Raw genomic sequence first — 72,089 nt, forward strand, 5'->3', positions numbered from 1 at the left:
AGTGGTTTTTCAACACTAACACAAGTGCGAAAAGTGTTTTTTCCACACTAATACAAGTGCAAAAGTGGTTTCCTGCACCAACAAAAGTGCAAAAAGTGGTTTTTCAACACTAACACAAGTGCGAAAAGTGGTTTTTCAACACTATCATAAGTGCAAAAAGTGTTTTTTCCACACTAATACAAGTGCAAAAGTGGTTTTTCCACACTAATACAAGTGCAAAAGTGGTTTCCTGCACCAACACAAGTGCGAAAAGTGGTTTTTCAACACTAACACAAGTGCGAAAAGTGGTTTTTCCACACTAATACAAGTGCAAAAGTGGTTTCCTGCACCAACACAAGTGCGAAAAGTGGTTTTTCAACACTAACACAAGTGCGAAAAGTGGTTATTTCAACACTAACACAAGTGCGAAAAGTGTTTTTTCCACACTAATACAAGTGCAAAAGTGGTTTCCTGCACCAACACAAGTGCGAAAAGTGGTTTTTCAACACTAACACAAGTGTGAAAAGTGGTTTTGCATTGCTAGCACAAGTGTGGAAAGTGGTTAGCAACACCAACACAAGTGCGGCAAGTGGTGCTGCAACACGAACACAAGTGCAAAAAGTGGTTTTCTACCCAAACACAAGTACGGAAAGTGATTTTGCAACACCAACACAAGTGTGGAAAGTGGTTTTGCAACACTAACACAAGTGGGGAAAGTAGTTTTCTCCACTAACACAAGTGCGAAAAGTGGTTTTCAATGCAACCACAAGTGTTGAATGTAGTTTTACAACAAGTGGTTTTGCACTACTAGCACAAGTGTGTAAAGTGGTTCTGCAGCACTAACACAAGTGCGAAAAGTGGTTTTGCATTGGCAGCACAAGTGTGGAAAGTGGTTATGCAACACTAACTCAAGTGCGAAAAGTGGTTTTCAACACTAACACAAGTGCGAAACGTCGTTTTGAATTACAAGCACAAGTGTGTAAAGTGGTTTTGCAACACCAACACAAGTGAGGAAAGTGGTTTTGCATCACTATCACAAGTGTGGAAAGTGGTTTTGCAACACTAACACAAGTGGGGAAAGTAGTTTTCTGCACTAACACAAGTGCGAAAAGTGGTTTTCAATGCAACCAGAAGTGCAGAAAGTGGTTTTCAACGCAACCACAAGTGCGGAAAGTGGTTCAGCAGCACTAACACAAGTGTGAAAAGTGGTTCTCAACGCAACTCCAAGTGCGGAAAGTGGCTTTGCAATACTCGCACAAGTGTGAAAAGTGCTTCTGCATTGCGAGCACCAGTGCGGCAAGTGGTTATGCATCACCAACGCAAGTGCGGAAAGTGGTTCTGCATCACTACAACAAGTGGGGAAAGTGGCTTTGCATTACAAGCACAAGTGTGTTATGTGGTTTTGCAACACCAACACAAGTGTGGAAAGTGCTTTTGCATCACCAGCACAAGTGTGGAAAGTGGTTTTGCAACACTAACTCAAGTGTGGAAAGTGGTTCTGCAACACCAACACAAGTGGGGAAAGTAGTTTTCTCCACTAACACAAGTGCGAAAAGTGGTTTTCAACGCAACCACAAGTGTTGAAAGTGGTTTTTCAACAAGTGGATTTGCACTACTAGCACAAGTGTGTAAAGTGGTATTGCAACACCAACACAAGTGTGATAAGTGGTTTTGCACTACTTGCACAGGTGTGGAAAGTGGTTTTGCAACACGAACAGAAATGCAAAAAGTGTATTTCAACACCAACAGGAGCGCGAAAAGTGGTTTTCCAACAATTACACAAGTGCGAAAAGTGGTTTTGCATTGGCAGCACAAGTGTGGAAATGTGGTTATGCAACACCAACACAAGTGTGGAAAGAGGTTTTGCAACACCAACACAAGTGTGATAAGTCGTTTTGCATCACTCGCACAAGTGTGGAAAGTGGTTTTGCAACACGAACACAAGTGAGGAAAGTAGTTTTCTCCACTAACACAAGTGCGAAAAGTGGTTTTCAACACCACCAGGAGCGCGAAAAGTGGTTCTGCAACACCAATACAAGTGTGAAAAGTGGTTTGCATCACTCGCACAAGTGTGGAAAGTGGTTTTGCAACACGAACATAAATGCGAAAAGTGTATTTCAACACCAACAAGAGCGCGAAAAGTGGTTTTGCAACAATTACACAAGTGCGAAAAGTTGTTTTGCATTGCCAACACAAGTGTGGAAAGTGGTTATGCAACACCAACACAAGTGTGGAAAGTGGTTTTGCAAAACTAACACAAGTGGGGAAAGTGGCTTTGCAATACTCGCACAAGTGCGAAAAGTGGTTTTGCATTGCTTGCACAAGTGCGAAAAGTGGTTTTGCATTGCTTGCACAAGCAGGGAAAGTGGTTTTTCAACACTAACACAAGTGCGAAAAGTGGTTTTTCAACACTAACACAAGTGCGAAAAGTGTTTTTTCCACACTAATACAAGTGCAAAAGTGGTTTCCTGCACCAACACAAGTGCGAAATGTGGTTTTCAATACTAACACAAGTGCGAAAAGTGGTTTTTCAACACTAACACAAGTGCGAAAAGTGGTTTTTCCACACTAATACAAGTGCAAAAGTGGTTTCCTACACCAACACCAGTGCGAAAAGTGGTTTTTCAACACTAACACAAGTGCGAAAAGTGGTTTTTCAACATTAACACAAGTGCGAAAAGTGGTTTTTCAACACTAACACAAGTGCGAAAAGTGGTTTTTCAACACTATCACAAGTGCAAAAAGTGTTTTTTCCACACTAATACAAGTGCAAAAGTGGTTTCCTGCACCAACAAAAGTGCAAAAAGTGGTTTTTCAACACTAACACAAGTGCGAAAAGTGGTTTTTCAACACTATCATAAGTGCAAAAAGTGTTTTTTCCACACTAATACAAGTGCAAAAGTGGTTTTTCCACACTAATACAAGTGCAAAAGTGGTTTCCTGCACCAACACAAGTGCGAAAAGTGGTTTTTCAACACTAACACAAGTGCGAAAAGTGGTTTTTCCACACTAATACAAGTGCAAAAGTGGTTTCCTGCACCAACAAGTGCGAAAAGTGGTTTTTCAACACTAACACAAGTGCGAAAAGTGGTTATTTCAACACTAACACAAGTGCGAAAAGTGTTTTTTCCACACTAATACAAGTGCAAAAGTGGTTTCCTGCACCAACACAAGTGCGAAAAGTGGTTTTTCAACACTAACACAAGTGTGAAAAGTGGTTTTGCATTGCTAGCACAAGTGTGGACAGTGGTTTTGCATTGCCAGCACAAGTGTGGAAAGTGGTTATGCAACACCAACACAAGTGCAAAAAGTGGTTTTCTACCCTAACACAAGTACGGAAAGTGATTTTGCAACACCAACACAAGTGTGGAAAGTGGTTTTGCAACACTAACACAAGTGGGGAAAGTAGTTTTCTCCACTAACACAAGTGCGAAAAGTGGTTTTCAATGCAAACACAAGTGTTGAATGTAGTTTTACAACAAGTGGTTTTGCACTACTAGCACAAGTGTGTAAAGTGGTTCTGCAGCACTAACACAAGTGCGAAAAGTGGTTTTGCATTGGCAGCACAAGTGTGGAAAGTGGTTATGCAACACTAACTCAAATGCGGAAAGTGGTTCTGCAACACCAACACAAGTGCGAAAAGTGGTTTTCAACACTAACACAAGTGCGAAACGTCGTTTTGAATTACAAGCACAAGTGTGTAAAGTGGTTTTGCAACACCAACACAAGTGAGGAAAGTGGTTTTGCAACACTAACAAGTGGGGAAAGTAGTTTTCTGCACTAACACAAGTGCGAAAAGTGGTTTTCAATGCAACCAGAAGTGCAGAAAGTGGTTTTCAACGCAACCACAAGTGCGGAAAGTGGTTCAGCAGCACTAACACAAGTGTGAAAAGTGGTTTTCAACACTAACACAAGTGCGAAAAGTGGTTTTTCAACATTATCACAAGTGCAAAAAGTGTTTTTTCCACACTAATACAAGTGCAAAAGTGGTTTCCTGCACCAACACAAGTGCGAAAAGTGGTTTTTCAACACTAACACAAGTGTGAAAAGTGGTTTTTCAACACTAACACAAGTGCAAAAAGTGTTTTTTCCACACTAATACAAGTGCAAAAGTGGTTTCCTGCACCAACACAAGTGCGAAAAGTGGTTTTTCAACACTAACACAAGTGCGAAAAGTGATTTTTCAACACTAACACATGTGCGAAAAGTGGTTTTTCCACACTAATACAAGTGCAAAAGTGGTTTTTCCACACTAATACAAGTGCAGAAGTGGTTTTTCAACACTATCACAAGTGCAAAAAGTGTTTTTTCCACACTAATACAAGTGCAAAAGTGGTTTCCTGCACCAACACAAATGCGAAAAGTGGTTTTTCAACACTAACACAAGTGCGAAAAGTGGTTTTTCAACACTAACACAAGTGCGAAAAGTGGTTTTTCAACACTATCACAAGTGCAAAAAGTGTTTTTTCCACACTAATACAAGTGCAAAAGTGGTTTCCTGCACCAACACAAATGCGAAAAGTGGTTTTTCAACACTAACACAAGTGCGAATAGTGGTTTTTTCAACACTAACACAAGTGCGAAAAGTGGTTTTTCAACACTAACACAAGTGCGAAAAGTGATTTTTCAACACTATCACAAGTGCAAAAGTGGTTTTTCCACACTAATACAAGTGCAAAAGTGGTTTCCTGCACCAACACAAGTGCGAAAAGTGGTTTTTCAACACTAACACAAGTGCGAAAAGTGGTTTTTCAACACTATCACAAGTGCAAAAAGTGTTTTTTCCACACTAATACAAGTGCAAAAGTGGTTTCCTGCACCAACACAAGTGCGAAAAGTGGTTTTTCAACACTAACACAAGTGCGAAAAGTGTTTTTTCCACTAATACAAGTGCAAAAGTGGTTTCCTGCACCAACACAAATGCGAAAAGTGGTTTTTCAACACTAACACAAGTGCGAAAAGTGGTTTTTCAACACTAATACAAGTGCAAAAGTGGTTTTTCCACACTAATACAAGTGCAAAAGTGGTTTCCTGCACCAACACAAGTGCGAAAAGTGGTTTTTCAACACTAACACAAGTGCGAAAAGTGGTTTTTCAACACTATCACAAGTGCAAAAAGTGTTTTTTCCACACTAATACAAGTGCGAAAAGTGGTTTTTCAACACTAACACAAGTGCGAAAAGTGGTTTTTCCACACTAATACAAGTGCAAAAGTGGTTTCCTGCACCAACACAAGTGCAAAAAGTGGTTTTCTACCCTAACACAAGTACGGAAAGTGATTTTGCAACACCAACACAAGTGTGGAAAGTGGTTTTGCAACACTAACACAAGTGGGGAAAGTAGTTTTCTCCACTAACACAAGTGCGAAAAGTGGTTTTCAATGCAAACACAAGTGTTGAATGTAGTTTTACAACAAGTGGTTTTGCACTACTAGCACAAGTGTGTAAAGTGGTTCTGCAGCACTAACAAGTGCGAAAAGTGGTTTTGCATTGGCAGCACAAGTGTGGAAAGTGGTTATGCAACACTAACTCAAATGCGGAAAGTGGTTCTGCAACACCAACACAAGTGTGAAAAGTGGTTTTTCAACACTAACACAAGTGCAAAAGTGGTTTTTCCACACTAATACAAGTGCAAAAGTGGTTTCCTGCACCAACACAAGTGCGAAAAGTGGTTTTTCAACACTAACACAAGTGCGAAAAGTGGTTTTTCAACACTATCACAAGTGCAAAAAGTGTTTTTTCCACACTAATACAAGTGCGAAAAGTGGTTTTTCAACACTAACACAAGTGCGAAAAGTGGTTTTTCCACACTAATACAAGTGCAAAAGTGGTTTCCTGCACCAACACAAGTGCAAAAAGTGGTTTTTCAACACTAACACAAGTGCGAAAAGTGGTTTTTCAACACTATCACAAGTGCAAAAAGTGTTTTTTCCACACTAATACAAGTGCAAAAGTGGTTTCCTGCACCAACACAAGTGCGAAAAGTGGTTTTTCAACACTAACACAAGTGTGAAAAGTGGTTTTGCATTGCTAGCACAAGTGTGGAAAGTGGTTAGCAACACCAACACAAGTGCGGCAAGTGGTGCTGCAACACTAACACAAGTGCAAAAAGTGGTTTTCTACCCAAACACAAGTACGGAAAGTGATTTTGCAACACTAACACAAGTGGGGAAAGTAGTTTTCTCCACTAACACAAGTGCGAAAAGTGGTTTTCAATGCAACCACAAGTGTTGAATGTAGTTTTACAACAAGTGGTTTTGCACTACTAGCACAAGTGTGTAAAGTGGTTCTGCAGCACTAACACAAGTGTGGAAAGTGGTTATGCAACACTAACTCAAATGCGGAAAGTGGTTCTGCAACACCAACACAAGTGCGAAAAGTGGTTTTGCAACACTAAAACAAGTGGGGAAAGTAGTTTTCTGCACTAACACAAGTGCGAAAAGTGGTTTTCAACGCTAACACAAGTGCGAAAAGTGGTTCTCAACGCAACTACAAGTGCGGAAAGTGGTACAGCAGCACTAACACAAGTGTGAAAAGTGGTTTTCAACGCTAACACAAGTGCGAAAAGTGGTTCTCAACGCAACTACAAGTGCGGAAAGTGGCTTTGCAATACTCGCACAAGTGTGAAAAGTGCTTCTGCATTGCGAGCACCAGTGCGGCAAGTGGTTATGCATCACCAACGCAAGTGCGGAAAGTGGTTCTGCATCACTACAACAAGTGGGGAAAGTGGCTTTGCATTACAAGCACAAGTGTGTTATGTGGTTTTGCAACACCAACACAAGTGTGGAAAGTGGTTCTGCAACACCAACACAAGTGGGGAAAGTAGTTTTCTCCACTAACACAAGTGCGAAAAGTGGTTTTCAATGCAACCACAAGTGTTGAAAGTGGTTTTTCAACAAGTGGATTTGCACTACTAGCACAAGTGTGTAAAGTGGTTTTGCAACACCAACACAAGTGTGATAAGTGGTTTTGCACTACTTGCACAGGTGTGGAAAGTGGTTTTGCAACACGAACAGAAATGCAAAAAGTGTATTTCAACACCAACAGGAGCGCGAAAAGTGGTTTTCCAACAATTACACAAGTGCGAAAAGTGGTTTTGCATTGGCAGCACAAGTGTGGAAATGTGGTTATGCAACACCAACACAAGTGTGGAAAGAGGTTTTGCAACACCAACACAAGTGTGATAAGTCGTTTTGCATCACTCGCACAAGTGTGGAAAGTGGTCTTGCAACACGAACACAAGTGAGGAAAGTAGTTTTCTCCACTAACACAAGTGCGAAAAGTGGTTTTCAACACCACCAGGAGCGCGAAAAGTGGTTCTGCAACACCAATACAAGTGTGAAAAGTGGTTTGCATCACTCGCACAAGTGTGGAAAGTGGTTTTGCAACACGAACATAAATGCGAAAAGTGTATTTCAACACCAACAAGAGCGCGAAAAGTGGTTTTGCAACAATTACACAAGTGCGAAAAGTTGTTTTGCATTGCCAACACAAGTGTGGAAAGTGGTTATGCAAAACTAACAAGTGGGGAAAGTGGCTTTGCAATACTCGCACAAGTGCTAAAAGTGGTTTTTCAACACTAACACAAGTGCGAAAAGTGTTTTTTCCACACTAATACAAGTGCAAAAGTGGTTTCCTGCACCAACACAAGTGCGAAATGTGGTTTTCAATACTAACACAAGTGCGAAAAGTGGTTTTTCAACACTAATACAAGTGCAAAAGTGGTTTCCTACACCAACACCAGTGCGAAAAGTGGTTTTTCAACACTAACACAAGTGCGAAAAGTGGTTTTTCAACACTAACACAAGTGCGAAAAGTGGTTTTTCAACACTAACACAAGTGCGAAAAGTGGTTTTTCAACACTAACACAAGTGCGAAAAGTGGTTTTTCAACACTATCACAAGTGCAAAAAGTGTTTTTTCCACACTAATACAAGTGCAAAAGTGGTTTTTCCACACTAATACAAGTGCAAAAGTGGTTTCCTGCACCAACACAAGTGCGAAAAGTGGTTTTTCAACACTAACACAAGTGCGAAAAGTGGTTTTTCCACACTAATACAAGTGCAAAAGTGGTTTCCTGCACCAACACAAGTGCGAAAAGTGGTTTTTCAACACTAACACAAGTGCGAAAAGTGGTTATTTCAACACTAACACAAGTGCGAAAAGTGTTTTTTCCACACTAATACAAGTGCAAAAGTGGTTTCCTGCACCAACACAAGTGCGAAAAGTGGTTTTTCAACACTAACACAAGTGTGAAAAGTGGTTTTGCATTGCTAGCACAAGTGTGGAAAGTGGTTAGCAACACCAACACAAGTGCGGCAAGTGGTGCTGCAACACTAACACAAGTGCAAAAAGTGGTTTTCTACCCAAACACAAGTACGGAAAGTGATTTTGCAACACCAACACAAGTGTGGAAAGTGGTTTTGCAACACTAACACAAGTGGGGAAAGTAGTTTTCTCCACTAACACAAGTGCGAAAAGTGGTTTTCAATGCAACCACAAGTGTTGAATGTAGTTTTACAACAAGTGGTTTTGCACTACTAGCACAAGTGTGTAAAGTGGTTCTGCAGCACTAACACAAGTGCGAAAAGTGGTTTTGCATTGGCAGCACAAGTGTGGAAAGTGGTTATGCAACACTAACTCAAATGCGGAAAGTGGTTCTGCAACACCAACACAAGTGCGAAAAGTGGTTTTCAACACTAACAAGTGCGAAACGTCGTTTTGAATTACAAGCACAAGTGTGTAAAGTGGTTTTGCAACACCAACACAAGTGAGGAAAGTGGTTTTGCATCACTATCACAAGTGTGGAAAGTGGTTTTGCAACACTAACACAAGTGGGGAAAGTAGTTTTCTGCACTAACACAAGTGCGAAAAGTGGTTTTCAATGCAACCAGAAGTGCAGAAAGTGGTTTTCAACGCAACCACAAGTGCGGAAAGTGGTTCAGCAGCACTAACACAAGTGTGAAAAGTGGTTTTCAACGCTAACACAAGTGCGAAAAGTGGTTCTCAACGCAATTACAAGTGCGGAAAGTGGCTTTGCAATACTCGCACAAGTGTGAAAAGTGCTTCTGCATTGCGAGCACCAGTGCGGCAAGTGGTTATGCATCACCAACGCAAGTGCGGAAAGTGGTTCTGCATCACTACAACAAGTGGGGAAAGTGGCTTTGCATTACAAGCACAAGTGTGTTATGTGGTTTTGCAACACCAACACAAGTGTGGAAAGTGCTTTTGCATCACCAGCACAAGTGTGGAAAGTGGTTTTGCAACACTAACTCAAGTGTGGAAAGTGGTTCTGCAACACCAACACAAGTGGGGAAAGTAGTTTTCTCCACTAACACAAGTGCGAAAAGTGGTTTTCAATGCAACCACAAGTGTTGAAAGTGGTTTTTCAACAAGTGGATTTGCACTACTAGCACAAGTGTGTAAAGTGGTTTTGCAACACCAACACAAGTGTGATAAGTGGTTTTGCACTACTTGCACAGGTGTGGAAAGTGGTTTTGCAACACGAACAGAAATGCAAAAAGTGTATTTCAACACCAACAGGAGCGCGAAAAGTGGTTTTCCAACAATTACACAAGTGCGAAAAGTGGTTTTGCATTGGCAGCACAAGTGTGGAAATGTGGTTATGCAACACCAACACAAGTGTGGAAAGAGGTTTTGCAACACCAACACAAGTGTGATAAGTCGTTTTGCATCACTCGCACAAGTGTGGAAAGTGGTTTTGCAACACGAACACAAGTGAGGAAAGTAGTTTTCTCCACTAACACAAGTGCGAAAAGTGGTTTTCAACACCACCAGGAGCGCGAAAAGTGGTTCTGCAACACCAATACAAGTGTGAAAAGTGGTTTGCATCACTCGCACAACTGTGGAAAGTGGTTTTGCAACACGAACATAAATGCGAAAAGTGTATTTCAACACCAACAAGAGCGCGAAAAGTGGTTTTGCAACAATTACACAAGTGCGAAAAGTTGTTTTGCATTGCCAACACAAGTGTGGAAAGTGGTTATGCAACACCAACACAAGTGTGGAAAGTGGTTTTGCAAAACTAACAAGTGGGGAAAGTGGCTTTGCAATACTCGCACAAGTGCGAAAAGTGGTTTTGCATTGCTTGCACAAGCAGGGAAAGTGGTTTTTCAACACTAACACAAGTGCGAAAAGTGGTTTTTCAACACTAACACAAGTGCGAAAAGTGTTTTTTCCACACTAATACAAGTGCAAAAGTGGTTTCCTGCACCAACACAAGTGCGAAATGTGGTTTTCAATACTAACACAAGTGCGAAAAGTGGTTTTTCAACACTAACACAAGTGCGAAAAGTGGTTTTTCCACACTAATACAAGTGCAAAAGTGGTTTCCTACACCAACACCAGTGCGAAAAGTGGTTTTTCAACACTAACACAAGTGCGAAAAGTGGTTTTTCAACACTAACACAAGTGCGAAAAGTGGTTTTTCAACACTAACACAAGTGCGAAAAGTGGTTTTTCAACACTATCACAAGTGCAAAAAGTGTTTTTTCCACACTAATACAAGTGCAAAAGTGGTTTCCTGCACCAACAAAAGTGCAAAAAGTGGTTTTTCAACACTAACACAAGTGCGAAAAGTGGTTTTTCAACACTATCATAAGTGCAAAAAGTGGTTTTTCCACACTAATACAAGTGCAAAAGTGGTTTCCTGCACCAACACAAGTGCGAAAAGTGGTTTTTCAACACTAACACAAGTGCGAAAAGTGGTTTTTCAACACTAACAAGTGCGAAAAGTGGTTTTTCAACACTATCACAAGTGCAAAAAGTGTTTTTTCCACACTAATACAAGTGCAAAAGTGGTTTCCTGCACCAACAAAAGTGCAAAAAGTGGTTTTTCAACACTAACACAAGTGCGAAAAGTGGTTTTTCAACACTATCATAAGTGCAAAAAGTGTTTTTTCCACACTAATACAAGTGCAAAAGTGGTTTTTCCACACTAATACAAGTGCAAAAGTGGTTTCCTGCACCAACACAAGTGCGAAAAGTGGTTTTTCAACACTAACACAAGTGCGAAAAGTGGTTTTTCCACACTAATACAAGTGCAAAAGTGGTTTCCTGCACCAACACAAGTGCGAAAAGTGGTTTTTCAACACTAACACAAGTGCGAAAAGTGGTTATTTCAACACTAACACAAGTGCGAAAAGTGTTTTTTCCACACTAATACAAGTGCAAAAGTGGTTTCCTGCACCAACACAAGTGCGAAAAGTGGTTTTTCAACACTAACACAAGTGTGAAAAGTGGTTTTGCATTGCTAGCACAAGTGTGGAAAGTGGTTAGCAACACCAACACAAGTGCGGCAAGTGGTGCTGCAACACTAACACAAGTGCAAAAAGTGGTTTTCTACCCAAACACAAGTACGGAAAGTGATTTTGCAACACCAACACAAGTGTGGAAAGTGGTTTTGCAACACTAACACAAGTGGGGAAAGTAGTTTTCTCCACTAACACAAGTGCGAAAAGTGGTTTTCAATGCAACCACAAGTGTTGAATGTAGTTTTACAACAAGTGGTTTTGCACTACTAGCACAAGTGTGTAAAGTGGTTCTGCAGCACTAACACAAGTGCGAAAAGTGGTTTTGCATTGGCAGCACAAGTGTGGAAAGTAGTTATGCAACACTAACTCAAATGCGGAAAGTGGTTCTGCAACACCAACACAAGTGCGAAAAGTGGTTTTCAACACTAACACAAGTGCGAAACGTCGTTTTGAATTACAAGCACAAGTGTGTAAAGTGGTTTTGCAACACCAACACAAGTGAGGAAAGTGGTTTTGCATCACTATCACAAGTGTGGAAAGTGGTTTTGCAACACTAACACAAGTGGGGAAAGTAGTTTTCTGCACTAACACAAGTGCGAAAAGTGGTTTTCAATGCAACCAGAAGTGCAGAAAGTGGTTTTCAACGCAACCACAAGTGCGGAAAGTGGTTCAGCAGCACTAACACAAGTGTGAAAAGTGGTTCTCAACGCAACTACAAGTGCGGAAAGTGGCTTTGCAATACTCGCACAAGTGTGAAAAGTGCTTCTGCATTGCGAGCACCAGTGCGGCAAGTGGTTATGCATCACCAACGCAAGTGCGGAAAGTGGTTCTGCATCACTACAACAAGTGGGGAAAGTGGCTTTGCATTACAAGCACAAGTGTGTTATGTGGTTTTGCAACACCAACACAAGTGTGGAAAGTGCTTTTGCATCACCAGCACAAGTGTGGAAAGTGGTTTTGCAACACTAACTCAAGTGTGGAAAGTGGTTCTGCAACACCAACACAAGTGGGGAAAGTAGTTTTCTCCACTAACACAAGTGCGAAAAGTGGTTTTCAACGCAACCACAAGTGTTGAAAGTGGTTTTTCAACAAGTGGATTTGCACTACTAGCACAAGTGTGTAAAGTGGTATTGCAACACCAACACAAGTGTGATAAGTGGTTTTGCACTACTTGCACAGGTGTGGAAAGTGGTTTTGCAACACGAACAGAAATGCAAAAAGTGTATTTCAACACCAACAGGAGCGCGAAAAGTGGTTTTCCAACAATTACACAAGTGCGAAAAGTGGTTTTGCATTGGCAGCACAAGTGTGGAAATGTGGTTATGCAACACCAACACAAGTGTGGAAAGAGGTTTTGCAACACCAACACAAGTGTGATAAGTCGTTTTGCATCACTCGCACAAGTGTGGAAAGTGGTTTTGCAACACGAACACAAGTGAGGAAAGTAGTTTTCTCCACTAACACAAGTGCGAAAAGTGGTTTTCAACACCACCAGGAGCGCGAAAAGTGGTTCTGCAACACCAATACAAGTGTGAAAAGTGGTTTGCATCACTCGCACAAGTGTGGAAAGTGGTTTTGCAACACGAACATAAATGCGAAAAGTGTATTTCAACACCAACAAGAGCGCGAAAAGTGGTTTTGCAACAATTACACAAGTGCGAAAAGTTGTTTTGCATTGCCAACACAAGTGTGGAAAGTGGTTATGCAACACCAACACAAGTGTGGAAAGTGGTTTTGCAAAACTAACACAAGTGGGGAAAGTGGCTTTGCAATACTCGCACAAGTGCGAAAAGTGGTTTTGCATTGCTTGCACAAGTGCGAAAAGTGGTTTTGCATTGCTTGCACAAGCAGGGAAAGTGGTTTTTCAACACTAACACAAGTGCGAAAAGTGGTTTTTCAACACTAACACAAGTGCGAAAAGTGTTTTTTCCACACTAATACAAGTGCAAAAGTGGTTTCCTGCACCAACACAAGTGCGAAATGTGGTTTTCAATACTAACACAAGTGCGAAAAGTGGTTTTTCAACACTAACACAAGTGCGAAAAGTGGTTTTTCAACACTAACACAAGTGCGAAAAGTGGTTTTTCCACACTAATACAAGTGCAAAAGTGGTTTCCTACACCAACACCAGTGCGAAAAGTGGTTTTTCAACACTAACACAAGTGCGAAAAGTGGTTTTTCAACATTAACACAAGTGCGAAAAGTGGTTTTTCAACACTAACACAAGTGCGAAAAGTGGTTTTTCAACACTAACACAAGTGCGAAAAGTGGTTTTTCAACACTATCACAAGTGCAAAAAGTGTTTTTTCCACACTAATACAAGTGCAAAAGTGGTTTCCTGCACCAACAAAAGTGCAAAAAGTGGTTTTTCAACACTAACACAAGTGCGAAAAGTGGTTTTTCAACACTATCATAAGTGCAAAAAGTGTTTTTTCCACACTAATACAAGTGCAAAAGTGGTTTTTCCACACTAATACAAGTGCAAAAGTGGTTTTCTACCCTAACACAAGTACGGAAAGTGATTTTGCAACACCAACACAAGTGTGGAAAGTGGTTTTGCAACACTAACACAAGTGGGGAAAGTAGTTTTCTCCACTAACACAAGTGCGAAAAGTGGTTTTCAATGCAAACACAAGTGTTGAATGTAGTTTTACAACAAGTGGTTTTGCACTACTAGCACAAGTGTGTAAAGTGGTTCTGCAGCACTAACACAAGTGCGAAAAGTGGTTTTGCATTGGCAGCACAAGTGTGGAAAGTGGTTATGCAACACTAACTCAAATGCGGAAAGTGGTTCTGCAACACCAACACAAGTGCGAAAAGTGGTTTTCAACACTAACACAAGTGCGAAACGTCGTTTTGAATTACAAGCACAAGTGTGTAAAGTGGTTTTGCAACACCAACACAAGTGAGGAAAGTGGTTTTGCAACACTAACAAGTGGGGAAAGTAGTTTTCTGCACTAACACAAGTGTGAAAAGTGGTTTTCAATGCAACCAGAAGTGCAGAAAGTGGTTTTCAACGCAACCACAAGTGCGGAAAGTGGTTCAGCAGCACTAACACAAGTGTGAAAAGTGGTTTTCAACACTAACACAAGTGCGAAAAGTGGTTTTTCAACATTATCACAAGTGCAAAAAGTGTTTTTTCCACACTAATACAAGTGCAAAAGTGGTTTCCTGCACCAACACAAGTGCGAAAAGTGGTTTTTCAACACTAACACAAGTGTGAAAAGTGGTTTTTCAACACTAACACAAGTGCAAAAAGTGTTTTTTCCACACTAATACAAGTGCAAAAGTGGTTTCCTGCACCAACACAAGTGCGAAAAGTGGTTTTTCAACACTAACACAAGTGCGAAAAGTGATTTTTCAACACTAACACATGTGCGAAAAGTGGTTTTTCCACACTAACACAAGTGCAAAAGTGGTTTTTCCACACTAATACAAGTGCAGAAGTGGTTTTTCAACACTATCACAAGTGCAAAAAGTGTTTTTTCCACACTAATACAAGTGCAAAAGTGGTTTCCTGCACCAACACAAATGCGAAAAGTGGTTTTTCAACACTAACACAAGTGCGAAAAGTGGTTTTTCAACACTAACACAAGTGCGAAAAGTGGTTTTTCAACACTATCACAAGTGCAAAAAGTGTTTTTTCCACACTAATACAAGTGCAAAAGTGGTTTCCTGCACCAACACAAATGCGAAAAGTGGTTTTTCAACACTAACACAAGTGCGAATAGTGGTTTTTTCAACACTAACACAAGTGCGAAAAGTGGTTTTTCAACACTAACACAAGTGCGAAAAGTGATTTTTCAACACTATCACAAGTGCAAAAGTGGTTTTTCCACACTAATACAAGTGCAAAAGTGGTTTCCTGCACCAACACAAGTGCGAAAAGTGGTTTTTCAACACTAACACAAGTGCGAAAAGTGGTTTTTCAACACTATCACAAGTGCAAAAAGTGTTTTTTCCACACTAATACAAGTGCAAAAGTGGTTTCCTGCACCAACACAAGTGCGAAAAGTGGTTTTTCAACACTAACACAAGTGCGAAAAGTGTTTTTTCCACTAATACAAGTGCAAAAGTGGTTTCCTGCACCAACACAAATGCGAAAAGTGGTTTTTCAACACTAACACAAGTGCGAAAAGTGGTTTTTCAACACTAATACAAGTGCAAAAGTGGTTTTTCCACACTAATACAAGTGCAAAAGTGGTTTCCTGCACCAACACAAGTGCGAAAAGTGGTTTTTCAACACTAACACAAGTGCGAAAAGTGGTTTTTCAACACTATCACAAGTGCAAAAAGTGTTTTTTCCACACTAATACAAGTGCGAAAAGTGGTTTTTCAACACTAACACAAGTGCGAAAAGTGGTTTTTCCACACTAATACAAGTGCAAAAGTGGTTTCCTGCACCAACACAAGTGCAAAAAGTGGTTTTCTACCCTAACACAAGTACGGAAAGTGATTTTGCAACACCAACACAAGTGTGGAAAGTGGTTTTGCAACACTAACACAAGTGGGGAAAGTAGTTTTCTCCACTAACACAAGTGCGAAAAGTGGTTTTCAATGCAAACACAAGTGTTGAATGTAGTTTTACAACAAGTGGTTTTGCATTGGCAGCACAAGTGTGGAAAGTGGTTATGCAACACTAACTCAAATGCGGAAAGTGGTTCTGCAACACCAACACAAGTGTGAAAAGTGGTTTTTCAACACTAACACAAGTGCGAAAAGTAGTTTTTCAACATTATCACAAGTGCAAAAAGTGTTTTTTCCACACTAATACAAGTGCAAAAGTGGTTTCCTGCACCAACACAAGTGTGAAAAGTGGTTTTTCAACACTAACACAAGTGTGAAAAGTGGTTTTTCAACACTAACACAAGTGCAAAAAGTGTTTTTTCCACACTAATACAAGTGCAAAAGTGGTTTCCTGCACCAACACAAATGCGAAAAGTGGTTTTTCAACACTAACACAAGTGCGAAAAGTGGTTTCCTGCACCAACACAAGTGCGAAAAGTGGTTTTTCAACACTAACACAAGTGCGAAAAGTGGTTTTTCAACACTATCACAAGTGCAAAAAGTGTTTTTTCCACACTAATACAAGTGCAAAAGTGGTTTCCTGCACCAACACAAATGCGAAAAGTGGTTTTTCAACACTAACACAAGTGCGAAAAGTGGTTTTTCAACACTAATACAAGTGCAAAAGTGGTTTTTCCACACTAATACAAGTGCAAAAGTGGTTTCCTGCACCAACACAAGTGCGAAAAGTGGTTTTTCAACACTAACACAAGTGCGAAAAGTGGTTTTTCAACACTATCACAAGTGCAAAAAGTGTTTTTTCCACACTAATACAAGTGCGAAAAGTGGTTTTTCAACACTAACACAAGTGCGAAAAGTGGTTTTTCCACACTAATACAAGTGCAAAAGTGGTTTCCTGCACCAACACAAGTGCGAAAAGTGGTTTTTCAACACTAACACAAGTGCGAAAAGTGGTTTTTCAACACTATCACAAGTGCAAAAAGTGTTTTTTCCACACTAATACAAGTGCAAAAGTGGTTTCCTGCACCAACACAAGTGCGAAAAGTGGTTTTTCAACACTAACACAAGTGTGAAAAGTGGTTTTGCATTGCTAGCACAAGTGTGGAAAGTGGTTAGCAACACCAACACAAGTGCGGCAAGTGGTGCTGCAACACTAACACAAGTGCAAAAAGTGGTTTTCTACCCAAACACAAGTACGGAAAGTGATTTTGCAACACTAACACAAGTGGGGAAAGTAGTTTTCTCCACTAACACAAGTGCGAAAAGTGGTTTTCAATGCAACCACAAGTGTTGAATGTAGTTTTACAACAAGTGGTTTTGCACTACTAGCACAAGTGTGTAAAGTGGTTCTGCAGCACTAACACAAGTGCGAAAAGTGGTTTTGCATTGGCAGCACAAGTGTGGAAAGTGGTTATGCAACACTAACTCAAATGCGGAAAGTGGTTCTGCAACACCAACACAAGTGCGAAAAGTGGTTTTGCAACACTAAAACAAGTGGGGAAAGTAGTTTTCTGCACTAACACAAGTGCGAAAAGTGGTTTTCAACGCTAACACAAGTGCGAAAAGTGGTTCTCAACGCAACTACAAGTGCGGAAAGTGGTACAGCAGCACTAACACAAGTGTGAAAAGTGGTTTTCAAAGCTAACACAAGTGCGAAAAGTGGTTCTCAACGCAACTACAAGTGCGGAAAGTGGCTTTGCAATACTCGCACAAGTGTGAAAAGTGCTTCTGCATTGCGAGCACCAGTGCGGCAAGTGGTTATGCATCACCAACGCAAGTGCGGAAAGTGGTTCTGCATCACTACAACAAGTGGGGAAAGTGGCTTTGCATTACAAGCACAAGTGTGTTATGTGGTTTTGCAACACCAACACAAGTGTGGAAAGTGGTTCTGCAACACCAACACAAGTGGGGAAAGTAGTTTTCTCCACTAACACAAGTGCGAAAAGTGGTTTTCAATGCAACCACAAGTGTTGAAAGTGGTTTTTCAACAAGTGGATTTGCACTACTAGCACAAGTGTGTAAAGTGGTTTTGCAACACCAACACAAGTGTGATAAGTGGTTTTGCACTACTTGCACAGGTGTGGAAAGTGGTTTTGCAACACGAACAGAAATGCAAAAAGTGTATTTCAACACCAACAGGAGCGCGAAAAGTGGTTTTCCAACAATTACACAAGTGCGAAAAGTGGTTTTGCATTGGCAGCACAAGTGTGGAAATGTGGTTATGCAACACCAACACAAGTGTGGAAAGAGGTTTTGCAACACCAACACAAGTGTGATAAGTCGTTTTGCATCACTCGCACAAGTGTGGAAAGTGGTTTTGCAACACGAACACAAGTGAGGAAAGTAGTTTTCTCCACTAACACAAGTGCGAAAAGTGGTTTTCAACACCACCAGGAGCGCGAAAAGTGGTTCTGCAACACCAATACAAGTGTGAAAAGTGGTTTGCATCACTCGCACAAGTGTGGAAAGTGGTTTTGCAACACGAACATAAATGCGAAAAGTGTATTTCAACACCAACAAGAGCGCGAAAAGTGGTTTTGCAACAATTACACAAGTGCGAAAAGTTGTTTTGCATTGCCAACACAAGTGTGGAAAGTGGTTTTGCAAAACTAACAAGTGGGGAAAGTGGCTTTGCAATACTCGCACAAGTGCTAAAAGTGGTTTTTCAACACTAACACAAGTGCGAAAAGTGTTTTTTCCACACTAATACAAGTGCAAAAGTGGTTTCCTGCACCAACACAAGTGCGAAATGTGGTTTTCAATACTAACACAAGTGCGAAAAGTGGTTTTTCAACACTAATACAAGTGCAAAAGTGGTTTCCTACACCAACACCAGTGCGAAAAGTGGTTTTTCAACACTAACACAAGTGCGAAAAGTGGTTTTTCAACACTAACACAAGTGCGAAAAGTGGTTTTTCAACACTAACACAAGTGCGAAAAGTGGTTTTTCAACACTAACACAAGTGCGAAAAGTGGTTTTTCAACACTATCACAAGTGCAAAAAGTGTTTTTTCCACACTAATACAAGTGCAAAAGTGGTTTTTCCACACTAATACAAGTGCAAAAGTGGTTTCCTGCACCAACACAAGTGCGAAAAGTGGTTTTTCAACACTAACACAAGTGCGAAAAGTGGTTTTTCCACACTAATACAAGTGCAAAAGTGGTTTCCTGCACCAACACAAGTGCGAAAAGTGGTTTTTCAACACTAACACAAGTGCGAAAAGTGGTTATTTCAACACTAACACAAGTGCGAAAAGTGTTTTTTCCACACTAATACAAGTGCAAAAGTGGTTTCCTGCACCAACACAAGTGCGAAAAGTGGTTTTTCAACACTAACACAAGTGTGAAAAGTGGTTTTGCATTGCTAGCACAAGTGTGGAAAGTGGTTAGCAACACCAACACAAGTGCGGCAAGTGGTGCTGCAACACTAACACAAGTGCAAAAAGTGGTTTTCTACCCAAACACAAGTACGGAAAGTGATTTTGCAACACCAACACAAGTGTGGAAAGTGGTTTTGCAACACTAACACAAGTGGGGAAAGTAGTTTTCTCCACTAACACAAGTGCGAAAAGTGGTTTTCAATGCAACCACAAGTGTTGAATGTAGTTTTACAACAAGTGGTTTTGCACTACTAGCACAAGTGTGTAAAGTGGTTCTGCAGCACTAACACAAGTGCGAAAAGTGGTTTTGCATTGGCAGCACAAGTGTGGAAAGTGGTTATGCAACACTAACTCAAATGCGGAAAGTGGTTCTGCAACACCAACACAAGTGCGAAAAGTGGTTTTCAACACTAACAAGTGCGAAACGTCGTTTTGAATTACAAGCACAAGTGTGTAAAGTGGTTTTGCAACACCAACACAAGTGAGGAAAGTGGTTTTGCATCACTATCACAAGTGTGGAAAGTGGTTTTGCAACACTAACACAAGTGGGGAAAGTAGTTTTCTGCACTAACACAAGTGCGAAAAGTGGTTTTCAATGCAACCAGAAGTGCAGAAAGTGGTTTTCAATGCAACCACAAGTGCGGAAAGTGGTTCAGCAGCACTAACACAAGTGTGAAAAGTGGTTTTCAACGCTAACACAAGTGCGAAAAGTGGTTCTCAACGCAACTACAAGTGCGGAAAGTGGCTTTGCAATACTCGCACAAGTGTGAAAAGTGCTTCTGCATTGCGAGCACCAGTGCGGCAAGTGGTTATGCATCACCAACGCAAGTGCGGAAAGTGGTTCTGCATCACTACAACAAGTGGGGAAAGTGGCTTTGCATTACAAGCACAAGTGTGTTATGTGGTTTTGCAACACCAACACAAGTGTGGAAAGTGCTTTTGCATCACCAGCACAAGTGTGGAAAGTGGTTTTGCAACACTAACTCAAGTGTGGAAAGTGGTTCTGCAACACCAACACAAGTGGGGAAAGTAGTTTTCAATGCAACCACAAGTGTTGAAAGTGGTTTTTCAACAAGTGGATTTGCACTACTAGCACAAGTGTGTAAAGTGGTTTTGCAACACCAACACAAGTGTGATAAGTGGTTTTGCACTACTTGCACAGGTGTGGAAAGTGGTTTTGCAACACGAACAGAAATGCAAAAAGTGTATTTCAACACCAACAGGAGCGCGAAAAGTGGTTTTCCAACAATTACACAAGTGCGAAAAGTGGTTTTGCATTGGCAGCACAAGTGTGGAAATGTGGTTATGCAACACCAACACAAGTGTGGAAAGAGGTTTTGCAACACCAACACAAGTGTGATAAGTCGTTTTGCATCACTCGCACAAGTGTGGAAAGTGGTTTTGCAACACGAACACAAGTGAGGAAAGTAGTTTTCTCCACTAACACAAGTGCGAAAAGTGGTTTTCAACACCACCAGGAGCGCGAAAAGTGGTTCTGCAACACCAATACAAGTGTGAAAAGTGGTTTGCATCACTCGCACAACTGTGGAAAGTGGTTTTGCAACACGAACATAAATGCGAAAAGTGTATTTCAACACCAACAAGAGCGCGAAAAGTGGTTTTGCAACAATTACACAAGTGCGAAAAGTTGTTTTGCATTGCCAACACAAGTGTGGAAAGTGGTTATGCAACACCAACACAAGTGTGGAAAGTGGTTTTGCAAAACTAACAAGTGGGGAAAGTGGCTTTGCAATACTCGCACAAGTGCGAAAAGTGGTTTTGCATTGCTTGCACAAGCAGGGAAAGTGGTTTTTCAACACTAACACAAGTGCGAAAAGTGGTTTTTCAACACTAACACAAGTGCGAAAAGTGTTTTTTCCACACTAATACAAGTGCAAAAGTGGTTTCCTGCACCAACACAAGTGCGAAATGTGGTTTTCAATACTAACAAGTGCGAAAAGTGGTTTTTCAACACTAACACAAGTGCGAAAAGTGGTTTTTCCACACTAATACAAGTGCAAAAGTGGTTTCCTACACCAACACCAGTGCGAAAAGTGGTTTTTCAACACTAACACAAGTGCGAAAAGTGGTTTTTCAACACTAACACAAGTGCGAAAAGTGGTTTTTCAACACTAACACAAGTGCGAAAAGTGGTTTTTCAACACTAACACAAGTGCGAAAAGTGGTTTTTCAACACTAACACAAGTGCGAAAAGTGTTTTTTCCACACTAATACAAGTGCAAAAGTGGTTTCCTGCACCAACACAAGTGCGAAATGTGGTTTTCAATACTAACACAAGTGCGAAAAGTGGTTTTTCAACACTAACACAAGTGCGAAAAGTGGTTTTTCCACACTAATACAAGTGCAAAAGTGGTTTCCTACACCAACACCAGTGCGAAAAGTGGTTTTTCAACACTAACACAAGTGCGAAAAGTGGTTTTTCAACACTAACACAAGTGCGAAAAGTGGTTTTTCAACACTAACACAAGTGCGAAAAGTGGTTTTTCAACACTAACACAAGTGCGAAAAGTGGTTTTTCAACACTATCACAAGTGCAAAAAGTGTTTTTTCCACACTAATACAAGTGCAAAAGTGGTTTCCTGCACCAACAAAAGTGCAAAAAGTGGTTTTTCAACACTAACACAAGTGCGAAAAGTGGTTTTTCAACACTATCATAAGTGCAAAAAGTGGTTTTTCCACACTAATACAAGTGCAAAAGTGGTTTCCTGCACCAACACAAGTGCGAAAAGTGGTTTTTCAACACTAACACAAGTGCGAAAAGTGGTTTTTCAACACTAACAAGTGCGAAAAGTGGTTTTTCAACACTATCACAAGTGCAAAAAGTGTTTTTTCCACACTAATACAAGTGCAAAAGTGGTTTCCTGCACCAACAAAAGTGCAAAAAGTGGTTTTTCAACACTAACACAAGTGCGAAAAGTGGTTTTTCAACACTATCATAAGTGCAAAAAGTGTTTTTTCCACACTAATACAAGTGCAAAAGTGGTTTTTCCACACTAATACAAGTGCAAAAGTGGTTTCCTGCACCAACACAAGTGCGAAAAGTGGTTTTTCAACACTAACACAAGTGCGAAAAGTGGTTATTTCAACACTAACACAAGTGCGAAAAGTGTTTTTTCCACACTAATACAAGTGCAAAAGTGGTTTCCTGCACCAACACAAGTGCGAAAAGTGGTTTTTCAACACTAACACAAGTGTGAAAAGTGGTTTTGCATTGCTAGCACAAGTGTGGAAAGTGGTTAGCAACACCAACACAAGTGCGGCAAGTGGTGCTGCAACACTAACACAAGTGCAAAAAGTGGTTTTCTACCCAAACACAAGTACGGAAAGTGATTTTGCAACACCAACACAAGTGTGGAAAGTGGTTTTGCAACACTAACACAAGTGGGGAAAGTAGTTTTCTCCACTAACACAAGTGCGAAAAGTGGTTTTCAATGCAACCACAAGTGTTGAATGTAGTTTTACAACAAGTGGTTTTGCACTACTAGCACAAGTGTGTAAAGTGGTTCTGCAGCACTAACACAAGTGCGAAAAGTGGTTTTGCATTGGCAGCACAAGTGTGGAAAGTAGTTATGCAACACTAACTCAAATGCGGAAAGTGGTTCTGCAACACCAACACAAGTGCGAAAAGTGGTTTTCAACACTAACACAAGTGCGAAACGTCGTTTTGAATTACAAGCACAAGTGTGTAAAGTGGTTTTGCAACACCAACACAAGTGAGGAAAGTGGTTTTGCATCACTATCACAAGTGTGGAAAGTGGTTTTGCAACACTAACACAAGTGGGGAAAGTAGTTTTCTGCACTAACACAAGTGCGAAAAGTGGTTTTCAATGCAACCAGAAGTGCAGAAAGTGGTTTTCAACGCAACCACAAGTGCGGAAAGTGGTTCAGCAGCACTAACACAAGTGTGAAAAGTGGTTCTCAACGCAACTACAAGTGCGGAAAGTGGCTTTGCAATACTCGCACAAGTGTGAAAAGTGCTTCTGCATTGCGAGCACCAGTGCGGCAAGTGGTTATGCATCACCAACGCAAGTGCGGAAAGTGGTTCTGCATCACTACAACAAGTGGGGAAAGTGGCTTTGCATTACAAGCACAAGTGTGTTATGTGGTTTTGCAACACCAACACAAGTGTGGAAAGTGCTTTTGCATCACCAGCACAAGTGTGGAAAGTGGTTTTGCAACACTAACTCAAGTGTGGAAAGTGGTTCTGCAACACCAACACAAGTGGGGAAAGTAGTTTTCTCCACTAACACAAGTGCGAAAAGTGGTTTTCAACGCAACCACAAGTGTTGAAAGTGGTTTTTCAACAAGTGGATTTGCACTACTAGCACAAGTGTGTAAAGTGGTATTGCAACACCAACACAAGTGTGATAAGTGGTTTTGCACTACTTGCACAGGTGTGGAAAGTGGTTTTGCAACACGAACAGAAATGCAAAAAGTGTATTTCAACACCAACAGGAGCGCGAAAAGTGGTTTTCCAACAATTACACAAGTGCGAAAAGTGGTTTTGCATTGGCAGCACAAGTGTGGAAATGTGGTTATGCAACACCAACACAAGTGTGGAAAGAGGTTTTGCAACACCAACACAAGTGTGATAAGTCGTTTTGCATCACTCGCACAAGTGTGGAAAGTGGTTTTGCAACACGAACACAAGTGAGGAAAGTAGTTTTCTCCACTAACACAAGTGCGAAAAGTGGTTTTCAACACCACCAGGAGCGCGAAAAGTGGTTCTGCAACACCAATACAAGTGTGAAAAGTGGTTTGCATCACTCGCACAAGTGTGGAAAGTGGTTTTGCAACACGAACATAAATGCGAAAAGTGTATTTCAACACCAACAAGAGCGCGAAAAGTGGTTTTGCAACAATTACACAAGTGCGAAAAGTTGTTTTGCATTGCCAACACAAGTGTGGAAAGTGGTTATGCAACACCAACACAAGTGTGGAAAGTGGTTTTGCAAAACTAACAAGTGGGGAAAGTGGCTTTGCAATACTCGCACAAGTGCGAAAAGTGGTTTTGCATTGCTTGCACAAGTGCGAAAAGTGGTTTTGCATTGCTTGCACAAGCAGGGAAAGTGGTTTTTCAATACTAACACAAGTGCGAAAAGTGGTTTTTCAACACTAACACAAGTGCGAAAAGTGTTTTTTCCACACTAATACAAGTGCAAAAGTGGTTTCCTACACCAACACCAGTGCGAAAAGTGGTTTTTCAACACTAACACAAGTGCGAAAAGTGGTTTTTCAACATTAACACAAGTGCGAAAAGTGGTTTTTCAACACTAACACAAGTGCGAAAAGTGGTTTTTCAACACTAACACAAGTGCGAAAAGTGGTTTTTCAACACTATCACAAGTGCAAAAAGTGTTTTTTCCACACTAATACAAGTGCAAAAGTGGTTTCCTGCACCAACAAAAGTGCAAAAAGTGGTTTTTCAACACTAACACAAGTGCGAAAAGTGGTTTTTCAACACTATCATAAGTGCAAAAAGTGTTTTTTCCACACTAATACAAGTGCAAAAGTGGTTTTTCCACACTAATACAAGTGCAAAAGTGGTTTCCTGCACCAACACAAGTGCGAAAAGTGGTTTTTCAACACTAACACAAGTGCGAAAAGTGGTTTTTCCACACTAATACAAGTGCAAAAGTGGTTTCCTGCACCAACACAAGTGCGAAAAGTGGTTTTTCAACACTAACACAAGTGCGAAAAGTGGTTATTTCAACACGAACACAAGTGCGAAAAGTGTTTTTTCCACACTAATACAAGTGCAAAAGTGGTTTCCTGCACCAACACAAGTGCGAAAAGTGGTTTTTCAACACTAACACAAGTGTGAAAAGTGGTTTTGCATTGCTAGCACAAGTGTGGACAGTGGTTTTGCATTGCCAGCACAAGTGCAAAAGTGGTTTCCTGCACCAACACAAGTACGGAAAGTGATTTTGCAACACCAACACAAGTGTGGAAAGTGGTTTTGCAACACTAACACAAGTGGGGAAAGTAGTTTTCTCCACTAACACAAGTGCGAAAAGTGGTTTTCAATGCAAACACAAGTGTTGAATGTAGTTTTACAACAAGTGGTTTTGCACTACTAGCACAAGTGTGTAAAGTGGTTCTGCAGCACTAACACAAGTGCGAAAAGTGGTTTTGCATTGGCAGCACAAGTGTGGAAAGTGGTTATGCAACACTAACTCAAATGCGGAAAGTGGTTCTGCAACACCAACACAAGTGCGAAAAGTGGTTTTCAACACGAACACAAGTGCGAAACGTCGTTTTGAATTACAAGCACAAGTGTGTAAAGTGGTTTTGCAACACCAACACAAGTGAGGAAAGTGGTTTTGCAACACTAACAAGTGGGGAAAGTAGTTTTCTGCACTAACACAAGTGCGAAAAGTGGTTTTCAATGCAACCAGAAGTGCAGAAAGTGGTTTTCAACGCAACCACAAGTGCGGAAAGTGGTTCAGCAGCACTAACACAAGTGTGAAAAGTGGTTTTCAACACTAACACAAGTGCGAAAAGTGGTTTTTCAACATTATCACAAGTGCAAAAAGTGTTTTTTCCACACTAATACAAGTGCAAAAGTGGTTTCCTGCACCAACACAAGTGCGAAAAGTGGTTTTTCAACACTAACACAAGTGCGAAAAGTAGTTTTTCAACATTATCACAAGTGCAAAAAGTGTTTTTTCCACACTAATACAAGTGCAAAAGTGGTTTCCTGCACCAACACAAGTGCGAAAAGTGGTTTTTCAACACTAACACAAGTGTGAAAAGTGGTTTTTCAACACTAACACAAGTGCAAAAAGTGTTTTTTCCACACTAATACAAGTGCAAAAGTGGTTTCCTGCACCAACACAAGTGCGAAAAGTGGTTTTTCAACACTAACACAAGTGCGAAAAGTGATTTTTCAACACTAACACATGTGCGAAAAGTGGTTTTTCCACACTAATACAAGTGCAAAAGTGGTTTTTCCACACTAATACAAGTGCAGAAGTGGTTTTTCAACACTATCACAAGTGCAAAAAGTGTTTTTTCCACACTAATACAAGTGCAAAAGTGGTTTCCTGCACCAACACAAATGCGAAAAGTGGTTTTTCAACACTAACACAAGTGCGAAAAGTGGTTTTTCAACACTAACACAAGTGCGAAAAGTGGTTTTTCAACACTATCACAAGTGCAAAAAGTGTTTTTTCCACACTAATACAAGTGCAAAAGTGGTTTCCTGCACCAACACAAATGCGAAAAGTGGTTTTTCAACACTAACACAAGTGCGAATAGTGGTTTTTCAACACTAACACAAGTGCGAAAAGTGGTTTTTCAACACTAACACAAGTGCGAAAAGTGATTTTTCAACACTATCACAAGTGCAAAAGTGGTTTTTCCACACTAATACAAGTGCAAAAGTGGTTTCCTGCACCAACACAAGTGCGAAAAGTGGTTTTTCAACACTAACACAAGTGCGAAAAGTGGTTTTTCAACACTATCACAAGTGCAAAAAGTGTTTTTTCCACACTAATACAAGTGCAAAAGTGGTTTCCTGCACCAACACAAGTGCGAAAAGTGGTTTTTCAACACTAACACAAGTGCGAAAAGTGTTTTTTCCACACTAATACAAGTGCAAAAGTGGTTTCCTGCACCAACACAAATGCGAAAAGTGGTTTTTCAACACTAACACAAGTGCGAAAAGTGGTTTTTCAACACTAATACAAGTGCAAAAGTGGTTTTTCCACACTAATACAAGTGCAAAAGTGGTTTCCTGCACCAACACAAGTGCGAAAAGTGGTTTTTCAACACTAACACAAGTGCGAAAAGTGGTTTTTCAACACTATCACAAGTGCAAAAAGTGTTTTTTCCACACTAATACAAGTGCGAAAAGTGGTTTTTCAACACTAACACAAGTGCGAAAAGTGGTTTTTCCACACTAATACAAGTGCAAAAGTGGTTTCCTGCACCAACACAAGTGCGAAAAGTGGTTTTTCAACACTAACACAAGTGCGAAAAGTGGTTTTTCAACACTAACACAAGTGCGAAAAGTGGTTTTTCAACACTATCACAAGTGCAAAAAGTGTTTTTTCCACACTAATACAAGTGCAAAAGTGGTTTCCTGCACCAACACAAGTGCGAAAAGTGGTTTTTCAACACTAACACAAGTGCGAAAAGTGGTTTTTCAACACTAAAACAAGTGCGAAAAGTGTTTTTTCCACACTAATACAAGTGCAAAAGTGGTTTCCTGCACCAACACAAGTGCGAAAAATGATTTTTCAACAATAACACAAGTGCGAAAAGTGGTTTTTCAACACTAACACAAGTGCGAAAAGTGTTTTTTCCACACTAATACAAGTGCAAAAGTAGTTTCCTGCACAAACACGAGTGCGAAAAGTGGTTTTTCAACACTAACACAAGTGCGAAAAGTGGTTTTTCAACACTATCACAAGTGCAAAAAGTGTTTTTCCACACTAATACAAGTGCAAAAATGGTTTCCTGCACCAATACAAGTGCGAATAGTGGTTTTTCAACACTAACACAAGTGCGAAAAGTGGTTTTTCAACACTAACACAAGTGCGAAAAGTGGTTTTTCCACACTAATACAAGTGCAAAAGTGGTTTCCTGCACCAACACAAGTGCGAAAAGTGGTTTTTCAACACTAACACAAGTGTGAAAAGTGGTTTTGCATTGCTAGCACAAGTGTGGACAGTGGTTTTGCATTGCCAGCACAAGTGTGGAAAGTGGTTATGCAACACCAACACAAGTGCGGCAAGTGGTGCTGCAACACTAACACAAGTGCAAAAAGTGGTTTTCTCCACTAACACAAGTGCGAAAAGTGGTTTTCAATGCAACCACAAGTGTTGAATGTAGTTTTACAACAAGTGGTTTTGCACTACTAGCACAAGTGTGTAAAGTGGTTCTGCAGCACTAACACAAGTGCGAAAAGTGGTTTTGCATTGGCAGCACAAGTGTGGTAAGTGGTTATGCAACACTAACTCAAATGCGGAAAGTGGTTCTGCAACACCAACACAAGTGCGAAAAGTGGTTTTGAATTACAAGCACAAGTGTGTAAAGTGGTTTTGCAACACCAACACAAGTGAGGAAAGTGGTTTTGCATCACTATCACAAGTGTGGAAAGTGGTTTTGCAACACTAACACAAGTGGGGAAAGTAGTTTTCTGCACTAACACAAGTGCGAAAAGTGGTTTTCAATGCAACCAGAAGTGCAGAAAGTGGTTTTCAACGCAACCACATGTGCGGAAAGTGGTTCAGCAGCACTAACACAAGTGTGAAAAGTGGTTTTCAACACTAACACAAGTGCGCAAAGTGGTTTTCTACACCAACACAAGTGCGAAAAGTGGTTCTCAACGCAACTACAAGTGCGGAAAGTGGCTTTGCAATACTCGCACAAGTGTGAAAAGTGCTTCTGCATTGCGAGCACCAGTGCGGCAAGTGGTTATGCATCACCAACGCAAGTGCGGAAAGTGGTTCTGCATCACTACAACAAGTGGGGAAAGTGGCTTTGCATTACAAGCACAAGTGTGTTATGTGGTTTTGCAACACCAACACAAGTGTGGAAAGTGCTTTTGCATCACCAGCACAAGTGTGGAAAGTGGTTTTGCAACACTAACTCAAGTGTTGAAAGTGGTTTTTCAACAAGTGGATTTGCACTACTAGCACAAGTGTGGAGAGTGGTCATGCAACACCAACACAAGTGTGGAAAGTGGTTTTGCAACACCAACACAAGTGTGGAAAGTGGTTTTGCAAAACTAACACAAGTGGGGAAAGTGGCTTTGCAATACTCGCACAAGTGCGAAAAGTGGTTTTGCATTGCTTGCACAAGCAGGGAAAGTGGTTTTTCAACACTAACACAAGTGCGAAAAGTGGTTTTTCAACACTAACACAAGTGCGAAAAGTGTTTTTTCCACACTAATACAAGTGCAAAAGTGGTTTCCTGCACCAACACAAGTGCGAAATGTGGTTTTCAATACTAACACAAGTGCGAAAATTGGTTTTTCAACACTAACACAAGTGCGAAAAGTGGTTTTTCAACACTAACACAAGTGCGAAAAGTGTTTTTTCCACACTAATACAAGTGCAAAGTGGTTCCCTGCACCAACACAAGTGCGAAAAGTGGTTTTTCAACACTAACACAAGTGCGAAATGTGGTTTTTCAACACTAACACAAGTGCAAAAAGTGTTTTTTCCACACTAATACAAGTGCAAATGTGGTTTCCTGCACCAACACAAGTGCGAAAAGTGGTTTTTCAACAATAACACAAGTGCGAAAAGTCGTTTTTCAACACTAACACAATTGCGAAAAGTGTTTTTTCCACACTAATACAAGTGCAAAAGTAGTTTCCTGCACCAACACAAGTGCGAAAAGTGGTTTTTCAACACTAACACAAGTGCGAAAAGTGGTTTTTCAACACTAACACAAGTGCGAAAAGTGGTTTTTCAACACTAACACAAGTGCGAAAAGTGGTTTTTCAACACTATCACAAGTGCGAAAAGTGGTTTTTCAACACTAACACAAGTGCGAAAAGTGGTTTTTCCACACTAATACAAGTGCAAAAGTGGTTTCCTGCACCAACACAAGTGCGAAAAGTGGTTTTTCAACACTAACACAAGTGCGAAAAGTGGTTTTTCAACACTAACACAAGTGCGAAAAGTGGTTTTTCAACACTAACACAAGTGCGAAAAGTGGTTTTTCAACACTATCACAAGTGCAAAAAGTGTTTTTTCCACATTAATACAAGTGTGAAAAGTGGTTCTCAACGCAACTACAAGTGCGGAAAGTGGCTTTGCAATACTCGCACAAGTGTGAAAAGTGCTTCTGCATTGCGAGCACCAGTGCGGCAAGTGGTTATGCATCACCAACGCAAGTGCGGAAAGTGGTTTTGCAACACCAACACAAGTGGGGAAAGTAGTTTTCTCCACTAACACAAGTGCGAAAAGTGGTTTTCAATGCAACCACAAGTGTTGAAAGTGGTTTTTCAACAAGTGGATTTGCACTACTAGCACAAGTGTGTAAAGTGGTTTTGCAACACCAACACAAGTGTGATAAGTGGTTTTGCACTACTTGCACAGGTGTGGAAAGTAGTTTTGCAACACGAACAGAAATGCAAAAAGTGTATTTCAACACCAACAGGAGCGCGAAAAGTGGTTTTCCAACAATTACACAAGTGCGAAAAGTGGTTTTGCATTGGCAGCACAAGTGTGGGAATGTGGTTATGCAACACCAACACAAGTGTGGAAAGAGGTTTTGCAACACCAACACAAGTGTGATAAGTCGTTTTGCATCACTCGCACAAGTGTGGAAAGTGGTTTTGCAACACGAACACAAGTGAGGAAAGTGGTTTTGCATCACGAGCACAAGTGTAGAAAGTGGTTTTGCAACACGAACACAAGTGAGGAAAGTAGTTTTCTCCACTAACACAAGTGCGAAAAGTGGTTTTCAACACCATCAGGAGCGCGAAAAGTGGTTCTGCAACACCAATACAAGTGTGAAAAGTGGTTTGCATCACTCGCACAAGTGTGGAAAGTGGTTTTGCAACACGAACATAAATGGAAAAGTGTATTTCAACACCAACAAGAGCGCGAAAAGTGGTTTTGCAACAATTACACAAGTGCGAAAAGTTGTTTTGCATTGCCAACACAAGTGTGGAAAGTGGTTATGCAACACCAACACAAGTGTGGAAAGTGGTTTTGCAAAACTAACACAAGTGGGGAAAGTGGCTTTGCAATACTCGCACAAGTGCGAAAAGTGATTTTGCATTGCTTGCACAAGCAGGGAAAGTGGTTTTTCAACACTAACACAAGTGCGAAAATTGGTTTTTCAACACTAACACAAGTGCGAAAAGTGATTTTTCAACACTAACATAAGTGCGAAAAGTGGTTTTTCCACACTAATACAAGTGCAAAAGTGGTTTCCTGCACCAACACAAGTGCGAAAAGTGTTTTTTCAACACTAACACAAGTGCGAAAAGTGGTTTTTCAACACTATCACAAGTGCAAAAAGTGTTTTTTCCACACTAATACAAGTGCGAAAAGTGGTTTTTCAACACTAACACAAGTGCGAAAAGTGGTTTTTCCACAGTAATACAAGTGCAAAAGTGGTTTCCTGCACCAACACAAGTGCGAAAAGTGGTTTTTCAACACTAACACAAGTGCGAAAAGTGGTTTTTCAACACTAACACAAGTGCGAAAAGTGGTTTTTCAACACTAACACAAGTGCGAAAAGTGGTTTTTCAACACTAATACAAGTGCAAAAGTGGTTTCCTGCACCAACACAAGTGCGAAAAGTGGTTTTTCAACACTAACACAAGTGCGAAAAGTGGTTTTTCAACATTATCACAAGTGCAAAAAGTGTTTTTTCCACACTAATACAAGTGCAAAAGTGGTTTCCTGCACCAACACAAGTGCGAAAAGTGGTTTTTCAACACTAACACAAGTGCGAAAAGTGGTTTTTCAACACTATCACAAGTGCAAAAAGTGTTTTTGCCACACTAATACAAGTGCAAAAGTGGTTTCCTGCGCCATCACAAGTGCGAAAAGTGGTTTTTCAACACTAACACAAGTGCGAAAAGTGGTTTTTCAACACTAACACAAGTGCGAAAAGTGGTTTTTCAACACTAACACAAGTGCGAAAAGTGGTTTTTCAACACTATCACAAGTGCAAAAAGGGTTTTTTCCACACTAATACAAGTGCAAAAGTGGTTTCCTGCACCAACACAAGTGCGAAAAGTGGTTTTCAACACTAACACAAGTGTGAAAAGTGGTTTTTCCACACCAATACAAGTGCAAAAGTGGTTTCCTGCACCAACACAAGTGCGAAAAGTGGTTTTTCAACACTATCACAAGTGCAAAAAGTGTTTTTTCCACACTAATACAAGTGCAAAAGTGGTTTCCTGCACCAACACAAGTGCGAAAAGTGGTTTTTCAACACTAACACAAGTGCGAAAAGTGTTTTTTCCACTAATACAAGTGCAAAAGTGGTTTCCTGCACCAACACAAATGCGAAAAGTGGTTTTTCAACACTAACACAAGTGCGAAAAGTGGTTTTTCAACACTAATACAAGTGCAAAAGTGGTTTTTCCACACTAATACAAGTGCAAAAGTGGTTTCCTGCACCAACACAAGTGCGAAAAGTGGTTTTTCAACACTAACACAAGTGCGAAAAGTGGTTTTTCAACACTATCACAAGTGCAAAAAGTGTTTTTTCCACACTAATACAAGTGCGAAAAGTGGTTTTTCAACACTAACACAAGTGCGAAAAGTGGTTTTTCCACACTAATACAAGTGCAAAAGTGGTTTCCTGCACCAACACAAGTGCAAAAAGTGGTTTTCTACCCTAACACAAGTACGGAAAGTGATTTTGCAACACCAACACAAGTGTGGAAAGTGGTTTTGCAACACTAACACAAGTGGGGAAAGTAGTTTTCTCCACTAACACAAGTGCGAAAAGTGGTTTTCAATGCAAACACAAGTGTTGAATGTAGTTTTACAACAAGTGGTTTTGCACTACTAGCACAAGTGTGTAAAGTGGTTCTGCAGCACTAACACAAGTGCGAAAAGTGGTTTTGCATTGGCAGCACAAGTGTGGAAAGTGGTTATGCAACACTAACTCAAATGCGGAAAGTGGTTCTGCAACACCAACACAAGTGTGAAAAGTGGTTTTTCAACACTAACACAAGTGCGAAAAGTAGTTTTTCAACATTATCACAAGTGCAAAAAGTGTTTTTTCCACACTAATACAAGTGCAAAAGTGGTTTCCTGCACCAACACAAGTGCGAAAAGTGGTTTTTCAACACTAACACAAGTGTGAAAAGTGGTTTTTCAACACTAACACAAGTGCAAAAAGTGTTTTTTCCACACTAATACAAGTGCAAAAGTGGTTTCCTGCACCAACACAAATGCGAAAAGTGGTTTTTCAACACTAACACAAGTGCGAAAAGTGGTTTCCTGCACCAACACAAGTGCGAAAAGTGGTTTTTCAACACTAACACAAGTGCGAAAAGTGGTTTTTCAACACTATCACAAGTGCAAAAAGTGTTTTTTCCACACTAATACAAGTGCAAAAGTGGTTTCCTGCACCAACACAAATGCGAAAAGTGGTTTTTCAACACTAACACAAGTGCGAAAAGTGGTTTTTCAACACTAATACAAGTGCAAAAGTGGTTTTTCCACACTAATACAAGTGCAAAAGTGGTTTCCTGCACCAACACAAGTGCGAAAAGTGGTTTTTCAACACTAACACAAGTGCGAAAAGTGGTTTTTCAACACTATCACAAGTGCAAAAAGTGTTTTTTCCACACTAATACAAGTGCGAAAAGTGGTTTTTCAACACTAACACAAGTGCGAAAAGTGGTTTTTCCACACTAATACAAGTGCAAAAGTGGTTTCCTGCACCAACACAAGTGCGAAAAGTGGTTTTTCAACACTAACACAAGTGCGAAAAGTGGTTTTTCAACACTATCACAAGTGCAAAAAGTGTTTTTTCCACACTAATACAAGTGCAAAAGTGGTTTCCTGCACCAACACAAGTGCGAAAAGTGGTTTTTCAACACTAACACAAGTGTGAAAAGTGGTTTTGCATTGCTAGCACAAGTGTGGAAAGTGGTTAGCAACACCAACACAAGTGCGGCAAGTGGTGCTGCAACACTAACACAAGTGCAAAAAGTGGTTTTCTACCCAAACACAAGTACGGAAAGTGATTTTGCAACACTAACACAAGTGGGGAAAGTAGTTTTCTCCACTAACACAAGTGCGAAAAGTGGTTTTCAATGCAACCACAAGTGTTGAATGTAGTTTTACAACAAGTGGTTTTGCACTACTAGCACAAGTGTGTAAAGTGGTTCTGCAGCACTAACACAAGTGCGAAAAGTGGTTTTGCATTGGCAGCACAAGTGTGGAAAGTGGTTATGCAACACTAACTCAAATGCGGAAAGTGGTTCTGCAACACCAACACAAGTGCGAAAAGTGGTTTTGCAACACTAAAACAAGTGGGGAAAGTAGTTTTCTGCACTAACACAAGTGCGAAAAGTGGTTTTCAACGCTAACACAAGTGCGAAAAGTGGTTCTCAACGCAACTACAAGTGCGGAAAGTGGTACAGCAGCACTAACACAAGTGTGAAAAGTGGTTTTCAACGCTAACACAAGTGCGAAAAGTGGTTCTCAACGCAACTACAAGTGCGGAAAGTGGCTTTGCAATACTCGCACAAGTGTGAAAAGTGCTTCTGCATTGCGAGCACCAGTGCGGCAAGTGGTTATGCATCACCAACGCAAGTGCGGAAAGTGGTTCTGCATCACTACAACAAGTGGGGAAAGTGGCTTTGCATTACAAGCACAAGTGTGTTATGTGGTTTTGCAACACCAACACAAGTGTGGAAAGTGGTTCTGCAACACCAACACAAGTGGGGAAAGTAGTTTTCTCCACTAACACAAGTGCGAAAAGTGGTTTTCAATGCAACCACAAGTGTTGAAAGTGGTTTTTCAACAAGTGGATTTGCACTACTAGCACAAGTGTGTAAAGTGGTTTTGCAACACCAACACAAGTGTGATAAGTGGTTTTGCACTACTTGCACAGGTGTGGAAAGTGGTTTTGCAACACGAACAGAAATGCAAAAAGTGTATTTCAACACCAACAGGAGCGCGAAAAGTGGTTTTCCAACAATTACACAAGTGCGAAAAGTGGTTTTGCATTGGCAGCACAAGTGTGGAAAGAGGTTTTGCAACACCAACACAAGTGTGATAAGTCGTTTTGCATCACTCGCACAAGTGTGGAAGTGGTTTTGCAACACGAACACAAGTGAGGAAAGTAGTTTTCTCCACTAACACAAGTGCGAAAAGTGGTTTTCAACACCACCAGGAGCGCGAAAAGTGGTTCTGCAACACCAATACAAGTGTGAAAAGTGGTTTGCATCACTCGCACAAGTGTGGAAAGTGGTTTTGCAACACGAACATAAATGCGAAAAGTGTATTTCAACACCAACAAGAGCGCGAAAAGTGGTTTTGCAACAATTACACAAGTGCGAAAAGTTGTTTTGCATTGCCAACACAAGTGTGGAAAGTGGTTTTGCAAAACTAACAAGTGGGGAAAGTGGCTTTGCAATACTCGCACAAGTGCTAAAAGTGGTTTTTCAACACTAACACAAGTGCGAAAAGTGTTTTTTCCACACTAATACAAGTGCAAAAGTGGTTTCCTGCACCAACACAAGTGCGAAATGTGGTTTTCAATACTAACACAAGTGCGAAAAGTGGTTTTTCAACACTAATACAAGTGCAAAAGTGGTTTCCTACACCAACACCAGTGCGAAAAGTGGTTTTTCAACACTAACACAAGTGCGAAAAGTGGTTTTTCAACACTAACACAAGTGCGAAAAGTGGTTTTTCAACACTAACACAAGTGCGAAAAGTGGTTTTTCAACACTAACACAAGTGCGAAAAGTGGTTTTTCAACACTAACACAAGTGCGAAAAGTGGTTTTTCAACACTATCACAAGTGCAAAAAGTGTTTTTTCCACACTAATACAAGTGCAAAAGTGGTTTTTCCACACTAATACAAGTGCAAAAGTGGTTTCCTGCACCAACACAAGTGCGAAAAGTGGTTTTTCAACACTAACACAAGTGCGAAAAGTGGTTTTTCCACACTAATACAAGTGCAAAAGTGGTTTCCTGCACCAACACAAGTGCGAAAAGTGGTTTTTCAACACTAACACAAGTGCGAAAAGTGGTTATTTCAACACTAACACAAGTGCGAAAAGTGTTTTTTCCACACTAATACAAGTGCAAAAGTGGTTTCCTGCACCAACACAAGTGCGAAAAGTGGTTTTTCAACACTAACACAAGTGTGAAAAGTGGTTTTGCATTGCTAGCACAAGTGTGGAAAGTGGTTAGCAACACCAACACAAGTGCGGCAAGTGGTGCTGCAACACTAACACAAGTGCAAAAAGTGGTTTTCTACCCAAACACAAGTACGGAAAGTGATTTTGCAACACCAACACAAGTGTGGAAAGTGGTTTTGCAACACTAACACAAGTGGGGAAAGTAGTTTTCTCCACTAACACAAGTGCGAAAAGTGGTTTTCAATGCAACCACAAGTGTTGAATGTAGTTTTACAACAAGTGGTTTTGCACTACTAGCACAAGTGTGTAAAGTGGTTCTGCAGCACTAACACAAGTGCGAAAAGTGGTTTTGCATTGGCAGCACAAGTGTGGAAAGTGGTTATGCAACACTAACTCAAATGCGGAAAGTGGTTCTGCAACACCAACACAAGTGCGAAAAGTGGTTTTCAACACTAACAAGTGCGAAACGTCGTTTTGAATTACAAGCACAAGTGTGTAAAGTGGTTTTGCAACACCAACACAAGTGAGGAAAGTGGTTTTGCATCACTATCACAAGTGTGGAAAGTGGTTTTGCAACACTAACACAAGTGGGGAAAGTAGTTTTCTGCACTAACACAAGTGCGAAAAGTGGTTTTCAATGCAACCAGAAGTGCAGAAAGTGGTTTTCAACGCAACCACAAGTGCGGAAAGTGGTTCAGCAGCACTAACACAAGTGTGAAAAGTGGTTTTCAACGCTAACACAAGTGCGAAAAGTGGTTCTCAACGCAACTACAAGTGCGGAAAGTGGCTTTGCAATACTCGCACAAGTGTGAAAAGTGCTTCTGCATTGCGAGCACCAGTGCGGCAAGTGGTTATGCATCACCAACGCAAGTGCGGAAAGTGGTTCTGCATCACTACAACAAGTGGGGAAAGTGGCTTTGCATTGGCAGCACAAGTGTGGAAAGTGGTTATGCAACACTAACTCAAATGCGGAAAGTGGTTCTGCAACACCAACACAAGTGCGAAAAGTGGTTTTCAACACTAACAAGTGCGAAACGTCGTTTTGAATTACAAGCACAAGTGTGTAAAGTGGTTTTGCAACACCAACACAAGTGAGGAAAGTGGTTTTGCATCACTATCACAAGTGTGGAAAGTGGTTTTGCAACACTAACACAAGTGGGGAAAGTAGTTTTCTGCACTAACACAAGTGCGAAAAGTGGTTTTCAATGCAACCAGAAGTGCAGAAAGTGGTTTTCAACGCAACCACAAGTGCGGAAAGTGGTTCAGCAGCACTAACACAAGTGTGAAAAGTGGTTCTCAACGCAACTACAAGTGCGGAAAGTGGCTTTGCAATACTCGCACAAGTGTGAAAAGTGCTTCTGCATTGCGAGCACCAGTGCGGCAAGTGGTTATGCATCACCAACGCAAGTGCGGAAAGTGGTTCTGCATCACTACAACAAGTGGGGAAAGTGGCTTTGCATTACAAGCACAAGTGTGTTATGTGGTTTTGCAACACCAACACAAGTGTGGAAAGTGCTTTTGCATCACCAGCACAAGTGTGGAAAGTGGTTTTGCAACACTAACTCAAGTGTGGAAAGTGGTTCTGCAACACCAACACAAGTGGGGAAAGTAGTTTTCTCCACTAACACAAGTGCGAAAAGTGGTTTTCAACGCAACCACAAGTGTTGAAAGTGGTTTTTCAACAAGTGGATTTGCACTACTAGCACAAGTGTGTAAAGTGGTATTGCAACACCAACACAAGTGTGATAAGTGGTTTTGCACTACTTGCACAGGTGTGGAAAGTGGTTTTGCAACACGAACAGAAATGCAAAAAGTGTATTTCAACACCAACAGGAGCGCGAAAAGTGGTTTTCCAACAATTACACAAGTGCGAAAAGTGGTTTTGCATTGGCAGCACAAGTGTGGAAATGTGGTTATGCAACACCAACACAAGTGTGGAAAGAGGTTTTGCAACACCAACACAAGTGTGATAAGTCGTTTTGCATCACTCGCACAAGTGTGGAAAGTGGTTTTGCAACACGAACACAAGTGAGGAAAGTAGTTTTCTCCACTAACACAAGTGCGAAAAGTGGTTTTCAACACCACCAGGAGCGCGAAAAGTGGTTCTGCAACACCAATACAAGTGTGAAAAGTGGTTTGCATCACTCGCACAAGTGTGGAAAGTGGTTTTGCAACACGAACATAAATGCGAAAAGTGTATTTCAACACCAACAAGAGCGCGAAAAGTGGTTTTGCAACAATTACACAAGTGCGAAAAGTTGTTTTGCATTGCCAACACAAGTGTGGAAAGTGGTTATGCAACACCAACACAAGTGTGGAAAGTGGTTTTGCAAAACTAACAAGTGGGGAAAGTGGCTTTGCAATACTCGCACAAGTGCGAAAAGTGGTTTTGCATTGCTTGCACAAGTGCGAAAAGTGGTTTTGCATTGCTTGCACAAGCAGGGAAAGTGGTTTTTCAATACTAACACAAGTGCGAAAAGTGGTTTTTCAACACTAACACAAGTGCGAAAAGTGTTTTTTCCACACTAATACAAGTGCAAAAGTGGTTTCCTACACCAACACCAGTGCGAAAAGTGGTTTTTCAACACTAACACAAGTGCGAAAAGTGGTTTTTCAACATTAACACAAGTGCGAAAAGTGGTTTTTCAACACTAACACAAGTGCGAAAAGTGGTTTTTCAACACTAACACAAGTGCGAAAAGTGGTTTTTCAACACTATCACAAGTGCAAAAAGTGTTTTTTCCACACTAATACAAGTGCAAAAGTGGTTTCCTGCACCAACAAAAGTGCAAAAAGTGGTTTTTCAACACTAACACAAGTGCGAAAAGTGGTTTTTCAACACTATCATAAGTGCAAAAAGTGTTTTTTCCACACTAATACAAGTGCAAAAGTGGTTTTTCCACACTAATACAAGTGCAAAAGTGGTTTCCTGCACCAACACAAGTGCGAAAAGTGGTTTTTCAACACTAACACAAGTGCGAAAAGTGGTTTTTCCACACTAATACAAGTGCAAAAGTGGTTTCCTGCACCAACACAAGTGCGAAAAGTGGTTTTTCAACACTAACACAAGTGCGAAAAGTGGTTATTTCAACACGAACACAAGTGCGAAAAGTGTTTTTTCCACACTAATACAAGTGCAAAAGTGGTTTCCTGCACCAACACAAGTGCGAAAAGTGGTTTTTCAACACTAACACAAGTGTGAAAAGTGGTTTTGCATTGCTAGCACAAGTGTGGACAGTGGTTTTGCATTGCCAGCACAAGTGCAAAAGTGGTTTCCTGCACCAACACAAGTACGGAAAGTGATTTTGCAACACCAACACAAGTGTGGAAAGTGGTTTTGCAACACTAACACAAGTGGGGAAAGTAGTTTTCTCCACTAACACAAGTGCGAAAAGTGGTTTTCAATGCAAACACAAGTGTTGAATGTAGTTTTACAACAAGTGGTTTTGCACTACTAGCACAAGTGTGTAAAGTGGTTCTGCAGCACTAACACAAGTGCGAAAAGTGGTTTTGCATTGGCAGCACAAGTGTGGAAAGTGGTTATGCAACACTAACTCAAATGCGGAAAGTGGTTCTGCAACACCAACACAAGTGCGAAAAGTGGTTTTCAACACGAACACAAGTGCGAAACGTCGTTTTGAATTACAAGCACAAGTGTGTAAAGTGGTTTTGCAACACCAACACAAGTGAGGAAAGTGGTTTTGCAACACTAACAAGTGGGGAAAGTAGTTTTCTGCACTAACACAAGTGCGAAAAGTGGTTTTCAATGCAACCAGAAGTGCAGAAAGTGGTTTTCAACGCAACCACAAGTGCGGAAAGTGGTTCAGCAGCACTAACACAAGTGTGAAAAGTGGTTTTCAACACTAACACAAGTGCGAAAAGTGGTTTTTCAACATTATCACAAGTGCAAAAAGTGTTTTTTCCACACTAATACAAGTGCAAAAGTGGTTTCCTGCACCAACACAAGTGCGAAAAGTGGTTTTTCAACACTAACACAAGTGCGAAAAGTAGTTTTTCAACATTATCACAAGTGCAAAAAGTGTTTTTTCCACACTAATACAAGTGCAAAAGTGGTTTCCTGCACCAACACAAGTGCGAAAAGTGGTTTTTCAACACTAACACAAGTGTGAAAAGTGGTTTTTCAACACTAACACAAGTGCAAAAAGTGTTTTTTCCACACTAATACAAGTGCAAAAGTGGTTTCCTGCACCAACACAAGTGCGAAAAGTGGTTTTTCAACACTAACACAAGTGCGAAAAGTGATTTTTCAACACTAACACATGTGCGAAAAGTGGTTTTTCCACACTAATACAAGTGCAAAAGTGGTTTTTCCACACTAATACAAGTGCAGAAGTGGTTTTTCAACACTATCACAAGTGCAAAAAGTGTTTTTTCCACACTAATACAAGTGCAAAAGTGGTTTCCTGCACCAACACAAATGCGAAAAGTGGTTTTTCAACACTAACACAAGTGCGAAAAGTGGTTTTTCAACACTAACACAAGTGCGAAAAGTGGTTTTTCAACACTATCACAAGTGCAAAAAGTGTTTTTTCCACACTAATACAAGTGCAAAAGTGGTTTCCTGCACCAACACAAATGCGAAAAGTGGTTTTTCAACACTAACACAAGTGCGAATAGTGGTTTTTCAACACTAACACAAGTGCGAAAAGTGGTTTTTCAACACTAACACAAGTGCGAAAAGTGATTTTTCAACACTATCACAAGTGCAAAAGTGGTTTTTCCACACTAATACAAGTGCAAAAGTGGTTTCCTGCACCAACACAAGTGCGAAAAGTGGTTTTTCAACACTAACACAAGTGCGAAAAGTGGTTTTTCAACACTATCACAAGTGCAAAAAGTGTTTTTTCCACACTAATACAAGTGCAAAAGTGGTTTCCTGCACCAACACAAGTGCGAAAAGTGGTTTTTCAACACTAACACAAGTGCGAAAAGTGTTTTTTCCACACTAATACAAGTGCAAAAGTGGTTTCCTGCACCAACACAAATGCGAAAAGTGGTTTTTCAACACTAACACAAGTGCGAAAAGTGGTTTTTCAACACTAATACAAGTGCAAAAGTGGTTTTTCCACACTAATACAAGTGCAAAAGTGGTTTCCTGCACCAACACAAGTGCGAAAAGTGGTTTTTCAACACTAACACAAGTGCGAAAAGTGGTTTTTCAACACTATCACAAGTGCAAAAAGTGTTTTTTCCACACTAATACAAGTGCGAAAAGTGGTTTTTCAACACTAACACAAGTGCGAAAAGTGGTTTTTCCACACTAATACAAGTGCAAAAGTGGTTTCCTGCACCAACACAAGTGCGAAAAGTGGTTTTTCAACACTAACACAAGTGCGAAAAGTGGTTTTTCAACACTAACACAAGTGCGAAAAGTGGTTTTTCAACACTATCACAAGTGCAAAAAGTGTTTTTTCCACACTAATACAAGTGCAAAAGTGGTTTCCTGCACCAACACAAGTGCGAAAAGTGGTTTTTCAACACTAACACAAGTGCGAAAAGTGGTTTTTCAACACTAAAACAAGTGCGAAAAGTGTTTTTTCCACACTAATACAAGTGCAAAAGTGGTTTCCTGCACCAACACAAGTGCGAAAAATGATTTTTCAACAATAACACAAGTGCGAAAAGTGGTTTTTCAACACTAACACAAGTGCGAAAAGTGTTTTTTCCACACTAATACAAGTGCAAAAGTAGTTTCCTGCACAAACACGAGTGCGAAAAGTGGTTTTTCAACACTAACACAAGTGCGAAAAGTGGTTTTTCAACACTATCACAAGTGCAAAAAGTGTTTTTCCACACTAATACAAGTGCAAAAATGGTTTCCTGCACCAATACAAGTGCGAATAGTGGTTTTTCAACACTAACACAAGTGCGAAAAGTGGTTTTTCAACACTAACACAAGTGCGAAAAGTGGTTTTTCCACACTAATACAAGTGCAAAAGTGGTTTCCTGCACCAACACAAGTGCGAAAAGTGGTTTTTCAACACTAACACAAGTGTGAAAAGTGGTTTTGCATTGCTAGCACAAGTGTGGACAGTGGTTTTGCATTGCCAGCACAAGTGTGGAAAGTGGTTATGCAACACCAACACAAGTGCGGCAAGTGGTGCTGCAACACTAACACAAGTGCAAAAAGTGGTTTTCTCCACTAACACAAGTGCGAAAAGTGGTTTTCAATGCAACCACAAGTGTTGAATGTAGTTTTACAACAAGTGGTTTTGCACTACTAGCACAAGTGTGTAAAGTGGTTCTGCAGCACTAACACAAGTGCGAAAAGTGGTTTTGCATTGGCAGCACAAGTGTGGTAAGTGGTTATGCAACACTAACTCAAATGCGGAAAGTGGTTCTGCAACACCAACACAAGTGCGAAAAGTGGTTTTGAATTACAAGCACAAGTGTGTAAAGTGGTTTTGCAACACCAACACAAGTGAGGAAAGTGGTTTTGCATCACTATCACAAGTGTGGAAAGTGGTTTTGCAACACTAACACAAGTGGGGAAAGTAGTTTTCTGCACTAACACAAGTGCGAAAAGTGGTTTTCAATGCAACCAGAAGTGCAGAAAGTGGTTTTCAACGCAACCACATGTGCGGAAAGTGGTTCAGCAGCACTAACACAAGTGTGAAAAGTGGTTTTCAACACTAACACAAGTGCGCAAAGTGGTTTTCTACACCAACACAAGTGCGAAAAGTGGTTCTCAACGCAACTACAAGTGCGGAAAGTGGCTTTGCAATACTCGCACAAGTGTGAAAAGTGCTTCTGCATTGCGAGCACCAGTGCGGCAAGTGGTTATGCATCACCAACGCAAGTGCGGAAAGTGGTTCTGCATCACTACAACAAGTGGGGAAAGTGGCTTTGCATTACAAGCACAAGTGTGTTATGTGGTTTTGCAACACCAACACAAGTGTGGAAAGTGCTTTTGCATCACCAGCACAAGTGTGGAAAGTGGTTTTGCAACACTAACTCAAGTGTTGAAAGTGGTTTTTCAACAAGTGGATTTGCACTACTAGCACAAGTGTGGAGAGTGGTCATGCAACACCAACACAAGTGTGGAAAGTGGTTTTGCAACACCAACACAAGTGTGGAAAGTGGTTTTGCAAAACTAACACAAGTGGGGAAAGTGGCTTTGCAATACTCGCACAAGTGCGAAAAGTGGTTTTGCATTGCTTGCACAAGCAGGGAAAGTGGTTTTTCAACACTAACACAAGTGCGAAAAGTGGTTTTTCAACACTAACACAAGTGCGAAAAGTGTTTTTTCCACACTAATACAAGTGCAAAAGTGGTTTCCTGCACCAACACAAGTGCGAAATGTGGTTTTCAATACTAACACAAGTGCGAAAATTGGTTTTTCAACACTAACACAAGTGCGAAAAGTGGTTTTTCAACACTAACACAAGTGCGAAAAGTGTTTTTTCCACACTAATACAAGTGCAAAGTGGTTCCCTGCACCAACACAAGTGCGAAAAGTGGTTTTTCAACACTAACACAAGTGCGAAATGTGGTTTTTCAACACTAACACAAGTGCAAAAAGTGTTTTTTCCACACTAATACAAGTGCAAATGTGGTTTCCTGCACCAACACAAGTGCGAAAAGTGGTTTTTCAACAATAACACAAGTGCGAAAAGTCGTTTTTCAACACTAACACAATTGCGAAAAGTGTTTTTTCCACACTAATACAAGTGCAAAAGTAGTTTCCTGCACCAACACAAGTGCGAAAAGTGGTTTTTCAACACTAACACAAGTGCGAAAAGTGGTTTTTCAACACTAACACAAGTGCGAAAAGTGGTTTTTCAACACTAACACAAGTGCGAAAAGTGGTTTTTCAACACTATCACAAGTGCGAAAAGTGGTTTTTCAACACTAACACAAGTGCGAAAAGTGGTTTTTCCACACTAATACAAGTGCAAAAGTGGTTTCCTGCACCAACACAAGTGCGAAAAGTGGTTTTTCAACACTAACACAAGTGCGAAAAGTGGTTTTTCAACACTAACACAAGTGCGAAAAGTGGTTTTTCAACACTAACACAAGTGCGAAAAGTGGTTTTTCAACACTATCACAAGTGCAAAAAGTGTTTTTTCCACATTAATACAAGTGTGAAAAGTGGTTCTCAACGCAACTACAAGTGCGGAAAGTGGCTTTGCAATACTCGCACAAGTGTGAAAAGTGCTTCTGCATTGCGAGCACCAGTGCGGCAAGTGGTTATGCATCACCAACGCAAGTGCGGAAAGTGGTTTTGCAACACCAACACAAGTGGGGAAAGTAGTTTTCTCCACTAACACAAGTGCGAAAAGTGGTTTTCAATGCAACCACAAGTGTTGAAAGTGGTTTTTCAACAAGTGGATTTGCACTACTAGCACAAGTGTGTAAAGTGGTTTTGCAACACCAACACAAGTGTGATAAGTGGTTTTGCACTACTTGCACAGGTGTGGAAAGTAGTTTTGCAACACGAACAGAAATGCAAAAAGTGTATTTCAACACCAACAGGAGCGCGAAAAGTGGTTTTCCAACAATTACACAAGTGCGAAAAGTGGTTTTGCATTGGCAGCACAAGTGTGGGAATGTGGTTATGCAACACCAACACAAGTGTGGAAAGAGGTTTTGCAACACCAACACAAGTGTGATAAGTCGTTTTGCATCACTCGCACAAGTGTGGAAAGTGGTTTTGCAACACGAACACAAGTGAGGAAAGTGGTTTTGCATCACGAGCACAAGTGTAGAAAGTGGTTTTGCAACACGAACACAAGTGAGGAAAGTAGTTTTCTCCACTAACACAAGTGCGAAAAGTGGTTTTCAACACCATCAGGAGCGCGAAAAGTGGTTCTGCAACACCAATACAAGTGTGAAAAGTGGTTTGCATCACTCGCACAAGTGTGGAAAGTGGTTTTGCAACACGAACATAAATGGAAAAGTGTATTTCAACACCAACAAGAGCGCGAAAAGTGGTTTTGCAACAATTACACAAGTGCGAAAAGTTGTTTTGCATTGCCAACACAAGTGTGGAAAGTGGTTATGCAACACCAACACAAGTGTGGAAAGTGGTTTTGCAAAACTAACACAAGTGGGGAAAGTGGCTTTGCAATACTCGCACAAGTGCGAAAAGTGATTTTGCATTGCTTGCACAAGCAGGGAAAGTGGTTTTTCAACACTAACACAAGTGCGAAAATTGGTTTTTCAACACTAACACAAGTGCGAAAAGTGATTTTTCAACACTAACATAAGTGCGAAAAGTGGTTTTTCCACACTAATACAAGTGCAAAAGTGGTTTCCTGCACCAACACAAGTGCGAAAAGTGTTTTTTCAACACTAACACAAGTGCGAAAAGTGGTTTTTCAACACTATCACAAGTGCAAAAAGTGTTTTTTCCACACTAATACAAGTGCGAAAAGTGGTTTTTCAACACTAACACAAGTGCGAAAAGTGGTTTTTCCACAGTAATACAAGTGCAAAAGTGGTTTCCTGCACCAACACAAGTGCGAAAAGTGGTTTTTCAACACTAACACAAGTGCGAAAAGTGGTTTTTCAACACTAACACAAGTGCGAAAAGTGGTTTTTCAACACTAACACAAGTGCGAAAAGTGGTTTTTCAACACTAATACAAGTGCAAAAGTGGTTTCCTGCACCAACACAAGTGCGAAAAGTGGTTTTTCAACACTAACACAAGTGCGAAAAGTGGTTTTTCAACATTATCACAAGTGCAAAAAGTGTTTTTTCCACACTAATACAAGTGCAAAAGTGGTTTCCTGCACCAACACAAGTGCGAAAAGTGGTTTTTCAACACTAACACAAGTGCGAAAAGTGGTTTTTCAACACTATCACAAGTGCAAAAAGTGTTTTTGCCACACTAATACAAGTGCAAAAGTGGTTTCCTGCGCCATCACAAGTGCGAAAAGTGGTTTTTCAACACTAACACAAGTGCGAAAAGTGGTTTTTCAACACTAACACAAGTGCGAAAAGTGGTTTTTCAACACTAACACAAGTGCGAAAAGTGGTTTTTCAACACTATCACAAGTGCAAAAAGGGTTTTTTCCACACTAATACAAGTGCAAAAGTGGTTTCCTGCACCAACACAAGTGCGAAAAGTGGTTTTCAACACTAACACAAGTGTGAAAAGTGGTTTTTCCACACCAATACAAGTGCAAAAGTGGTTTCCTGCACCAACACAAGTGCGAAAAGTGGTTTTTCAACACTATCACAAGTGCAAAAAGTGTTTTTTCCACACTAATACAAGTGCAAAAGTGGTTTCCTGCACCAACACAAGTGCGAAAAGTGGTTTTTCAACACTAACACAAGTGCGAAAAGTGTTTTTTCCACTAATACAAGTGCAAAAGTGGTTTCCTGCACCAACACAAATGCGAAAAGTGGTTTTTCAACACTAACACAAGTGCGAAAAGTGGTTTTTCAACACTAATACAAGTGCAAAAGTGGTTTTTCCACACTAATACAAGTGCAAAAGTGGTTTCCTGCACCAACACAAGTGCGAAAAGTGGTTTTTCAACACTAACACAAGTGCGAAAAGTGGTTTTTCAACACTATCACAAGTGCAAAAAGTGTTTTTTCCACACTAATACAAGTGCGAAAAGTGGTTTTTCAACACTAACACAAGTGCGAAAAGTGGTTTTTCCACACTAATACAAGTGCAAAAGTGGTTTCCTGCACCAACACAAGTGCAAAAAGTGGTTTTCTACCCTAACACAAGTACGGAAAGTGATTTTGCAACACCAACACAAGTGTGGAAAGTGGTTTTGCAACACTAACACAAGTGGGGAAAGTAGTTTTCTCCACTAACACAAGTGCGAAAAGTGGTTTTCAATGCAAACACAAGTGTTGAATGTAGTTTTACAACAAGTGGTTTTGCACTACTAGCACAAGTGTGTAAAGTGGTTCTGCAGCACTAACACAAGTGCGAAAAGTGGTTTTGCATTGGCAGCACAAGTGTGGAAAGTGGTTATGCAACACTAACTCAAATGCGGAAAGTGGTTCTGCAACACCAACACAAGTGTGAAAAGTGGTTTTTCAACACTAACACAAGTGCGAAAAGTAGTTTTTCAACATTATCACAAGTGCAAAAAGTGTTTTTTCCACACTAATACAAGTGCAAAAGTGGTTTCCTGCACCAACACAAGTGCGAAAAGTGGTTTTTCAACACTAACACAAGTGTGAAAAGTGGTTTTTCAACACTAACACAAGTGCAAAAAGTGTTTTTTCCACACTAATACAAGTGCAAAAGTGGTTTCCTGCACCAACACAAATGCGAAAAGTGGTTTTTCAACACTAACACAAGTGCGAAAAGTGGTTTCCTGCACCAACACAAGTGCGAAAAGTGGTTTTTCAACACTAACACAAGTGCGAAAAGTGGTTTTTCAACACTATCACAAGTGCAAAAAGTGTTTTTTCCACACTAATACAAGTGCAAAAGTGGTTTCCTGCACCAACACAAATGCGAAAAGTGGTTTTTCAACACTAACACAAGTGCGAAAAGTGGTTTTTCAACACTAATACAAGTGCAAAAGTGGTTTTTCCACACTAATACAAGTGCAAAAGTGGTTTCCTGCACCAACACAAGTGCGAAAAGTGGTTTTTCAACACTAACACAAGTGCGAAAAGTGGTTTTTCAACACTATCACAAGTGCAAAAAGTGTTTTTTCCACACTAATACAAGTGCGAAAAGTGGTTTTTCAACACTAACACAAGTGCGAAAAGTGGTTTTTCCACACTAATACAAGTGCAAAAGTGGTTTCCTGCACCAACACAAGTGCGAAAAGTGGTTTTTCAACACTAACACAAGTGCGAAAAGTGGTTTTTCAACACTATCACAAGTGCAAAAAGTGTTTTTTCCACACTAATACAAGTGCAAAAGTGGTTTCCTGCACCAACACAAGTGCGAAAAGTGGTTTTTCAACACTAACACAAGTGTGAAAAGTGGTTTTGCATTGCTAGCACAAGTGTGGAAAGTGGTTAGCAACACCAACACAAGTGCGGCAAGTGGTGCTGCAACACTAACACAAGTGCAAAAAGTGGTTTTCTACCCAAACACAAGTACGGAAAGTGATTTTGCAACACTAACACAAGTGGGGAAAGTAGTTTTCTCCACTAACACAAGTGCGAAAAGTGGTTTTCAATGCAACCACAAGTGTTGAATGTAGTTTTACAACAAGTGGTTTTGCACTACTAGCACAAGTGTGTAAAGTGGTTCTGCAGCACTAACACAAGTGCGAAAAGTGGTTTTGCATTGGCAGCACAAGTGTGGAAAGTGGTTATGCAACACTAACTCAAATGCGGAAAGTGGTTCTGCAACACCAACACAAGTGCGAAAAGTGGTTTTGCAACACTAAAACAAGTGGGGAAAGTAGTTTTCTGCACTAACACAAGTGCGAAAAGTGGTTTTCAACGCTAACACAAGTGCGAAAAGTGGTTCTCAACGCAACTACAAGTGCGGAAAGTGGTACAGCAGCACTAACACAAGTGTGAAAAGTGGTTTTCAACGCTAACACAAGTGCGAAAAGTGGTTCTCAACGCAACTACAAGTGCGGAAAGTGGCTTTGCAATACTCGCACAAGTGTGAAAAGTGCTTCTGCATTGCGAGCACCAGTGCGGCAAGTGGTTATGCATCACCAACGCAAGTGCGGAAAGTGGTTCTGCATCACTACAACAAGTGGGGAAAGTGGCTTTGCATTACAAGCACAAGTGTGTTATGTGGTTTTGCAACACCAACACAAGTGTGGAAAGTGGTTCTGCAACACCAACACAAGTGGGGAAAGTAGTTTTCTCCACTAACACAAGTGCGAAAAGTGGTTTTCAATGCAACCACAAGTGTTGAAAGTGGTTTTTCAACAAGTGGATTTGCACTACTAGCACAAGTGTGTAAAGTGGTTTTGCAACACCAACACAAGTGTGATAAGTGGTTTTGCACTACTTGCACAGGTGTGGAAAGTGGTTTTGCAACACGAACAGAAATGCAAAAAGTGTATTTCAACACCAACAGGAGCGCGAAAAGTGGTTTTCCAACAATTACACAAGTGCGAAAAGTGGTTTTGCATTGGCAGCACAAGTGTGGAAAGAGGTTTTGCAACACCAACACAAGTGTGATAAGTCGTTTTGCATCACTCGCACAAGTGTGGAAGTGGTTTTGCAACACGAACACAAGTGAGGAAAGTAGTTTTCTCCACTAACACAAGTGCGAAAAGTGGTTTTCAACACCACCAGGAGCGCGAAAAGTGGTTCTGCAACACCAATACAAGTGTGAAAAGTGGTTTGCATCACTCGCACAAGTGTGGAAAGTGGTTTTGCAACACGAACATAAATGCGAAAAGTGTATTTCAACACCAACAAGAGCGCGAAAAGTGGTTTTGCAACAATTACACAAGTGCGAAAAGTTGTTTTGCATTGCCAACACAAGTGTGGAAAGTGGTTTTGCAAAACTAACAAGTGGGGAAAGTGGCTTTGCAATACTCGCACAAGTGCTAAAAGTGGTTTTTCAACACTAACACAAGTGCGAAAAGTGTTTTTTCCACACTAATACAAGTGCAAAAGTGGTTTCCTGCACCAACACAAGTGCGAAATGTGGTTTTCAATACTAACACAAGTGCGAAAAGTGGTTTTTCAACACTAATACAAGTGCAAAAGTGGTTTCCTACACCAACACCAGTGCGAAAAGTGGTTTTTCAACACTAACACAAGTGCGAAAAGTGGTTTTTCAACACTAACACAAGTGCGAAAAGTGGTTTTTCAACACTAACACAAGTGCGAAAAGTGGTTTTTCAACACTAACACAAGTGCGAAAAGTGGTTTTTCAACACTAACACAAGTGCGAAAAGTGGTTTTTCAACACTATCACAAGTGCAAAAAGTGTTTTTTCCACACTAATACAAGTGCAAAAGTGGTTTTTCCACACTAATACAAGTGCAAAAGTGGTTTCCTGCACCAACACAAGTGCGAAAAGTGGTTTTTCAACACTAACACAAGTGCGAAAAGTGGTTTTTCCACACTAATACAAGTGCAAAAGTGGTTTCCTGCACCAACACAAGTGCGAAAAGTGGTTTTTCAACACTAACACAAGTGCGAAAAGTGGTTATTTCAACACTAACACAAGTGCGAAAAGTGTTTTTTCCACACTAATACAAGTGCAAAAGTGGTTTCCTGCACCAACACAAGTGCGAAAAGTGGTTTTTCAACACTAACACAAGTGTGAAAAGTGGTTTTGCATTGCTAGCACAAGTGTGGAAAGTGGTTAGCAACACCAACACAAGTGCGGCAAGTGGTGCTGCAACACTAACACAAGTGCAAAAAGTGGTTTTCTACCCAAACACAAGTACGGAAAGTGATTTTGCAACACCAACACAAGTGTGGAAAGTGGTTTTGCAACACTAACACAAGTGGGGAAAGTAGTTTTCTCCACTAACACAAGTGCGAAAAGTGGTTTTCAATGCAACCACAAGTGTTGAATGTAGTTTTACAACAAGTGGTTTTGCACTACTAGCACAAGTGTGTAAAGTGGTTCTGCAGCACTAACACAAGTGCGAAAAGTGGTTTTGCATTGGCAGCACAAGTGTGGAAAGTGGTTATGCAACACTAACTCAAATGCGGAAAGTGGTTCTGCAACACCAACACAAGTGCGAAAAGTGGTTTTCAACACTAACAAGTGCGAAACGTCGTTTTGAATTACAAGCACAAGTGTGTAAAGTGGTTTTGCAACACCAACACAAGTGAGGAAAGTGGTTTTGCATCACTATCACAAGTGTGGAAAGTGGTTTTGCAACACTAACACAAGTGGGGAAAGTAGTTTTCTGCACTAACACAAGTGCGAAAAGTGGTTTTCAATGCAACCAGAAGTGCAGAAAGTGGTTTTCAACGCAACCACAAGTGCGGAAAGTGGTTCAGCAGCACTAACACAAGTGTGAAAAGTGGTTTTCAACGCTAACACAAGTGCGAAAAGTGGTTCTCAACGCAACTACAAGTGCGGAAAGTGGCTTTGCAATACTCGCACAAGTGTGAAAAGTGCTTCTGCATTGCGAGCACCAGTGCGGCAAGTGGTTATGCATCACCAACGCAAGTGCGGAAAGTGGTTCTGCATCACTACAACAAGTGGGGAAAGTGGCTTTGCATTACAAGCACAAGTGTGTTATGTGGTTTTGCAACACCAACACAAGTGTGGAAAGTGCTTTTGCATCACCAGCACAAGTGTGGAAAGTGGTTTTGCAACACTAACTCAAGTGTGGAAAGTGGTTCTGCAACACCAACACAAGTGGGGAAAGTAGTTTTCTCCACTAACACAAGTGCGAAAAGTGGTTTTCAATGCAACCACAAGTGTTGAAAGTGGTTTTTCAACAAGTGGATTTGCACTACTAGCACAAGTGTGTAAAGTGGTTTTGCAACACCAACACAAGTGTGATAAGTGGTTTTGCACTACTTGCACAGGTGTGGAAAGTGGTTTTGCAACACGAACAGAAATGCAAAAAGTGTATTTCAACACCAACAGGAGCGCGAAAAGTGGTTTTCCAACAATTACACAAGTGCGAAAAGTGGTTTTGCATTGGCAGCACAAGTGTGGAAATGTGGTTATGCAACACCAACACAAGTGTGGAAAGAGGTTTTGCAACACCAACACAAGTGTGATAAGTCGTTTTGCATCACTCGCACAAGTGTGGAAAGTGGTTTTGCAACACGAACACAAGTGAGGAAAGTAGTTTTCTCCACTAACACAAGTGCGAAAAGTGGTTTTCAACACCACCAGGAGCGCGAAAAGTGGTTCTGCAACACCAATACAAGTGTGAAAAGTGGTTTGCATCACTCGCACAACTGTGGAAAGTGGTTTTGCAACACGAACATAAATGCGAAAAGTGTATTTCAACACCAACAAGAGCGCGAAAAGTGGTTTTGCAACAATTACACAAGTGCGAAAAGTTGTTTTGCATTGCCAACACAAGTGTGGAAAGTGGTTATGCAACACCAACACAAGTGTGGAAAGTGGTTTTGCAAAACTAACAAGTGGGGAAAGTGGCTTTGCAATACTCGCACAAGTGCGAAAAGTGGTTTTGCATTGCTTGCACAAGCAGGGAAAGTGGTTTTTCAACACTAACACAAGTGCGAAAAGTGGTTTTTCAACACTAACACAAGTGCGAAAAGTGTTTTTTCCACACTAATACAAGTGCAAAAGTGGTTTCCTGCACCAACACAAGTGCGAAATGTGGTTTTCAATACTAACACAAGTGCGAAAAGTGGTTTTTCAACACTAACACAAGTGCGAAAAGTGGTTTTTCCACACTAATACAAGTGCAAAAGTGGTTTCCTACACCAACACCAGTGCGAAAAGTGGTTTTTCAACACTAACACAAGTGCGAAAAGTGGTTTTTCAACACTAACACAAGTGCGAAAAGTGGTTTTTCAACACTAACACAAGTGCGAAAAGTGGTTTTTCAACACTAACACAAGTGCGAAAAGTGGTTTTTCAACACTAACACAAGTGCGAAAAGTGTTTTTTCCACACTAATACAAGTGCAAAAGTGGTTTCCTGCACCAACACAAGTGCGAAATGTGGTTTTCAATACTAACACAAGTGCGAAAAGTGGTTTTTCAACACTAACACAAGTGCGAAAAGTGGTTTTTCCACACTAATACAAGTGCAAAAGTGGTTTCCTACACCAACACCAGTGCGAAAAGTGGTTTTTCAACACTAACACAAGTGCGAAAAGTGGTTTTTCAACACTAACACAAGTGCGAAAAGTGGTTTTTCAACACTAACACAAGTGCGAAAAGTGGTTTTTCAACACTAACACAAGTGCGAAAAGTGGTTTTTCAACACTATCACAAGTGCAAAAAGTGTTTTTTCCACACTAATACAAGTGCAAAAGTGGTTTCCTGCACCAACAAAAGTGCAAAAAGTGGTTTTTCAACACTAACACAAGTGCGAAAAGTGGTTTTTCAACACTATCATAAGTGCAAAAAGTGGTTTTTCCACACTAATACAAGTGCAAAAGTGGTTTCCTGCACCAACACAAGTGCGAAAAGTGGTTTTTCAACACTAACACAAGTGCGAAAAGTGGTTTTTCAACACTAACAAGTGCGAAAAGTGGTTTTTCAACACTATCACAAGTGCAAAAAGTGTTTTTTCCACACTAATACAAGTGCAAAAGTGGTTTCCTGCACCAACAAAAGTGCAAAAAGTGGTTTTTCAACACTAACACAAGTGCGAAAAGTGGTTTTTCAACACTATCATAAGTGCAAAAAGTGTTTTTTCCACACTAATACAAGTGCAAAAGTGGTTTTTCCACACTAATACAAGTGCAAAAGTGGTTTCCTGCACCAACACAAGTGCGAAAAGTGGTTTTTCAACACTAACACAAGTGCGAAAAGTGGTTTTTCCACACTAATACAAGTGCAAAAGTGGTTTCCTGCACCAACACAAGTGCGAAAAGTGGTTTTTCAACACTAACACAAGTGCGAAAAGTGGTTATTTCAACACTAACACAAGTGCGAAAAGTGTTTTTTCCACACTAATACAAGTGCAAAAGTGGTTTCCTGCACCAACACAAGTGCGAAAAGTGGTTTTTCAACACTAACACAAGTGTGAAAAGTGGTTTTGCATTGCTAGCACAAGTGTGGAAAGTGGTTAGCAACACCAACACAAGTGCGGCAAGTGGTGCTGCAACACTAACACAAGTGCAAAAAGTGGTTTTCTACCCAAACACAAGTACGGAAAGTGATTTTGCAACACCAACACAAGTGTGGAAAGTGGTTTTGCAACACTAACACAAGTGGGGAAAGTAGTTTTCTCCACTAACACAAGTGCGAAAAGTGGTTTTCAATGCAACCACAAGTGTTGAATGTAGTTTTACAACAAGTGGTTTTGCACTACTAGCACAAGTGTGTAAAGTGGTTCTGCAGCACTAACACAAGTGCGAAAAGTGGTTTTGCATTGGCAGCACAAGTGTGGAAAGTAGTTATGCAACACTAACTCAAATGCGGAAAGTGGTTCTGCAACACCAACACAAGTGCGAAAAGTGGTTTTCAACACTAACACAAGTGCGAAACGTCGTTTTGAATTACAAGCACAAGTGTGTAAAGTGGTTTTGCAACACCAACACAAGTGAGGAAAGTGGTTTTGCATCACTATCACAAGTGTGGAAAGTGGTTTTGCAACACTAACACAAGTGGGGAAAGTAGTTTTCTGCACTAACACAAGTGCGAAAAGTGGTTTTCAATGCAACCAGAAGTGCAGAAAGTGGTTTTCAACGCAACCACAAGTGCGGAAAGTGGTTCAGCAGCACTAACACAAGTGTGAAAAGTGGTTCTCAACGCAACTACAAGTGCGGAAAGTGGCTTTGCAATACTCGCACAAGTGTGAAAAGTGCTTCTGCATTGCGAGCACCAGTGCGGCAAGTGGTTATGCATCACCAACGCAAGTGCGGAAAGTGGTTCTGCATCACTACAACAAGTGGGGAAAGTGGCTTTGCATTACAAGCACAAGTGTGTTATGTGGTTTTGCAACACCAACACAAGTGTGGAAAGTGCTTTTGCATCACCAGCACAAGTGTGGAAAGTGGTTTTGCAACACTAACTCAAGTGTGGAAAGTGGTTCTGCAACACCAACACAAGTGGGGAAAGTAGTTTTCTCCACTAACACAAGTGCGAAAAGTGGTTTTCAACGCAACCACAAGTGTTGAAAGTGGTTTTTCAACAAGTGGATTTGCACTACTAGCACAAGTGTGTAAAGTGGTATTGCAACACCAACACAAGTGTGATAAGTGGTTTTGCACTACTTGCACAGGTGTGGAAAGTGGTTTTGCAACACGAACAGAAATGCAAAAAGTGTATTTCAACACCAACAGGAGCGCGAAAAGTGGTTTTCCAACAATTACACAAGTGCGAAAAGTGGTTTTGCATTGGCAGCACAAGTGTGGAAATGTGGTTATGCAACACCAACACAAGTGTGGAAAGAGGTTTTGCAACACCAACACAAGTGTGATAAGTCGTTTTGCATCACTCGCACAAGTGTGGAAAGTGGTTTTGCAACACGAACACAAGTGAGGAAAGTAGTTTTCTCCACTAACACAAGTGCGAAAAGTGGTTTTCAACACCACCAGGAGCGCGAAAAGTGGTTCTGCAACACCAATACAAGTGTGAAAAGTGGTTTGCATCACTCGCACAAGTGTGGAAAGTGGTTTTGCAACACGAACATAAATGCGAAAAGTGTATTTCAACACCAACAAGAGCGCGAAAAGTGGTTTTGCAACAATTACACAAGTGCGAAAAGTTGTTTTGCATTGCCAACACAAGTGTGGAAAGTGGTTATGCAACACCAACACAAGTGTGGAAAGTGGTTTTGCAAAACTAACAAGTGGGGAAAGTGGCTTTGCAATACTCGCACAAGTGCGAAAAGTGGTTTTGCATTGCTTGCACAAGTGCGAAAAGTGGTTTTGCATTGCTTGCACAAGCAGGGAAAGTGGTTTTTCAATACTAACACAAGTGCGAAAAGTGGTTTTTCAACACTAACACAAGTGCGAAAAGTGTTTTTTCCACACTAATACAAGTGCAAAAGTGGTTTCCTACACCAACACCAGTGCGAAAAGTGGTTTTTCAACACTAACACAAGTGCGAAAAGTGGTTTTTCAACATTAACACAAGTGCGAAAAGTGGTTTTTCAACACTAACACAAGTGCGAAAAGTGGTTTTTCAACACTAACACAAGTGCGAAAAGTGGTTTTTCAACACTATCACAAGTGCAAAAAGTGTTTTTTCCACACTAATACAAGTGCAAAAGTGGTTTCCTGCACCAACAAAAGTGCAAAAAGTGGTTTTTCAACACTAACACAAGTGCGAAAAGTGGTTTTTCAACACTATCATAAGTGCAAAAAGTGTTTTTTCCACACTAATACAAGTGCAAAAGTGGTTTTTCCACACTAATACAAGTGCAAAAGTGGTTTCCTGCACCAACACAAGTGCGAAAAGTGGTTTTTCAACACTAACACAAGTGCGAAAAGTGGTTTTTCCACACTAATACAAGTGCAAAAGTGGTTTCCTGCACCAACACAAGTGCGAAAAGTGGTTTTTCAACACTAACACAAGTGCGAAAAGTGGTTATTTCAACACTAACACAAGTGCGAAAAGTGTTTTTTCCACACTAATACAAGTGCAAAAGTGGTTTCCTGCACCAACACAAGTGCGAAAAGTGGTTTTTCAACACTAACACAAGTGTGAAAAGTGGTTTTGCATTGCTAGCACAAGTGTGGACAGTGGTTTTGCATTGCCAGCACAAGTGCAAAAGTGGTTTCCTGCACCAACACAAGTACGGAAAGTGATTTTGCAACACCAACACAAGTGTGGAAAGTGGTTTTGCAACACTAACACAAGTGGGGAAAGTAGTTTTCTCCACTAACACAAGTGCGAAAAGTGGTTTTCAATGCAAACACAAGTGTTGAATGTAGTTTTACAACAAGTGGTTTTGCACTACTAGCACAAGTGTGTAAAGTGGTTCTGCAGCACTAACACAAGTGCGAAAAGTGGTTTTGCATTGGCAGCACAAGTGTGGAAAGTGGTTATGCAACACTAACTCAAATGCGGAAAGTGGTTCTGCAACACCAACACAAGTGCGAAAAGTGGTTTTCAACACGAACACAAGTGCGAAACGTCGTTTTGAATTACAAGCACAAGTGTGTAAAGTGGTTTTGCAACACCAACACAAGTGAGGAAAGTGGTTTTGCAACACTAACAAGTGGGGAAAGTAGTTTTCTGCACTAACACAAGTGCGAAAAGTGGTTTTCAATGCAACCAGAAGTGCAGAAAGTGGTTTTCAACGCAACCACAAGTGCGGAAAGTGGTTCAGCAGCACTAACACAAGTGTGAAAAGTGGTTTTCAACACTAACACAAGTGCGAAAAGTGGTTTTTCAACATTATCACAAGTGCAAAAAGTGTTTTTTCCACACTAATACAAGTGCAAAAGTGGTTTCCTGCACCAACACAAGTGCGAAAAGTGGTTTTTCAACACTAACACAAGTGCGAAAAGTAGTTTTTCAACATTATCACAAGTGCAAAAAGTGTTTTTTCCACACTAATACAAGTGCAAAAGTGGTTTCCTGCACCAACACAAGTGCGAAAAGTGGTTTTTCAACACTAACACAAGTGCGAAAAGTGATTTTTCAACACTAACACATGTGCGAAAAGTGGTTTTTCCACACTAATACAAGTGCAAAAGTGGTTTTTCCACACTAATACAAGTGCAGAAGTGGTTTTTCAACACTATCACAAGTGCAAAAAGTGTTTTTTCCACACTAATACAAGTGCAAAAGTGGTTTCCTGCACCAACACAAATGCGAAAAGTGGTTTTTCAACACTAACACAAGTGCGAAAAGTGGTTTTTCAACACTAACACAAGTGCGAAAAGTGGTTTTTCAACACTATCACAAGTGCAAAAAGTGTTTTTTCCACACTAATACAAGTGCAAAAGTGGTTTCCTGCACCAACACAAATGCGAAAAGTGGTTTTTCAACACTAACACAAGTGCGAATAGTGGTTTTTCAACACTAACACAAGTGCGAAAAGTGGTTTTTCAACACTAACACAAGTGCGAAAAGTGATTTTTCAACACTATCACAAGTGCAAAAGTGGTTTTTCCACACTAATACAAGTGCAAAAGTGGTTTCCTGCACCAACACAAGTGCGAAAAGTGGTTTTTCAACACTAACACAAGTGCGAAAAGTGGTTTTTCAACACTATCACAAGTGCAAAAAGTGTTTTTTCCACACTAATACAAGTGCAAAAGTGGTTTCCTGCACCAACACAAGTGCGAAAAGTGGTTTTTCAACACTAACACAAGTGCGAAAAGTGTTTTTTCCACACTAATACAAGTGCAAAAGTGGTTTCCTGCACCAACACAAATGCGAAAAGTGGTTTTTCAACACTAACAAGTGCGAAAAGTGGTTTTTCAACACTAATACAAGTGCAAAAGTGGTTTTTCCACACTAATACAAGTGCAAAAGTGGTTTCCTGCACCAACACAAGTGCGAAAAGTGGTTTTTCAACACTAACACAAGTGCGAAAAGTGGTTTTTCAACACTATCACAAGTGCAAAAAGTGTTTTTTCCACACTAATACAAGTGCGAAAAGTGGTTTTTCAACACTAACACAAGTGCGAAAAGTGGTTTTTCCACACTAATACAAGTGCAAAAGTGGTTTCCTGCACCAACACAAGTGCGAAAAGTGGTTTTTCAACACTAACACAAGTGCGAAAAGTGGTTTTTCAACACTAACACAAGTGCGAAAAGTGGTTTTTCAACACTAACACAAGTGCGAAAAGTGGTTTTTCAACACTATCACAAGTGCAAAAAGTGTTTTTTCCACACTAATACAAGTGCAAAAGTGGTTTCCTGCACCAACACAAGTGCGAAAAGTGGTTTTTCAACACTAACACAAGTGCGAAAAGTGGTTTTTCAACACTAAAACAAGTGCGAAAAGTGTTTTTTCCACACTAATACAAGTGCAAAAGTGGTTTCCTGCACCAACACAAGTGCGAAAAATGATTTTTCAACAATAACACAAGTGCGAAAAGTGGTTTTTCAACACTAACACAAGTGCGAAAAGTGTTTTTTCCACACTAATACAAGTGCAAAAGTAGTTTCCTGCACAAACACGAGTGCGAAAAGTGGTTTTTCAACACTAACACAAGTGCGAAAAGTGGTTTTTCAACACTATCACAAGTGCAAAAAGTGTTTTTCCACACTAATACAAGTGCAAAAATGGTTTCCTGCACCAATACAAGTGCGAATAGTGGTTTTTCAACACTAACACAAGTGCGAAAAGTGGTTTTTCAACACTAACACAAGTGCGAAAAGTGGTTTTTCCACACTAATACAAGTGCAAAAGTGGTTTCCTGCACCAACACAAGTGCGAAAAGTGGTTTTTCAACACTAACACAAGTGTGAAAAGTGGTTTTGCATTGCTAGCACAAGTGTGGACAGTGGTTTTGCATTGCCAGCACAAGTGTGGAAAGTGGTTATGCAACACCAACACAAGTGCGGCAAGTGGTGCTGCAACACTAACACAAGTGCAAAAAGTGGTTTTCTCCACTAACACAAGTGCGAAAAGTGGTTTTCAATGCAACCACAAGTGTTGAATGTAGTTTTACAACAAGTGGTTTTGCACTACTAGCACAAGTGTGTAAAGTGGTTCTGCAGCACTAACACAAGTGCGAAAAGTGGTTTTGCATTGGCAGCACAAGTGTGGAAAGTGGTTATGCAACACTAACTCAAATGCGGAAAGTGGTTCTGCAACACCAACACAAGTGCGAAAAGTGGTTTTGAATTACAAGCACAAGTGTGTAAAGTGGTTTTGCAACACCAACACAAGTGAGGAAAGTGGTTTTGCATCACTATCACAAGTGTGGAAAGTGGTTTTGCAACACTAACACAAGTGGGGAAAGTAGTTTTCTGCACTAACACAAGTGCGAAAAGTGGTTTTCAATGCAACCAGAAGTGCAGAAAGTGGTTTTCAACGCAACCACATGTGCGGAAAGTGGTTCAGCAGCACTAACACAAGTGTGAAAAGTGGTTTTCAACACTAACACAAGTGCGCAAAGTGGTTTTCTACACCAACACAAGTGCGAAAAGTGGTTCTCAACGCAACTACAAGTGCGGAAAGTGGCTTTGCAATACTCGCACAAGTGTGAAAAGTGCTTCTGCATTGCGAGCACCAGTGCGGCAAGTGGTTATGCATCACCAACGCAAGTGCGGAAAGTGGTTCTGCATCACTACAACAAGTGGGGAAAGTGGCTTTGCATTACAAGCACAAGTGTGTTATGTGGTTTTGCAACACCAACACAAGTGTGGAAAGTGCTTTTGCATCACCAGCACAAGTGTGGAAAGTGGTTTTGCAACACTAACTCAAGTGTTGAAAGTGGTTTTTCAACAAGTGGATTTGCACTACTAGCACAAGTGTGTAAAGTGGTTTTGCAACACCAACACAAGTGTGATAAGTGGTTTTGCACTACTTGCACAGGTGTGGAAAGTGGTTTTGCAACACGAACAGAAATGCAAAAAGTGTATTTCTACACCAACAGGAGCGCGAAAAGTGGTTTTCCAACAATTACACAAATGCGAAAAGTGGTTTTGCATTGGCAGCACAAGTGTGGAAATGTGGTTATGCAACACCAACACAAGTGTGGAAAGAGGTTTTGCAACACCAACACAAGTGTGATAAGTCGTTTTGCATCACTCGCACAAGTGTGGAAAGTGGTTTTGCAACACGAACACAAGTGAGGAAAGTGGTTTTGCATCACGAGCACAAGTGTAGAAAGTGGTTTTGCAACACGAACACAAGTGAGGAAAGTAGTTTTCTCCACTAACACAAGTGCGAAAAGTGGTTTTCAACACCATCAGGAGCGCGAAAAGTGGTTCTGCAACACCAATACAAGTGTGAAAAGTGGTTTGCATCACTCGCACAAGTGTGGAAAGTGGTTTTGCAACACGAACATAAATGCGAAAAGTGTATTTCAACACCAACAAGAGCGCGAAAAGTGGTTTTGCAACAATTACACAAGTGCGAAAAGTTGTTTTGCATTGCCAACACAAGTGTGGAGAGTGGTCATGCAACACCAACACAAGTGTGGAAAGTGGTTTTGCAACACCAACACAAGTGTGGAAAGTGGTTTTGCAAAACTAACACAAGTGGGGAAAGTGGCTTTGCAATACTCGCACAAGTGCGAAAAGTGGTTTTGCATTGCTTGCACAAGCAGGGAAAGTGGTTTTTCAACACTAACACAAGTGCGAAAAGTGGTTTTTCAACACTAACACAAGTGCGAAAAGTGTTTTTTCCACACTAATACAAGTGCAAAAGTGGTTTCCTGCACCAACACAAGTGCGAAATGTGGTTTTCAATACTAACACAAGTGCGAAAATTGGTTTTTCAACACTAACACAAGTGCGAAAAGTGGTTTTTCAACACTAACACAAGTGCGAAAAGTGGTTTTTCAACACTAACACAAGTGCGAAAAGTGGTTTTTCAACACTAACACAAGTGCGAAAAGTGGTTTTTCAACACTATCACAAGTGCGAAAAGTGGTTTTTCAACACTAACACAAGTGCGAAAAGTGGTTTTTCCACACTAATACAAGTGCAAAAGTGGTTTCCTGCACCAACACAAGTGCGAAAAGTGGTTTTTCAACACTAACACAAGTGCGAAAAGTGGTTTTTCAACACTAACACAAGTGCGAAAAGTGGTTTTTCAACACTAACACAAGTGCGAAAAGTGGTTTTTCAACACTATCACAAGTGCAAAAAGTGTTTTTTCCACATTAATACAAGTGTGAAAAGTGGTTCTCAACGCAACTACAAGTGCGGAAAGTGGCTTTGCAATACTCGCACAAGTGTGAAAAGTGCTTCTGCATTGCGAGCACCAGTGCGGCAAGTGGTTATGCATCACCAACGCAAGTGCGGAAAGTGGTTTTGCAACACTAACTCAAGTGTGGAAAGTGGTTCTGCAACACCAACACAAGTGGGGAAAGTAGTTTTCTCCACTAACACAAGTGCGAAAAGTGGTTTTCAATGCAACCACAAGTGTTGAAAGTGGTTTTTCAACAAGTGGATTTGCACTACTAGCACAAGTGTGTAAAGTGGTTTTGCAACACCAACACAAGTGTGATAAGTGGTTTTGCACTACTTGCACAGGTGTGGAAAGTAGTTTTGCAACACGAACAGAAATGCAAAAAGTGTATTTCAACACCAACAGGAGCGCGAAAAGTGGTTTTCCAACAATTACACAAGTGCGAAAAGTGGTTTTGCATTGGCAGCACAAGTGTGGGAATGTGGTTATGCAACACCAACACAAGTGTGGAAAGAGGTTTTGCAACACCAACACAAGTGTGATAAGTCGTTTTGCATCACTCGCACAAGTGTGGAAAGTGGTTTTGCAACACGAACACAAGTGAGGAAAGTGGTTTTGCATCACGAGCACAAGTGTAGAAAGTGGTTTTGCAACACGAACACAAGTGAGGAAAGTAGTTTTCTCCACTAACACAAGTGCGAAAAGTGGTTTTCAACACCATCAGGAGCGCGAAAAGTGGTTCTGCAACACCAATACAAGTGTGAAAAGTGGTTTGCATCACTCGCACAAGTGTGGAAAGTGGTTTTGCAACACGAACATAAATGGAAAAGTGTATTTCAACACCAACAAGAGCGCGAAAAGTGGTTTTGCAACAATTACACAAGTGCGAAAAGTTGTTTTGCATTGCCAACACAAGTGTGGAAAGTGGTTATGCAACACCAACACAAGTGTGGAAAGTGGTTTTGCAAAACTAACACAAGTGGGGAAAGTGGCTTTGCAATACTCGCACAAGTGCGAAAAGTGATTTTGCATTGCTTGCACAAGCAGGGAAAGTGGTTTTTCAACACTAACACAAGTGCGAAAATTGGTTTTTCAACACTAACACAAGTGCGAAAAGTGATTTTTCAACACTAACACAAGTGCGAAAAGTGGTTTTTCCACACTAATACAAGTGCAAAAGTGGTTTCCTGCACCAACACAAGTGCGAAAAGTGTTTTTTCAACACTAACACAAGTGCGAAAAGTGGTTTTTCAACACTATCACAAGTGCAAAAAGTGTTTTTTCCACACTAATACAAGTGCGAAAAGTGGTTTTTCAACACTAACACAAGTGCGAAAAGTGGTTTTTCCACACTAATACAAGTGCAAAAGTGGTTTCCTGCACCAACACAAGTGCGAAAAGTGGTTTTTCAACACTAACACAAGTGCGAAAAGTGGTTTTTCAACACTAACACAAGTGCGAAAAGTGGTTTTTCAACACTAACACAAGTGCGAAAAGTGGTTTTTCAACACTAATACAAGTGCAAAAGTGGTTTCCTGCACCAACACAAGTGCGAAAAGTGGTTTTTCAACACTAACACAAGTGCGAAAAGTGGTTTTTCAACATTATCACAAGTGCAAAAAGTGTTTTTTCCACACTAATACAAGTGCAAAAGTGGTTTCCTGCACCAACACAAGTGCGAAAAGTGGTTTTTCAACACTAACACAAGTGCGAAAAGTGGTTTTTCAACACTATCACAAGTGCAAAAAGTGTTTTTGCCACACTAATACAAGTGCAAAAGTGGTTTCCTGCACCATCACAAGTGCGAAAAGTGGTTTTTCAACACTAACACAAGTGCGAAAAGTGGTTTTTCAACACTAACACAAGTGCGAAAAGTGGTTTTTCAACACTAACACAAGTGCGAAAAGTGGTTTTTCAACACTATCACAAGTGCAAAAAGGGTTTTTTCCACACTAATACAAGTGCAAAAGTGGTTTCCTGCACCAACACAAGTGCGAAAAGTGGTTTTCAACACTAACACAAGTGTGAAAAGTGGTTTTTCCACACCAATACAAGTGCAAAAGTGGTTTCCTGCACCAACACAAGTGCGAAAAGTGGTTTTTCAACACTATCACAAGTGCAAAAAGTGTTTTTTCCACACTAATACAAGTGCAAAAGTGGTTTCCTGCACCAACACAAGTGCGAAAAGTGGTTTTTCAACACTAACACAAGTGCGAAAAGTGGTTTTTCAACACTAACACAAGTGCGAAAAGTGGTTTTTCAACACTATCACAAGTGCAAAAAGTGTTTTTTCCACACTAATACAAGTGCAAAAGTGGTTTCCTGCACCAACACAAGTGCGAAAAGTGGTTTTTCAACACTAACACAAGTGCGAAAAGTGGTTTTTCAACACTATCACAAGTTCAAAAAGTGTTTTTTCCACACTAATACAAGTGCAAAAGTGGTTTCCAGCACCAACACAAGTGCGAAATGTGGTTTTTCAACACTAACACAAGTGCAAAAATTGGTTTTTCAACACTAACACAAGTGCAAAAAGTGGTTTTTCAACACTAACACAAGTGCGAAAAGTGGTTTTTCAACACTAACACAAGTGCAAAAAGTGTTTTTTCCACACTAATACAAGTGCAAAAGTGGTTTCCTGCACCAACACAAATGCGAAAAGTGGTTTTTCAACACTAACACAAGTGCGAAAAGTGGTTTTTCAACACTAACACAAGTGCGAATAGTGGTTTTTCAACACTATCACAAGTGCGAAAAGTGGTTTTTCAACACTAACAAGTGCGAAAAGTGGTTTTTCAACACTATCACAAGTGCAAAAAGTGGTTTTTCCACACTAATACAAGTGCAAAAGTGGTTTCCTGCACCAACACAAGTGCGAAAAGTGGTTTTTCAACACTAACACAAGTGCGAAAAGTGGTTTTTCAACACTATCACAAGTGCAAAAAGTGTTTTTTTCCACACTAATACAAGTGCAAAAGTGGTTTCCTGTACCAACACAAGTGCGAAAAGTGGTTTTTCAACACTAACACAAGGGTGAAAAGTGGTTTTTCAACACTAACACAAGTGCGAAAAGTGTTTTTTCCACACTAATACAAGTGCAAAAGTAGTTTCCTGCACCAACACAAGTGCGAAATGTGGTTTTTCAGCACTAACACAAGTGCGAAAATTGGTTTTTCAACACTAACACAAGTGCGAGAAGTGGTTTTTCAACACTAACACAAGTGCGAAAAGTGGTTTTTCCACACTAATACAAGTGCAAAAGTGGTTTCCTGCACCAACACAAATGCGAAAAGTGGTTTTTCAACACTAACAAGTGCGAAAAGTGGTTTTTCAACACTAATACAAGTGCAAAAGTGGTTTTTCCACACTAATACAAGTGCAAAAGTGGTTTCCTGCACCAACACAAGTGCGAAAAGTGGTTTTTCAACACTAACACAAGTGCGAAAAGTGGTTTTTCAACACTAACACAAGTGCGAAAAGTGGTTTTTCAACACTATCACAAGTGCAAAAAGTGGTTTTTCAACACCAACACAAGTGCGAAAAGTGGTTTTTCAACACTAACACAAGTGCGAAAAGTGGTTTTTCAACACCAACACAAGTGCGAAAAGTGGTTTTTCAACACCAACACAAGTGCGAAAAGTGTTTTTTCCACACTAATACAAGTGCAAAAGTGGTTTCCTGCACCAACACAAGTACGAAAAGTGGTTTTTCAACACTAACACAAGTGCGAAAAGTGGTTTTTCCACACTAATACATGTGCAAAAGTGGTTTCCTACACCAACACAAGTGCGAATAGTGGTTTTTCAACACTAACACAAGTGCGAAAAGTGGTTTTTCAACACTATCACAAGTGCAAAAAGTGTTTTTTCCACACTAATACAAGCGCAAAAGTGGTTTCCTGCACCAACACAAGTGCGAAAAGTGGTTTTTCAACACTAACACAAGTGCGAAAAGTGGTTTTTCAACACTAAAACAAGTGCGAAAAGTGTTTTTTCCACACTAATACAAGTGCAAAAGTGGTTTCCTGCACCAACACAAGTGCGAATAGTGGTTTTTCAACACTAACACAAGTGCGAAAAGTGGTTTTTCAACACTAACACAAGTGCAAAAAGTGTTTTTTCCACACTAATACAAGTGCAAAAGTGGTTGCCTGCACCAACACAAGTGCGAAAAGTGGTTTTTCAACACTAACACAAGTGCGAAAAGTGATTTTTCAACACTAACACAAGTGCGAAAAGTGATTTTTCAACACTAACACATGTGCGAAAAGTGGTTTTTCCACACTAATACAAGTGCAAAAGTGGTTTTTCCACACTAATACAAGTGCAAAAGTGGTTTCCTGCACCAACACAAGTGCGAAAAGTGTTTTTTCCACACTAATACAAGTGCGAAAAGTGGTTTTTCAACACTAATACAAGTGCAAAAGTGGTCTCCTGCACCAACACAAGGGCGAAAAGTGGTTTTTCAACACTAATACAAGTGCGAAAAGTGGTTTTTCAACACTAACACAAGTGCGAAAAGTGGTTTTTCAACACTAATACAAGTGCAAAAGTGGTTTTTCAACACTAACACAAGTGCAAAAAGTGGTTTTTCCACACTAATACAAGTGCAAAAGTGGTTTCCTGCACCAACACAAGTGCGAAAAGTGGTTTTTCAACACTAACACAAGTGCAAAAAGTGGTTTTTCCACACTAATACAAGTGCAAAAGTGGTTTCCTGCACCAACACAAGTACGAAAAGTGGTTTTTCAACACTAACACAAGTGCGAAAAGTGGTTTTTCCACACTAATACATGTGCAAAAGTGGTTTCCTACACCAACACAAGTGCGAATAGTGGTTTTTCAACACTAACACAAGTGCGAAAAGTGGTTTTTCAACACTAAAACAAGTGCGAAAAGTGTTTTTTCCACACTAATACAAGTGCAAAAGTGGTTTCCTGCACCAACACAAGTGCGAAAAGTGGTTTTTCAACACTATCACAAGTGCAAAAAGTGTTTTTTCCACACTAATACAAGTGCAAAAGTGGTTTCCTGCACCAACACTAACACAAGTGCGAAAATTGGTTTTTCAACACTAACACAAGTGCGAAAAGTGGTTTTTCCACACTAATACAAGTGCAAAAGTGGTTTCCTGCACCAACACAAGTGCGAAAAGTGGTTTTTCAACACTAACACAAGTGCGAAAAGTGGTTTTTCAACACTAACACAAGTGCGAAAAGTGGTTTTTCAACACTATCACAAGTGCGAAAAGTGGTTTTTCAACACTATCACAAGTGCAAAAAGTGTTTTTTCCACACTAATACAAGTGCAAAAGTGGTTTCCTGCACCAACAAAAGTGCGAAAAGTGGTTTTTCAACACTAACACAAGTGCGAAAAGTGGTTTTTCAACACTATCACAAGTGCGAAAAGTGGTTTTTCAACACTATCACAAGTGCAAAAAGTGTTTTTTCCACACTAATACAAGTGCAAAAGTGGTTTCCTGCACCAACAAAAGTGCGAAAAGTGGTTTTTCAACACCAACACAAGTGCGAAAAGTGGTTTTTCAACACTAACACAAGTGCGAAAAGTGGTTTTTCAACACTATCACAAGTGCAAAAAGTGTTTTTTCCACACTAATACAAGTGCAAAAGTGGTTTCCTGCACCAACAAAAGTGCGAAAAGTGGTTTCCTGCACCAATACAAGTGCGAATAGTGGTTTTTCAACACTAACACAAGTGCGAAAAGTGGTTTTTCAACACTAACACAAGTGCGAAAAGTGGTTTTTCCACACCTATACAAGTGCAAAAGTGGTTTCCTGCACCAACACAAGTGCGAATAGTGGTTTTTCAACACTAACACAAGTGCGAAAAGTGGTTTTTCAACACTAACACAAGTGCAAAAAGTGTTTTTTCCACACTAATACAAGTGCAAAAGTGGTTTCCTGCACCAACAAAAGTGCGAAAAGTGGTTTCCTGCACCAATACAAGTGCGAAAAGTGATTTTTCAACACTAACACAAGTGCGAAAAGTGATTTTTCAACACTAACACATGTGCGAAAAGTGGTTTTTCCACACTAATACAAGTGCAAAAGTGGTTTTTCCACACTAATACAAGTGCAAAAGTGGTTTCCTGCACCAACACAAGTGCGAAAAGTGTTTTTTCCACACTAATACAAGTGCGAAAAGTGGTTTTTCAACACTAACACAAGTGCGAAAAGTGGTTTTTCCACACTAATACAAGTGCAAAAGTGGTTTCCTGCACCAACACAAGGGCGAAAAGTGGTTTTTCAACACTAATACAAGTGCGAAAAGTGGTTTTTCAACACTAACACAAGTGCGAAAAGTGGTTTTTCAACACTAATACAAGTGCAAAAGTGGTTTTTCAACACTAACACAAGTGCAAAAAGTGGTTTTTCCACACTAATACAAGTGCAAAAGTGGTTTCCTGCACCAACACAAGTGCGAAAAGTGGTTTTTCAACACTAACACAAGTGCAAAAAGTGGTTTTTCCACACTAATACAAGTGCAAAAGTGGTTTCCTGCACCAACACAAGTACGAAAAGTGGTTTTTCAACACTAACACAAGTGCGAAAAGTGGTTTTTCCACACTAATACATGTGCAAAAGTGGTTTCCTACACCAACACAAGTGCGAATAGTGGTTTTTCAACACTAACACAAGTGCGAAAAGTGGTTTTTCAACACTAAAACAAGTGCGAAAAGTGTTTTTTCCACACTAATACAAGTGCAAAAGTGGTTTCCTGCACCAACACAAGTGCGAAAAGTGGTTTTTCAACACTATCACAAGTGCAAAAAGTGTTTTTTCCACACTAATACAAGTGCAAAAGTGGTTTCCTGCACCAACACTAACACAAGTGCGAAAATTGGTTTTTCAACACTAACACAAGTGCGAAAAGTGGTTTTTCCACACTAATACAAGTGCAAAAGTGGTTTCCTGCACCAACACAAGTGCGAAAAGTGGTTTTTCAACACTAACACAAGTGCGAAAAGTGGTTTTTCAACACTAACAAGTGCGAAAAGTGGTTTTTCAACACTATCACAAGTGCGAAAAGTGGTTTTTCAACACTATCACAAGTGCAAAAAGTGTTTTTTCCACACTAATACAAGTGCAAAAGTGGTTTCCTGCACCAACAAAAGTGCGAAAAGTGGTTTTTCAACACTAACACAAGTGCGAAAAGTGGTTTTTCAACACTATCACAAGTGCAAAAAGTGTTTTTTCCACACTAATACAAGTGCAAAAGTGGTTTCCTGCACCAATACAAGTGCGAATAGTGGTTTTTCAACACTAACACAAGTGCGAAAAGTGGTTTTTCAACACTAACACAAGTGCGAAAAGTGGTTTTTCCACACCTATACAAGTGCAAAAGTGGTTTCCTGCACCAACACAAGTGCGAATAGTGGTTTTTCAACACTAACACAAGTGCGAAAAGTGGTTTTTCAACACTATCACAAGTGCAAAAAGTGTTTTTTCCACACTAATACAAGTGCAAAAGTGGTTTCCTGCACCAACACAAGTGCGAAAAGTGGTTTTTCAACACTAACACAAGTGCGAAAAGTGGTTTTTCAACACTAACACAAGTGCGAAAAGTGTTTTTTCCACACTAATACAAGTGCAAAAGTGGTTTCCTGCACCAACACAAGTGCGAAAAGTGGGTTTTCAACACTAACACAAGTGTGAAAAGTGGTTTTGCATTGCCAGCACAAGTGTGGAAAGTGGTTATGCAACACCAACACAAGTGCGGAAAGTGGTGCTGCAACACTAACACAAGTGCAAAAAGTGGTTTTCTACCCTAACACAAGTACGGAAAGTGATTTTGCAACACCAACACAAGTGTGGAAAGTGGTTTTGCAACACTAACAAGTGGGGAAAGTGGTTTTCTCCACTAACACAAGTGCGAAAAGTGGTTTTCAACGCAACCACAAGTGTTGAATGTAGTTTTACAACAATTGGTTTTGCACTACTAGCACAAGTGTGTAAAGTGGTTCTGCAGCACTAACACAAGTGCGAAAAGTGGTTTTGCATTGGCAGCACAAGTGTGGCAAGTGGTTATGCAACACTAACTCAAATGCGGAAAGTGGTTCTGCAACACCAACACAAGTGCGAAAAGTGTTTTTTCCACACTAATACAAGTGCAAAAGTGGTTTCCTGCACCAACACAAGTGCGAAAAGTGGTTTTTCAACACTAACACAAGTGCGAAAAGTGGTTTTTCAACACTAACACAAGTGCAAAAAGTGTTTTTTCCACACTAATACAAGTGCAAAAGTGGTTTCCTGCACCAACACAAGTGCGAAAAGTGGTTTTTCAACACTAACACAAGTGCGAAAAGTGGTTTTTCAACACTATCACAAGTTCAAAAAGTGTTTTTTCCACACTAATACAAGTGCAAAAGTGGTTTCCAGCACCAACACAAGTGCGAAATGTGGTTTTTCAACACTAACACAAGTGCGAAAAGTGGTTTTTCAACACTAATACAAGTGCAAAAGTGGTTTCCTGCACCAACACAAATGCGAAAAGTGGTTTTTCAACACTAACACAAGTGCAAAAAGTGTTTTTTCCACACTAATACAAGTGCAAAAGTGGTTTCCTGCACCAACACAAATGCGAAAAGTGGTTTTTCAACACTAACACAAGTGCGAAAAGTGGTTTTTCAACACTAACACAAGTGCAAATAGTGGTTTTTCAACACTATCACAAGTGCGAAAAGTGGTTTTTCAACACTAACAAGTGCGAAAAGTGGTTTTTCAACACTATCACAAGTGCAAAAAGTGGTTTTTCCACACTAATACAAGTGCAAAAGTGGTTTCCTGCACCAACACAAGTGCGAAAAGTGGTTTTTCAACACTAACACAAGTGCGAAAAGTGGTTTTTCAACACTATCACAAGTGCAAAAAGTGTTTTTTCCACACTAATACAAGTGCAAAAGTGGTTTCCTGTACCAACACAAGTGCGAAAAGTGGTTTTTCAACACTAACACAAGTGCGAAAAGTGTTTTTTCCACACTAATACAAGTGCAAAAGTAGTTTCCTGCACCAACACAAGTGCGAAATGTGGTTTTTCAGCACTAACACAAGTGCGAAAATTGGTTTTTCAACACTAACACAAGTGCGAGAAGTGGTTTTTCAACACTAACACAAGTGCGAAAAGTGGTTTTTCCACACTAATACAAGTGCAAAAGTGGTTTCCTGCACCAACACAAATGCGAAAAGTGGTTTTTCAACACTAACAAGTGCGAAAAGTGGTTTTTCAACACTAACACAAGTGCAAAAAGTGTTTTTTCCACACTAATACAAGTGCAAAAGTGGTTGCCTGCACCAACACAAGTGCGAAAAGTGTTTTTCAACACTAACACAAGTGCGAAAAGTGATTTTTCAACACTAACACATGTGCGAAAAGTGGTTTTTCCACACTAATACAAGTGCAAAAGTGGTTTCCTGCACCAACACAAGTGCGAAAAGTGGTTTTTCAACACTAACACAAGTGCGAAAAGTGGTTTTTCAACACTAACACAAGTGCGAAAAGTGGTTTTTCAACACTAACACAAGTGCGAAAAGTGGTTTTTCAACACTAACACAAGTGCGAAAAGTGGTTTTTCAACACTAACACAAGTGCGAAAAGTGGTTTTTCAACACTATCACAAGTGCAAAAAGTGGTTTTTCAACACCAACACAAGTGCGAAAAGTGGTTTTTCAACACTAACACAAGTGCAAAAAGTGGTTTTTCAACACTAAAACAAGTGCGAAAAGTGTTTTTTCCACACTAATACAAGTGCAAAAGTGGTTTCCTGCACCAACACAAGTACGAAAAGTGGTTTTTCAACACTAACACAAGTGCGAAAAGTGGTTTTTCCACACTAATACATGTGCAAAAGTGGTTTCCTACACCAACACAAGTGCGAAAAGTGGTTTTTCAACACTAACACAAGTGCGAAAAGTGGTTTTTCAACACTAAAACAAGTCCGAAAAGTGTTTTTTCCACACTAATACAAGTGCAAAAGTGGTTTCCTGCACCAACACAAGTGCGAAAAGTGGTTTTTCAACACTATCACAAGTGCAAAAAGTGTTTTTTCCACACTAATACAAGTGCAAAAGTGGTTTCCTGCACCAACACAAGTGCGAAAAGTGGTTTTTCAACACTAACACAAGTGCGAAAAGTGGTTTTTCAACACTAACACAAGTGCGAAAAGTGGTTTTTCAACACTATCACAAGTGCAAAAAGTGTTTTTTCCACACTAATACAAGTGCAAAAGTGGTTTCCTGCACCAACAAAAGTGCGAAAAGTGGTTTCCTGCACCAATACAAGTGCGAATAGTGGTTTTTCAACACTAACACAAGTGCGAAAAGTGGTTTTTCAACACTAACACAAGTGCAAAAAGTGTTTTTTCCACACTAATACAAGTGCAAAAGTGGTTGCCTGCACCAACACAAGTGCGAAAAGTGGTTTTTCAACACTAACACAAGTGCGAAAAGTGATTTTTCAACACTAACACAAGTGCGAAAAGTGATTTTTCAACACTAACACATGTGCGAAAAGTGGTTTTTCCACACTAATACAAGTGCAAAAGTGGTTTTTCCACACTAATACAAGTGCAAAAGTGGTTTCCTGCACCAACACAAGTGCGAAAAGTGTTTTTTCCACACTAATACAAGTGCGAAAAGTGGTTTTTCAACACTAACACAAGTGCGAAAAGTGGTTTTTCCACACTAATACAAGTGCAAAAGTGGTTTCCTGCACCAACACAAGGGCGAAAAGTGGTTTTTCAACACTAATACAAGTGCGAAA

The sequence above is a fragment of the Myxine glutinosa genome, chromosome 4 (assembly GCF_964187855.1).
Source record: "Myxine glutinosa chromosome 4, kmMyxGlut1.1, whole genome shotgun sequence".
Lineage (NCBI taxonomy): Eukaryota > Metazoa > Chordata > Myxini > Myxiniformes > Myxinidae > Myxine > Myxine glutinosa.